General features: G+C 37.8%; 1 protein-coding gene across 1 annotated transcript; it reads right to left on the bottom strand.

Moving 5' to 3' along the window:
* Positions 1-19,304: 19,304 nt before the first annotated feature.
* Positions 19,305-33,657, bottom strand: LOC131276752 (vomeronasal type-2 receptor 116-like). The gene is made up of 6 exons (XM_071212780.1): positions 33,458-33,657; positions 28,199-28,490; positions 26,036-26,842; positions 25,085-25,312; positions 24,168-24,291; positions 19,305-20,227 (listed from the first exon to the last, which is right to left on the bottom strand). Exons 1-6 carry the CDS (start codon positions 33,655-33,657, stop codon positions 19,305-19,307), a joined length of 2,574 nt encoding a protein of 857 aa, XP_071068881.1.
* Positions 33,658-56,470: the final 22,813 nt, after the last annotated feature.

Raw genomic sequence — 56,470 nt, 5'->3', positions numbered from 1 at the left:
TTTATATGGTCTTCCACTTTGGTTTTCAGTTCTTTGTTTCTCAATTTCTTTTGTACTAATTATCCTGGAAAGCACAACAAAGATTTCTCCCTTTTCTGTTGCTAAGATTTTCTTTGTTATTGTTGTTGCTGTTTGATTTTTTAAATACTTATTTATTTTTAAAAGATGTACAGATCACACAAAATATAACATTAAAAAATGTAGGAGGCTCCACTTCCCCCTCCCCGAATTTTCCCACACTAATTACTTCTTTCATTAGTATGGTACATTCTATTGCAATTGATGAATGCATTTTGGAGCACTGTTACACAGCAAGGATTATAGTGTACATTGCAGTTTACACTCTCTCCTAGTCCATTCAGTAGGTTATGGCAGGATACATATTGTTTTACATCTGTCCCTGCAACACCTTTCAGGACAAATTCCAAGGCCTGAAAATGCCCCCATATCACACCTCCTTTTCCCTCTCCCTGCCTTCACCAACCCCCACAGCCAATGTCTCCACATCAATGATATAATTTCTCCCATTGCTAGAGTCACGATAATTCTATAATAGAATACCAGTAAGTCCACTCTACTCCATATTTTACTTCTCTCTCCTGAGGACCTAGGGATGCCAATGCCCTCTCCACCTCTCAGTTGAGAGGGGGCTTTGATCGTGCATGGATTGTGGATGGGGATCTCATGCCCTCAGCTCTACTCTCTCAGTTCCTTGGTGTGGTGGTTGTCCATCCTCACCTCCCTATCAGCTGACCTGGGAAAGTCCAATGGACCAGAGGGTAGGAGTTGCAAGTCTGCTGAGTCTCAGGCCCAGCTAGCTCATGGACAGTCCAGAGATTCTAGTCTCCTTGGCATATACCAGCCCCAGTGCCAACCACAGGTTCATTAAAAAGGTCAGAAAAGACATGTGTGGAGAAGTCATATCTGAGTCGAACTCCATCTAACTCAGGAGCACAAATTCTAAAGTAGGGCTCACTGGCAAGGCACCAAATTCCAGAGCCATCTGCCATGACCGTAAGACCTGGGTGTGTCTATACCTTCAGGAGTACCAGTAGCTGGGGTTGTATCTCCTTTGCCTGTCTCTGAGATCCTGCTGAGATGTGCATTAGCACCACCCCTCTGAGGACCTCCCAACTAATTTTGAAGCCTCTTAGTCATATAAACTCATTTGTCTTTTCCTGGCTATGGTGATCTTCCAATAATCTTTAGTGAATATTGCTTACTTTCCTACATATTTGAATTGTTATATTTTAAGGATAATAAATACCTAAATATAAAGGTTCTGTTTCTGGACTCACTCTGTAGCATTTTGAGTTATACAGCTTTGATTGGGCCATATCAGTAGGACATTGAGTCTCCAACACTTCTGAGATGCCAGGATTTGAACTCAGAAACCAATACTCCCCCAACATCAGTATCATTTGCAGTGTAAATATTGTATGAATAAGTACCCTACTGCCCCTAGCCCTAGGGGTGCTCACTGTCAAAGGCTTGGAGACTAAGGTGATATATAAATTTAACAGATTTGTGTGCAAAAAAACCACAGCATTTTCCCAGTGGTGGAGCGGACCATGGTATAGCTCTCATCCAGTCATTTTCATTATCATGTTAATTCATTTTTTGTACTCCACTCTCACACAAAAATATATAAAATGAATATACTTGCCAACTAGAAGTCCAAAAATGGAACATGGGATCAGATTTTTACTCACTCTCCTTCTAAGTACCATTTTACCTGCTTCAGTTTATATTACTAACACTGAATTACTGACCTTGAATTTACCCCTCTGTGAAATGTCATTAAGGGTTTAACTTTTTAAATCCTCAGAGGAAATGTTTTCTATGCAAATGATCTTGTGCACACTAGAGTTCAATATGTTAGTTGAATAAATTTGAGAGTGCATTTATTTGTGATGCTATGTGTGCATTTCATTTTCTGTGCATTTGTTCATTCATTCAACATGTATGCATTAATACATTTAAAGTATTTATTCTATAAAGATACAAAAAAGAACATCATAGAACCAGAAATTGTCTTCATTAGTCTAGTTGAAAAGTTTGATTTGATGGCATTGGCCTTTGAAGGGAAATTCAGGATTCAATGAGAGAATAGAAGTGAATGCCCTAATATAGGTAACATAACTAATTTAAAAGCCTTGTATGATGAGGAAATTAGACAAGATACTTGGAAGATGGGAATGATTTAGGAATAGGCAGGGAAAGGGAACAGAGATGTAGAAAAAAATGATTTTACAAGCATGGGGACAAGCTGAGCTTAGATCTTGAGTTTGACAGGTGCTCTAAAGAAGACAGAGGCACTGGAAACCAAAGTGAAGGGAAAAGAAATGAGAATAGAGAGGCATGGGTCAGACTGTGCAGGTTATATAGTTCATTTTAGGAGTTTGAAATTTATTGTGAGAAAGGGAATTCATTGAAAGATTGCCAATTAAGGACGTGGAAGATATTCATAAAAATGACCTCATTTTGGTAACACATTCTTGTGAGTTTAATTAACACTAGTGAATTATATAGGTGAGTATGGTTAAAAGTGGAAACTTTAGGTCTTATATATTATTGGGAAAAATAATAAAAATAACACATAGGACTGTATAACACAGGGAACATTATTGTAGATGATGAACTTTATTTAATAGTGCATTTATAAGAATGTTCTTTCATGTATTATCACAAATGAAGAACATTTTAATAGCAGATGTTAGTAAGAGTGTGATATCAGTGGAGAATGCATCTAACGCAAGCTATTAATGATTGTTAATAGCACGATTTTAATAATCCTCCATCCATTGCAACTAAGAATACTTATGCAAAGTGCAAAAGAATAAGAGCTATATGGGAACACTTTAATTTTTACATGATTTTTCTGCAAATCAGTGACTTCTTTAATTAAGCATACATGATAATGATAATAGGAAATAGTTCACGTGTCTTTGTAATGGGTGTTTTTTATGTTGTAATCCATGTAAATTGCTTCACACACTGCCGAGAATATAGAATCTTTCATTAAATACTGGGTATTACAGTAAAAAATAGAGCTCACTTATATTTAAAAATCTATCTTCAAATTTAACAATTATTCCACACCAATGGAAGGTATTGGTGGTATGGTGGTATATGGGAATCCTGTATTTTCTGCATGATTGTTCTGTATACCCATAACTTGGCTTATACTGTTTTTTAACAAATCAATTTTATTGCTAAATATTATTAAAGCATAAATCCATCAATAATGTAAAATCAGTGGTATTCAGTTTGTGCATTCAACACTGTTTTCATTCCTAGGGCACTTTCATTACCCCAATAATAATAATAAATATTAACAAAAACAGATACACACACAAACAAAACTCATCACCTCTCATTCTCTGTGTTTCTCCAGCCACAGATAGCTGCTATTGTTTTTACTTCTCTGTAGTATATCATTATTTATAATTTGTATAAAATGTCTTATATATGCAATATCACACATATTTGTATTTTACATGAGATTTTACTATCTTATAGAGTCCCATGTTGCAGTTTTTAGCTTTCCTTGTGTAATATACATGACATTAGACTTTCCATTTCAGTCACTGTCATACACATATAATAACTCCGCCAGTTACAAACACAAAGATCCATGCTGTGCTTTAACCATTTTTATTTATTTCCAAAGATTTATAAACAGTCTTTTTTTTTGCCAATTTTGCTGCTTACTCCTCAAGTTTTTATTCTATATCATCCTCCTATTTTTGGTGTCTTATATTCTAATTATTAACTCCATGAGTTGTACAATACACTTAGTTCATTATAGCCCAATAATACAGGATTTCTCCTTTTGTGTCTGGCTTGCTTCACTCAACAAAATGTCCTCCAGCTTCTTCCATGTTCTCATAGGATTCATGATTTCATTTCTTCTTACTGCTACATAATATTTCATCATGGCGGCGGACTTGGCCCAGTGGTTAGGGTGTCCGTCTACCACATGGGAGGTCTGTGGTTCAAACCCCAGGCCTCCTTGACCCATGTGGATTTGGCCCATGTGCAGTGCTGATATGTGCAAGGAGTGCCCTGCCACGCAGGGGTGTCCCCCAAATAGGGGAGCCCCATACGCAAGGAGTGCCCCATAAGGAGAGCCGCCCAGCGTGAAAGAAAGTGTAGCCTGCCCAGGAATGGTGCCTCACACACGGAGAGCTGACACAAGATGACGCAACGAAAAGAAACACAGATTCCCATGCCGCTGACAACAACAGACGTGAACAAAGAAGATGCAGCAAATAGACACAGAACAGACAACCAGGGTGGGGAAAAAGGGGAAATAAATGAATAAATAAATAAATCTTTAAAATTTTTAAATAAATATTTCATCATGTGTATACTCAACAATTTGTTTAGCCATTCATAAGTTGATGGACACCTGTGTTGTTCCCAACTTTTGGCAATCATGAGTAATGCTGCTGTGAATATTGATGTTCAGATGTCTATTCATACCTCTACTCTCAGTACTTCTAGATATATTCCTAGTAATGGTATTGCCAGGTAACATGACAAGCCAATGGTCAATGTCCTTAGGAAATGATAAACAGTCCTCCACAGTGACTTTACCTTTCTATACTCCAAACAATGAATAAGTGTGCCTATCAAACCACATCCTTTTAATACTTTTCTGATATTTTATTAGTGACCAGTCTAGTAATTATAAAATGATGTCCCATTGTCTGATTTGAATTTCCCTAATTTCTAGTGATATTGAACATTTTTTCATGTGTTTCTTCACCATTTGTATTTCTTCTTTCAATAAGTGTCTTTTCAAGTCTTTGATCTATTTTTTAAATTGAATATTTTGTCTTGTGATGGAGTTGTATGATCTCTTTGTATATCATGGATATTAAAGTCCTTATCAGATATTTTATGACCAAATATCTTTTTGAGTTGGCTGCCTTTTCACCCTTAATGCAAGTCTTAAAGTTGCATGTGTATATTTTTGCGAAAGTCCTTATTTGCCTATGTTTTTTAATTTCTCTCCCCTTCCCCACCTTTGCCCCAGTTGTCTTTCTCTGTGTCCATTTGCTGTGTGATCTTCTTTTGGTCGCTTCTGTTGTTGTCAGCGACATTGGAATCTGTGTTTCTTTTTGTTGTTGTTGTTGCTTCATCTTGGAGCATCAACTCTCATGTGTGCGGCACCATTCCTGGGCAGGGTGCACTTTCTTTCATGCTGGGCAGCTCTCCTTTTGGGGTGCACTGTTTGTGCGTGGGGCTCTCTTACATGGGGGATATGCCTGCGTGGCAGTGTACTCCTTGCTACACATCAGCACTGCATATGCGCCAGATCCACACAAGTCAAGGAGGCCCAGGGTTCGAACCACGGACCTCCCATGTGGTAGATGGATGCCCTATCCACTGGGCCAAGTCTGCTTCCCCTATTTTTTCTTTTGTTGTTCATGCTTTGGATATGTTATAAGAAACTACTGCCTATCACAAGATCTTGAAGATATTTTCTTAAATTTTCTTCTAGGAGTCTTCTGATTGTAACTTTTATACATGGGTCCTTGATCCATTTTCAGTTAATTTTTTTTATAAAGTATGGAATAGGGATCTTCTTTCTTTCTTTTGATAAGGATATCCAGTTCTCCCTGCACCATTAGTTGAGAAGACTCTTCTGGCTCATCTACTGGGTCTTGTCCACCTTCTAAAAGTCATTCGAGTGTAGATGTGAGGTTGTATCTCTGAGTTCTTACATAAGTTCCAATGGTCAATATATCTGTCTTTATGCTAATACTATGCTGTTTTAAAAACTGTGACTAGGGGGCAAGATGGCGGCTGAGTGAACTTCCCGGTTACTAGCTCCTGGGGGGAATCGGCCGGGCGGCTTTGGAGACTCTCTGGGACTGGGCTGTTTCGGGATTTTTTTCTGGTCTGGAGGTGTCTGGACATAGATTTGGAGGGTCTTGCAGGAAAAACCTCATATTTGCTGGGTTTCCTCATCCTCCACTGCCTCATTTCTCTGTGAATAGATTTAGCCTATCTACACTATCCCCTTTCCCCTACAACTTGATATCCTCCACCATCTGCTATCTCTCCTATATTCCACCTCCCTTTCTTTGATCCACAAAGTGTCTAACTCTTAATTTCTAATACCTTTGTTTAGTTTTCCATCTGGTATTCATCCCTGAAACTATTACCTTTCTTTTCTCTTTCCCTCTCTCACGAAAACAATTACCTCTTAGTACGTACCTTATACCTCCCATGTTCAGTCATCTACCTCATTATAGGTACTTTCCTACTACTATAACTCTACACAATTTACATGATCTAACCTCCATCCTCCCAGAACTCATATTGTTGCTTTGTTAACATATATCACCAATACTACTTCACACTTTTTCCTTCCTTACAAAAATTGCCTTTCCCCAGCACTAATACTTTCCTTTAAAGTGAGCTTAACCAGCAATAAGAAATTGGAATAAGAAGAACAAAGTGACAAAGAGAAGATATAACACTTAAACAAAAACAACAGCTAATTAATCTCCAAGACTAGATAAAGAAGCTAAGGAACTGATTAAACCTGTCAAGAAAAAATGTTGACAATACAGCAACAAAAATCTACAAACCAAACAAGTAATCAGGAAAATATGGCTGAATCCAATCAACAAACTAAAAATCAGGAAGGGGCGCAGGACTTCCCACAAGCAATGAAAGATCTCAGAACACTTATCACTGACAAATTTGATGAAGTAATGAAAGAGGTTAACAACATGAAGACAACACTTTGAGGGGAAATTGCAGACATGCGCAAAAAGATAACAGATATGATGGAAATGAACACCACAATTCAAGAAATCAAAAATACACTTGCAGCAAATATCAGCAGACTAGAAGAGGCAGAGCAGAGAATTAGTGATGTGGAAGACAGTGCATTGGAAATCAAACAGATAGTAGAAGTGGTCAATAAAAAGGTAGAAAAAATCCAGATAGGACTTAGGGACTTGAATGATAACGCAAAACGCTCAAATATACGTATTATAGGCATTCCAGAAGGAGAAGAGAAGGGAAAGGGGTCAGAAGGAGTGTTGCAGGAAATAAGGAATGAAAACTTCCCAAATCTACTGAAAGAGACAGATGTACATATGAAGAAGCACAGCGCACTCCACTGGTCATAAACCCCAACAGGCCCACCCCAAGACATATACTTGTCAAATTATCCAATGCTCAAGACAAAGAAAAAATTCTAAAAGCAGCAAGAGAAAAGAAAACCATCACATACAAGGGAAGCTCCATAAGATTAAGTGCTGATTTCTCATCTGAAACCATGGAGGCAAGAAGGCTGTTGTATGATATAGTTAAGGTACAAAAGGAAAAAAATTTCCAACCAAGAATACTCTATCCAGCTAAACTAGCATTCAAAAATGATGGAGAGTTCAAAATATTCACAGATAAACAGAAACTGAAAGAGTATATCAAAAAGAAACCTCCCCTTCAAGAAATTCTTAAGGGAGTTCTGCAGGAAGAAAGGAAAAAACAGGACAGTCAGAGATGGAGGAGAGTGTAAGAGTAACAAGAAAGACAAAAATAGAAAGGGAAAATAAAATAATACAAACAAATATAACAAACACAAATCCAAACAAAATATGGCTACCATAAATAATTCTCTGAAGATAATAACATTGAATGTCAACGGATTAAACTCACCTATCAAAAGATTCAGACTGGGACACTGGATAAGGAAATATGACCCATCTATATGCTGCCTACAAGAGACACATCTTAGACCCAGAGACTCATGGAGGTTGAAAGTGAATGGCTTGAGAACAATCATACAAGCAAACAACAACCAAAAAAGGCAGGAGTAGCTATATTAATATCAGACAAAATAGACTTTAAATGTGAAACAATTGTGAGCGACAAAGAAGGATACTACATTTTAGTGAAAGGGACAATCTGTCAAGAAGATTGAACAATCATAAATATTTATGCTCCTAACAAGGGCACCTCTAAATATGTGAGACAAATGCTGGATAAACTAAGTGAAAAAATAGATGCATCTACAATTAGAGTGGGGGATTTTAAAACACCACTATCAACTCTGGACAGAACATCTCAAAAGAGAATCACTAAAGAAACAAAACATTTGAATAGTATATTAGAAGAGCTGGATCTAATAGACATATATAGATCATTACACCCAAGCACAGCAGGATATACATTTTTCTCAAGCGCACATGGAACATTCTCCAAGATAGATCATATGCTAGGCCACAAAGAAAGGCTTAATGAATTCAGAAAGATTGAAATCATACAAAACAATATCTCTGACCACAGTGGAGTGAAGCTGGAAATTCGCAAGGGACAGAGGCCCAGACTTCACACCAAAATTTGAAAATTATACAGCACACTCTTAGAAAAACAGTGGGTCAAAGAGGAAATCTCAAAAGAAATCAATGACTACCTTGAAACAAATGATAATGATAACACAACATACCAAAATTTATGGGATGCAGCAAAGGCGGTACTGAGAGGGAAATTTATAGCCATAAATTCACATATCAAAAAAGAGCAAAAATTGGAGAACTAACTGCACTTTTGACAGAATTAGAAAAACAACAGCAAAGTAACCCAACAGGAAGAAGAAGGAAGGAAATAACAAAGATAAGAGCAGAACTAAATGAAATAGAAAATAAGAAAGCACTTGAAAATATAAACAAGACCAAGAGCTGGTTCTTTGAGAAGATCAACATAATTGACAAACCTTTAGCGAGACTAACAAAAAAAAAAAGAGTAAAGATGCAAATACACAAAATAAGAAATGAGAAAGGTGATATCACCACTGACCCCACAGAAATAAAGACTATCATAAGAGGATACTTTGAAAAACTATATTCCAACAAAAATGACAATTTAGAGGAAATGGACAAATTCTTAGAAACACATAAGCAGCCCATACTGATGAAAGAAGAAATTGATGATCTTAACAAACCAATCACAAGCAAAGAGATAGAATCAGTCATTAAAAATCTCCCAACTAAGAAGAGCCCAGGGCCAGACGGCTTCACAGGTGAATTCTACAAAACATTCCATAAAGAACTAACACCAATCGTATTGAAACTATTCCAAAAAATCGAAACAGAAGGAACATTGCCGAATTCCTTTTATGATGTCAACATTACCCTAGTACCAAAGCCAAACAAAGACACCACAAGAAAGGAAAATTACAGACCAATTTCTCTAATGAACCTAGATGCAAAAATACTTAAAAAAATACTTGCTAATCATATTCAACAACACATTAAATGAATTATACACCATGACCAAGTGGGATTTATTCCAGGTATGCAAGGATGGTTCAACATAAGAAAATCAATCAATGTGATACACCATATAAACAGACTGAAGGAAAAAAATCACATGATTATATCTATAGATGCAGAAAAGGCATTTGACAAAATACAGCACCCATTCTTGATAAAAACACTCCAAAAGATCGGAATACAAGGAAACTTTTTGAACATGATAAAGAGTATATATGAAAAACCTACAGCCAACATTGTTTACAATGGCAAAATCCTGAAATCCCTCCCTCTAAACTCAGGAACAAGACAAGCATGCCCATTGTCTCCGCTCCTATTTAACATTGTCTTGGAAGTACTTGCTAGAGCACTGAGGCAAGAACCAGATATAAAAGGCATTCAAATTGCAAGGGAAGAAGTCAAAATTTCATTATTTGCAGATGACATGATCCTATACATAGAAAACCCTGAGAGATCTACAACAAAGCTTCTAGAACTCATAAATGAGTTCAGCAAAGTCGCAGGTTATAAGATCAATGCGCAAAAATCAGTAGCATTTCTATACATCAATAATGAGCAAGATCAGGAGGAAATCCATAAACAAATACCATTCACAATAGTAAATAAAAAAATCAAATACTTAGGAATAAATTTAACTAAAGAGGTAAAAAATTATACACCGAGAACTATACAAAACTGTTCAAGGAAATCAAGGAAGACCTAAATAAATGGAAGAATATTCCTTGTTCATGGTTAGGAAGACTAAATATTATTAAGATGTCTATCCTACCAAAACTGATCTACACATTAAATGCAATCCCAATAAAAATCAACACAGCCTTCTTTAAGGAACTAGAAAAACTAACTATGGAATTTATTTGGAAAGGAAAGAGGCCCCAAATAGCCAAAGACATATTGAAAAAGAAAAATGAAATAGGAATCACACTTCCTGACTTCAAAACATACTACAAAGCTACAGTAGTGAAAACAGCATGGTATTGGCATAAGGAGAGACACACAGACCAATGGAATCAAATTGAAAGTTCAGATATAGAACCTCAAGTATATAGCTATATAATATTCAATAAAGCCACCAAGCCCTCTCAACTGGGAGAGAATGGCCTGTTCAACAAATGGTGCCTGGAGAACTGGACAGCCATATGTAGAAGAATGAAAGAGGATTACCATCTCACATCTTATACAAAGATCAACTCAAGATGGATCAAAGACCTAAATATAAGAGCCACGACCATAAAGATCTTGGAAAGCAGTGTAGGGAAACATCTACAGGACCTTGTAATAGGAAATGGCTTCATGAATATCACACCAAAAGCACGAGCAGCAAAAGAACAAATAGATAAATGGGACTTCCTCAAAATTAAAGCCTTCTGCCCCTCAAAGGAGTTTGTCAAGAAAGTAAAAAGGGAACCCACACAATGGGAGAAAATATTTGGCAACCATATATCTGATAAGAGACTTATAACTTGCATATATAAAGAACTCCTATATCTTGAAAACAAAAAGATAAACAACCCATTTAAAAAATGGGAAAAAGATTTAAACAGACACTTCTCCAAAGAAGAAATACAAATGGCTAAAAAGCACATGAAAAAATGCTCCAAATCTCTAGCTATTTGGGAAATGCAAATCAAAAGTACAATGAGATACCATCTTACTCCCATAAGATTGGCAGCTATGAAAAAAACAAAAGAATACAAATGCTGGAGAGGATGTGAAGAAAGGGGAACACTCATCCACTGCTGGTGGGAATGCAGAAGGATCCAACCATTCTGGGGGACAGTTTGGCAGTTTCTCAAAAAACTAACCATAGATTTGCCATATGACCCAGCAATACCACTGCTGGGTATATACCCATCAGAACTGAAAACAAGGACACAAACCGATATATGTACACCAATGTTCATAGCAGCATTGTTCACTATTGCCAAAAGTTGGAATCAATCCAAATGCCCATCAACAGATGAGTGGATCAATAAAATGTGGTATATACACACAGTGGAATACTACTCAGCTGTAAGAACAAATACACTACAATCACACGTGATAACATGGATGAACCTTGAGAATCTTATGTTGAGTGAAGCAACCCAGGCATTGAAGGACAAATACTACATGACCTCAATGATATGAAATAAGCAAACTGCCTCAGATAGCTAGAGTGTGGAAAAGAGGCTTACAGGAAATCGGGGGGTGGAGGAAGGATGTGAGTTAACGTCTGGAGGGATGGAATCTGTGATGAGCTGGCGGTAAGTATGAGCACAAAGAAGGGACAAAATGGGGGCAAGGGGATGCCTTCGGGTGGGGCTTTGTGGGTTTGAGGGGGGCTGCGGATGGGCAGAGGGGTAATATTGTCCAAAAATTGGGGGGAGGGAAGGGCAACATACGAACATGGGAGAGTGTCAGGTGTTCGTTGAGAACAAAAGGTGGAGAAAATCGTATCAAAGTATAAGTAGGAGGGTTACCTGTTTAGGATGCTCAGGGGGTATGGTCTGATGCAGGACTGACTCCGGGGGAATAGCTGAAGGCTCATTTTGCCAAGGTGGGTTGTACCATTGGGAAGAGACCCAAGAAGTGAGAGTTGGGGTGGACCCACATCCTGGGGAGGACTAATGCCGTCAAATAGAGAGAACTGTATCTCTCGTGAGAAAGGATGGCTCCCAGGGCATTAGGTCAGTTGAGAAAGTCAGGCCCTGAATACTGCTGCAAGTATCTCTGGACATGGCTTCTTGGGAAATGGAGAGTGACTGGCGTTGTGGGCCCCAAGGGGAGAGGAAAATGGATGTGGAATGGATGGAACCAAGGTAAATATGGGGGCAAGAGAGGAGTTTTGTGAGAGTACATGAGGATGAATATAAAACATGTAATATTACACCAAAAACATATAGGGAATGACAGACTAATAATGTAAACCATAAGGCAAAACATAGGATAACTAAAAAATTTAGAAAACTGTACAACCTAAAGTATGAACCACATAGTAAGCACAGATGTCACCTTGTTTGAAAGCTATTGTTTCGGAATCTGTACATCAGTTTCAGGAAATATGATATCAATAAGTTAAAAGATTATCGCTGTGGAAGGGAAAAGTTTTTATGGTGGATCTGGGGAAGTACTGTATATTGTATATATGAATTTTGGTGAATTACTTTATTTAAAACACCCAATACAAAGGTCTGTGAAATGTTTCCTATGGTTATCGTTTTCATTTAAATTTGAGCTGTTGTAAGTTTACAGAAAAATCATGTAAAAAATACAGCATTTCCTTATTGCCCCATATCCTTGGCACTTTGCTTTAGTGGGTTTCCTTTATTATAGTTCATGAAAGATTATTTAACTAGTATTATTCACTATCAACCAAAGTTTATGGAATATGTATTTTTTAACATATAGCAGGCTATAATTACCTCTTTTATTAAACATGCCATATGCTCATTATCTTTAATGAAAGAACATTCTTATACTACACTCTGAATTGTAGTCTTTTGTCTCCAAAAGGCTTACTCTATTCTGTGTTATCTTAAAATCTTTTAATTTAATTTTTAATTTTTTTAACTTTTAATTTTTTTTAATAACCTATGCAACCTAAAGTTTTGCCTTTTACCTATAAAATTCATTGTTGGTTATTATACTCTAAATACTGTGCTACCAAAATGACAGCCTTTTTAACAAACAGCTCCCATTCCTCTTGTCAATCTTTCAGGGACCTTCCTTGTTCTTAGAATAAATTTCAAAGCCTTAAATGAACTACACCATCTATACAATCTGACCAGGGGCATTCTCATCTCACATCTTCTTTCTCCTCATTAAGTCCCAGAGACTCTGTTTCCTCCCTGCACCTGGCAACCTCAGGACCTTTGATTAGGATGTCCCGTGCTTGTAAATTTCTTTTCTATCTCTCTGTCCCTTTCCCCTGCCTACACCTACGTGCCAGTTTCTACCCTACTCCTGCTCATTCTACAGGTACCTTCTCTTGTTTTTCTTTTTCCTCACTTGCTATAAGTAGGTGTAGACATTCCCCACAATTCTTTCATTGCACCCTCAATTTCCCTTCACAGTCCAATGCCATCCAATCATCGTTTCAACTAGATTAGTGAGGGGAGCATGAGGTTCTATTGTGTTCACTTCTATATAAACACAATACTTTAAAGATACTAATATCATATATGTTGAGTGAATGAAAAAATATATGCACACAATGAAATGCACGTAAAACAAAATTAATACAGATTCGCAAATTTATTCAACTAACATATTGATGTCCATATGCACCACGCCATGTGCATAGAAAGCATTTCCTCTGAAGATTTGTGGATATATAGTCATAATTTCACTCAGAAAGGAATTACTTACAGATCAATAATGCAGTATCAACAATATAGTAGTATTCACTTAAATTAGTCTCAAAAGAAGTATGAGAATAATCTGATCCCAACTTCCATTTTAACAATTTTTACTAAGCAAATGTATACATTTGAAAATGTTTCAGGTGAGAGAGGTATGCAAAGGTAGATTAAGATGATACCTAAAATGACAAAATCTGAGAGCTTTATACAGGCCACCTCCACCACCCACACCCATGTGGTAACACAACTTCTTCATCCAGTTCATGCTGGGTGTGTGAGCTACTCACTTCTGCCTGCAGTTGGTCATCCTGCCTGTAGTGATGGGATCTTGCTCTAGTTCTTTCTACAGAAACCAATTAAGATTTATTTATTAGCTTAGCCTATATCTTGACTGGAACAACCTCCGGTGCTAGGAGTGTTGGAGTGCTTATCCATGCACTATCTATGCTAGGAATGGTTTTTCATTTCTAGGATTACTGGTTTCTATTTGAGTCCAAATCCTGGAGTTATACAAAACACTTATATTGGATAAGTGGTTCACAAGTTCCCGAAAGATATCAGAGAGGTTGCTTTACTCTAAATTTACAGTGACCTTGAACACATTTGCTTATGATTTGTGACTTAAAAAAAAAAAAGCCATAGTTTTTTTTCGGAAAGACCTGTATTTTTTCCCCATAGAAAACATTTTGCACATTGTGGAACGCAATGTACAACAGTGGTCAAAAGAACATAGATTATCATGTTGGTACAGACAAAATAGTACATGAAGAAAGTGATAAGATCTTTGAACCACCTCTTCTTACTGATGATGATGAAGGAAAAATGAAAGAATAAATAAATGGATTTCCTTTAACAACAGATCTTGCTTATTGTTCCACAGCTGATTTGCTGTGATTTGGGGCTTTAGTTGACTCATCTGTGAGACAAGGGGTACAGTTTACAGCATATTTATGCTCAGCTTCAGACCAGTGCTCCTGTGACTTGCTGTCAGTAAATGAAATACATAAAACATAGAAGGAAATACACTGAAACATTCCCTGGGCTCTACACTTCCTAAGAATCTTAGCAGTTTATCAGGTGATTTCAGATATCACTTTATTCTTACTCTTTCAATTCTAATTCTCTTTATCCCCTTCCCAGAAAATCACATATGGGGATGGAAAGCATTTCCTCTGAAGATTTGTGGATTTATAGTCATAATTTCACTCAGAAAGGAATTACTTACAGATCAATAATGCAGTATCAACAATATAATAGTATTCACTTAAATTAGTCTCAAAAGAAGTATGAGAATAATCTGAACCAGCCAATGCATTTTACCAAAGAAGTAATAGATCAGTCTAAAAGTTAGAGCTGTTCCATTCCATCACTTGGTTCATTTCTTCACTTTGAAAAGGAAAAAAAATTCACTTTTAGCCCTTCTAGTAGATTAGAATACATTGAGGTCATCAAGGCTTTTAATATATTGAGCTCCTTTGTAAGTATTATTGGCCATTTTTATATCATAAGTTGCAAAATTGTTTAAGTTTTTGTCCATTTCTGATATGGGCTATTCAGCATATATTAATGCATCATGGAGATTTTCAGGTATATGTATTGAGAATATCTTCTCCGAGACTGTGGACACTCTTCATTTTATACAGTCCTCATTGTTTTATTTTTAGCTCTTATTGCCATGAGGATTTCTTCCTAATATAACAACCCAGTTATTTCCTTTGTGGGTGTGATATAATGTGATCCATGCAGACATGCTCTTCAACAGCATTTCAGTTTAATTAACATATTGATATTAACACCATGGTTGGAATTTTAAAATGAAATAATGTGTATGCTTTGAACAATTATTGAGTACCTCCCAATATCTATGTGAGCCTTATTCCAATTCTAAAACCCCAGATTTTGAGGGAATTGCTTCTTTCTCATTGTGCAGAAAATATGTGGTTGGGTGCTATCAAACTGACTTACACCCCCGGCATCACCTCTTTTGGCTTAAGCTAATAGAATATTCCTTTCCATCTGGTGCAGTCCACGGGTCAAAAATGAGCATGTGGTCCAATTTCAGCAATGGGAGGAAGTACATTTCAAGATTGATGGAGAAGATATAATGTATACATGCAATGAACTTCATTCTTCTGCTTAAGCAAATTTAAGTTTTGTTTTCTGTTGCTTGAAACCAAAAGATAGACAAGTTATGCAGTGACTTTATATAATTATGATAGAATTTATGAGAGCATCACTGGATCTATCTTTATATAGACAGTCAACAGTAAGTCTGACTTTATTTTAGATATTCTGTTTCTTCTTCCTCTATTTGCTCACCGTTCAGCATTATCATCTCACTCCTCCTTCATTTAGTCTCTGTATTCATCAATTATACTAATCTCCTTCTATTCCTCTATGTAGTCCTTTTTTCATTCCTCTTTCTTTCTGTCTTTCCCTCAATTCATTCATCCATCAATTCATTCCAAATTTTTCCCTTTGATTCTCTCTCTCCATTCATCCATCCCTCTATCCAGACATTCCTTCCATTCATTCATTTAACGAACATTTTTACTGTCATTTTTATGCTTAAGAATCCAATAAGCATTGAACTAGAAAGGAAAATTATAGGCTAATGTAAATTTAAACAGATGCAATAACTCTTCATGCAAATTTACTTCAAACAGTCTAATAGAAGAACATCACAAAATGGCCCATTAAAGTTTTTCCCAATAATTCATATTCAGTCTTATTAATGAAATTTTTAAAGTTAACAGGTAAAGGAAAATAATACACACTGAGAAAAAAGTCAAAAAATACATCATCCAAATCATTATAAACTTCTGAACAATCTGGAAATGAAAGAAATAGTTTTTATCTTAAACAGTTATGATAAAACAATTTGCCACAAACACCTGGAGGATCATGAAAATTTGACAAATTTCCCACTTAAGACATGAGAAATAGATGGAGTTCCATGAGCAACTCTAAGACTACACATCATATTCAACAAATAAAGAAATGAGAGAGATAAAGAATTGGAAAGAAAAGGAAAGGTGAAATTGCCTAAAAAATATATATGAATTAAGAAGTAAGAGAAATAATACTTTTTGTATACAACATGAATAACCTTTGAAAATGTAGCAGAGAAAAAAAGGCCTTCATATTACCTACAACAAATAGAAGAATTTATTGTCCTTATGTGTAAATATATATGGAAAATACACATATTTACATAAATTATCAATGAATGGTGATTAGTAGAGGAGAGAATGGAAAGAGATAGCCAATCCCTGAAAGAGAAAACTTGCCTGTTGCAAATATATCAGCTTTCCCACAAATTAATCGATAACTTAAATTTATTTCCAACCCGAATCTAATAGTATTTTATTATAGCCTCTGACAAGCCATTTCCAAAGGCCAAATGAAAGAAAATAAAAACAGCCTTGGGTACCAACACCAGTCCTCCTTACTTAAGTTGTTGTTTTTTTCCATCCTGATTTCCTGGGGGAGAAGGTTGGAGAATGGATGCAGATGGGCTAACAGAAAGTATACAGCACAGTACTTAATTAATTTTAGTGCTCATCCTTCTCCTCCAGTTGCATTTTTCTCATAAAGCTGTATTTATGTAAATTTGAAAAATTAATCCCTAAGACTTTTTCAAAGACCCTCACTTCAAAAGGCAGTCATCCGGTAGCGGACTTGGCCCAGTGGTTAGGGCATCCGTCCACCACATGAGAGGTCCACGGTTCAAACCCCAGGGCCTCCTTGACCCGTGTGGAGCTGGCCAATGCATAGTGCTGATGCACACAAGGAATGCCCTGCCACACAGAATAGCCACCCAGTGCAAAAGAAAGTGCAGCCTGAATAGGAGTGGCGCCGCCCTCAAGGAGAGCTGACACAAGATGACACAACAAAAAAAGAAACACAGATTCCCCTGCCGCTGACAACAACAGAAGCGAACAAAGAAAAAGGCGCAGCTAATGGACACAGAGAACAGACAACTGCTGGAGGTGGGGGGGAGAAAGGGGAGAGAAATAAATAAATAAATAAATAAATTTTTAAAAAGGCAGTCATCAATTTTTTTGATCCACATAGAACTTTATATTAGATAAGCATGACAGGTGGTATTATACTGAGGTTTAGGAGATTAAGTGACTTTTCAAAGGCCAAATAGGTTCTAGGCTTATAAGGCAGATCCGTTACATTTTATGTGAAATCTCAGAGATAGCGATCTTGAAAAAGGCTCTTTGAAAATTAACAATCTGTGTAAGACGAAAGGATCTTAAACAGCATCATCACTGTATTTCCATTGGGCAGAAAGTTGCATCTTCAAAAATGAATTTGATTTTAATTACAATAGAGTTCTCACCCTATCTTCCCTCCTTCCTTCCTTCCTTCCTTCCTTCCTTCCTTCCTTCCTTCCTTCCTTCCTTCCTTCCTTCCTTCCTTCCTTCCTTCGTTTCTTCCTCCCTTCCTCCCTTCCTTTCTCTCTCTCTTTTTGACTTTCTCTTTCCTCCATTCTTTTCAACAAAATTTACATACTTGGCTAATAAAAGAGAAAGAGAAATTCAATACAATGGGATGGAAAATGATTCAAATCCTTTGATCTACTTGCTAAGGCTGAGAATCAAATTTGATTCTGAGTTACTTGATACTAGTAAGTAATTCAATTTTCAATAATTGGAAAAGAAGAATATGTTATTTTCTCAGAAAAAAAAGTCAGATATTCTTAGAAATCAACTCTAAAATACGTTCTTAATTAGGACCCCTAATTTAAGTAAGATTCTGAATTGCAAAGTGAACATAGTACAACATAAGTTTTACAAGTAATAAAATGGAATAATATTCCATGATTATTTCTTGAAATCAGAGTAAAACATCCAACACACTGCATTTCTGAAGCTAATGCTCAGCACATAAAGCTTCCAGCATTCGCTGTATGATCAGAACTGGGATTTACAGAAGCTAGAAAGGAGAACACAAATCTCGTCTCTTTTAGATCATCTTCTCTACAATTAGCATTTCTGCCAGACAGGCTTTTGAGTGACTTAGACACATTCAGGTTATTCTCTCCAACAAATCCAGAAAAGGTGCTGAAATTAGCAAGGAAATGTATTATCAAGTATAAAATAAATGTTGTAATCATATTGAGCATAGTAAATAGTTGTGGTTTTTGTTCAAGAGGGGAAAAGTCAAATAAATACATTAGGGAGTTCAGAAAAATGAGTTGTTTATACGTAAAATTTATTATTCTTAAAATCTGGTCATGGAAATCTGGGAGATAATAAGGAATAGTCCATAAATGGTATTGGATCACTAAGACTACCATAAAGAGATGAAAGAAAGGAAATGTTGATAGTGTTTATAAGGGAAATTAGGAAAACAGAAGTGCAAAACAAAGTGGGAGAATATCTGTAAATTTGGTAATTATACACACAGTGAATGCAGAGTACCCATATTCATCAGTGTATTTGATACGAGGAAACAAAAATGTAATTTAAAGTTAAAAATTTAGATGGCTGAAAGATGTGTTCCTGAACACTTTGAGAGAATGTAGGAAATTCATATGTTAATTGATGGTAAATTACATTATATTTATATCTAATACCTGAATGCAAGCGTGGAGTAGATTTTCATCAGTCTCCCTATTTGTTTTAGTAACCAAATGAGATAAAACTTAAGAAGACTTATTGCCCCCAGAATGTGTTTTATTCCATAACCCATGGTGAGTGTTCCTATCTGGCCTTAAGAAAATAATATAGCACTTTGGAGCAAAGATGCAGCCTAGTAATCCAGCACTGGAAGCCAAGATGGAGAAGATCTCCACAGCTGCCATGACCTTGCCCTTGGTGCTGTGGTAGACAGGGAGGAAAGTGACCCAAACACTGCAGAACACCAACATGCTGAAGGTCAAGAACTTGGCTTCATTAAAGGTGTCAGGAAGGTTCCTGGCCAGGAAAGCTACAATGAAGCTCACAAAAGCCAGGCAGCCCAGGTATCCTAGGACACAGTAGAAGGCAGAGGCTGAGCCCTTATTGCATTCGATGATGATATAACCAGGCTCAGAGTGTGCATCTTTATCAACAAATGGAGGAGAGGTTCCCAGCCAGATGCCACAGAGTGTCATCTGGATCAGGGAGCAAAAGGGAATAACAAAGTTAGGTGCCCCTGAAACCAGCCACTGCCTTATCCTTCTCCCTGGAGCAGTGACCTTGAATGCCAGAACCACTGTGATTGTTTTGGTCAAAACAGTGGACACAGCCACAGTAAACACAATTCCAAACGCGATTTGTTGGAGGATGCAGATGGCTGTGTTTGGGCGACCAATGAAGAGTAAGGAGCAGAGGAAGCAGAGCTTGAGGGAGATGAGAAGGATGTAGCTGAGGATCCTGTTATTGGCCTTGACTATGGGAGTTTCTCGGTATTTCACAAAGACCCCAAGAATAACCGCAGTGAGAAAAGAGAAGCAAAGAGCTGTGCAGACCAGAGCCATACCCAAAAGGTCTCCATAAGCCAGGAAGGTCACAACTTTTTGGAGGCAGTGATTTCTCTCACTGTTTGCATATTGATGATCTGCACACTTCACACACTCATCCATATCTGGTGAGAAAAGCAACATGTCATCAGATCATGTTCAGTAATTTTAACTTTTTTATAAGTCCCTGAAAGAAACACATTGGATACTTTTATTCTTTTTTGTCAACTTGCATTGAATTCACAAAAGTGTGTGTTATAATCTGTTTATTTTTCTTCCCTCAAACTTTCTCTTAGAACTCTGACCTTCTTTCAACATTCAGACCTTCAATTGGATAGGAGTTGCTCTTTTCATTTAGTGTTGAGTTTCGATTTCTTCTTAGAGATATATTTCTTCTAGAAATATATTCACTGGTGGGTAACATATACTCATAAAGAGCACATATTATAATTGCATGATTTATGAATTATGAAGAAGGAAACACATGGGTAACAATATAAAAGCCAAAAACTGGAACTAAGCTGCCCATCTGAAGCTCCTTTCCTAACTTCTTCAAATAATTACATCTCCCACATCTTCGAAGATGCTACCTTGCTGATTTCTAACATAGATTACTTCTGCTTGGGTCATTTTACTCAATATTATTTATATGATATTCTTCTATGTTACAGTATGCAGATATGTTTTCTTTTTACTAACACTTCTAGTCTGCTAAACCTTCATTCTCTTCACTCTGCACCCATCTGCTAGTAACGTCTACTCAACTTCCTGACTCTGCAGATTTGGTACTTCTAGACCTCTCTTATAAGATATTGTACAATATTTTTTCTTTCTTTAACTTTCATATTTCAATAGTGTAATATTTACAAGTTTCTTTTAATTAGCCTCATATCTCAGAAATTCATTTTTTACTTGTTGCCAAATAATGTACTGTGGTGTGTATGTCCCATATTTTATCAATTTAGCTCTTGATGGACACTTGCATTATTTCCACGTTTGTATTATGAATAATGCTTCTATAAATATTGTACACAATTACCATTCTGAGAACCTCCTTTCACATTTAATATAAACCTAGAAGTGGATTGCCAGGTCATGTGGTGATTCTATACTTCAATTTTTAAGGAAGTCCTATAATGCTTCCCACAGTGGCTGAACTAAATTACATTCCCACAAACAGGCGTTAGAATTCCAATTTCTATGATTCCTCTCCAACAATTGTTATTTTATATTTTTAAAATACAGTTATCTTTTTTGGGTGTGAAGTAGTAAAAACTATTCACTTATACTGCTGGATAGATTTCAATTATATTAATACATCATATTTTATTTACACATTTTACTGGTGATAGATGATTAAATGTTTATGCGTTTTGATTACTATCGATAGTGCTGCTCTGAGCATCTTTAGACATCCAGTACAAATATGATGCTCCATTACTGGGTCATATGCTATATAAATATTCATCTTTCTAAATAATGCCATCCACTTTTCCAACTACTTACACCAGTTTAAATTTTAGCAATCAACATTCATTTCCTTGTACCATGTTCCCTTAGACCCTTGACATGGAAGTTGTTTAATTTTTGCTATTATGGGGGATGCTTTGAGCTTTTTCACTATAACTTTTGTTTGGAATTTCTTGGAGAGTAGTTAATCTGTACACTAGCTCATATGTGCTTTGCACATTTCAAGCTTTTTTTGAGGAAAGAGTTTGTGCTCAAGCCATGACCTTTTTAATGATGGATTTTCTGTCTCTCTTGTGATTTAGTAAAAGCATATATATGCTAGTAATGATTTCTCACTGGCTAGAACTATTTTACACATTTTATCCAACTTTGGTTGTTCCCTTCTATTTCCAATTTGGTAAGCAATGGTTTTGTTGTTTGTTTTTAAATAATGAATGGATACTCAATTTTATTCAATGTTTTCCTGAATTTTTTGAAATGATGGTTTCTCCTTTTCAAGGTGCTCATGTACTGATTTATTTTGCATAAAATAAACTTCATCACAATAAGTTCTTTATGTTATATAGCTGGATTTGGATAGCAGCTTTTCTTTTCAGCAAATATGAGTTTAGGCTCAAGAGCAAAATTGACCCATTATTTTATTGCTTACAGCAATGTTATCAGACTTTGGTATCAATGTTAAGCACTTCTCGTAAAATTAAATGTGCAGTTTTTCCAGATTTTCCTAGTATCTGTAAATGTTTGAGTAGATAAGGATCCTTTTTCCTTGAAAGTTTGGTTGCCTTTTTCAGTGAAGTCATTGGTCTCCCAATTTTTTTTAGTAGATATGTCATTTTAAACTATGGTTTAAAACCCAAACGGATATGAATATTTTCAGATTTTCCATTTTTCTTGGGATGGTTATGGTAACTTTTATTTTTGTGGGAATTTGAGAATTTCATTTAAATTTTCAAATATTTTGGCATGAAGTTATTTTTACTATCCTTTTATGATTTAATATCTCTGTACATATTTCCCACTTTTAAATCTTTTCACTGTTTATTATGCAAATTTTCTTAATTCATTATTCTATCAATTCATCATTACCTAACAATTTGTCTTTCATTAGATTTAGCTTTGAGTTTTATCCTTTCATATTTGTCTTTTATTACATTTTCTTTTTATAGTTATTATTTTCAATCTTCCACTTTCTTTATGTTTATTCTAATGTTATTATTTTAGTTTGTGATACTTAAACATCAGATTTTTTATATTTAAATATGCATACTAATAATACACACATAGGCATATAAAATTTAACATTAAATATTAGTCTCTGAAGATACCTTTAGCCCTATCATATAAGACACGAAATGTGGCAATTTCAATTTTAAACATTTCATAAATCCTATCATACTATTTACTTTAAACCGTGGGCTATTTAATAGTGTATTTCTTAATCTCCAAATGTATGAGAATTGACTTTGTAGATATACTATTCTTTTACATGTGCATGTGGAGCATTTACTCAAACTTGCTTATAACCAATGTGTACTTGAATCATTTTCCCAAGTTGACTAAATGCCAGGTTATATCATCAGAACAACATGTCTCAAAAAACTGAAACAACAGTAACCATTTAAGGGAATTAAATTGCATATTAATCACCAAAAGAATCTTAGAAATTTACCACCATAGAAGTGATTCTATATTTTAATATCATGAATATGAATAATTTCAAGATGTTAATTATACTATGAAAATAATATTAAAGACTATTCTACATCATATCTCAAACTCCATCCTCAATATTCTGTGTGATCCTGTCACATTGAAACTCTTTTCCGGTGCTCTGAATCTCTGGATATTATATGCAGTGGTGGTTTCCTTTTCTTCATTTAAAATAATTTGGCCAAGATTTTATTCCTCCCTTCACTCATTTTACATAATACTAATTTCCTGCCTCTCTGAAGAACCCATGAGACCCGTCCTCTCAATGCAGGTACGGGTCAACAGGTTCCTGTTCAAACATTCACTGTGTGCTTTAAGCATGGACCAAAAAAGTCTATGTTTTTCTCCCCAATTATCTGGGAACTTGAGGAGAGGGAAAACTAAAACTCCTCATCAAGGGTAAGTTAGGTCATCTTCATTTGTACACAATAGAAATAAATATTTCTAAAATCATTCCCAAACATTCTGAGCAGCTGCTCTGTGTCATGAACAGTTTTAGGCACAGAAACTGAGGAAGGTCTAAACACATTACATAAATATAATCTAAACAAGCTTTCACTCAATATGGAAATCAGGTACTTGGAACACCATGTACTAAATTCCAAGAGAGCGAGGAAAGGTGTATTAATTTTGTGGTATCAACAAAAGGGATTCCTAGAGACTATTTGGCCTTACATGTGTCTGAACAATGACTCAATTAAGCTAGTTCTGGGCAGAGAATTGGTGTCATTTCAAAGGGAAATATTTTTTATTGTAAAAATGAAATACTATACAAAGGAAGGAAGAATTTTGTTTCTGTAGTTGTCCTCCAGATTCTTTCTAATACCTTGTATGAATTGGGGATATAAAGGAGATTTGGGGACATTTTTGTGGGCATAAACTTACCTGTCTCATTGGAAATCTCATTCTCTGGGCAGGGAGTGCAAAGAAAACAACAGGCAGCCTTTCCCTCCTGAAAGGTTTTCCTGAATCCAGGAGAACACTTCTCACTGCATACAGATTTGGGAGTCTGGGAAGAAATCAGAAACATGCTCTTAACAGTGAATCTTTAATTCATCAGTATTTAGATTGTTGGCATATTGGAGCACCAACAAATTTAAATTTCAAATACCGAAGTCAAATTAATTGATAAGATATCAGGTTTATAACATGGTATGAAATATAATAACTTAGATATGTATCTTAAATAAATGTTTTCTTTTTCCATCCTTTGGATAGTAGGTGAGAAAATTTATCAAGTGAAATGGTAAGTGGTTAAACTAATAATCCGGTCATGTACTTAGCTGGAAGGAGGGTATAAAGCCTCTGTGTTGGTTAGGTTAATGTATTAACACGGTCACTGTTTGGTCAAGTAAACTCTGGGTTAATTGTTATAAAGGATATTTATGGACGTTAGTCATCATGTAATAAACTGCATAAATGGCTGATTACATGTACAATCAACCAGGGAGATTTCTGTCAACAATGAATAAGGTTTTTACAATCAGACTACCTTAAAACAGGAATTGATTTCAGGATTTGGAGAGAATTTCCCAGCTCCTGTTTGGACAGGCAGCGTCTCCTGGGAACTGATCAAGGGCCTTCATGGTACCTTCATTGGAGCCCCTGTTTTCAGCCTGCCTGCAGAATCTGGACTTGGCCATCGCCATGGTCACATGAGAGAATTTTATTGAATCTCATACTATTCACAGATATCTCCTGTTGATTCTGTTTCCTTAGAGAAACTTGCCTATTACAATCTCCTTGACAAGATTTTTGATATTTTGTTGTAATTCTACGCATGGTAATTGGGCCCTACCCACCTCTGAAAATCCTGTGGCCCATTCTATCACCTCCTCAGATATAGACAATTGTTGATCTCGTGGCACAGCTGAGTCAAATTGTCCTACTTTAACTTTAAGTCCAAAACCTTCTGGAAAATTCCAAAAGTTGAGAATGTCATAACTGGCTTCCAATTTCCCTTCATCATCAAAAATACACTGGGTCACCAGCAGGATTGTTAATGGGATGTTCTTCAGAAATGGGTGAAGCTAAAAGAGACACACCTGTGAGGAAGTGGGTCCTCTGATCAAGGACAGATCACCAAGGTCGGAACATCCCTGATCCTCTGTAATCCCTGCTTCCTAAGGCAATTTTATTAACATTCAATTAAGTAAAAAAAAAGAAACCTTAAGGAGGACTAAAATGTCACGGCATAAAATATTAAGTTTTAGGGGAAAACTCCAAATACAACGAGATGAAAACAATCTGTGAGTGTGGAATACAGACAAACCTTATTAGAAGAATCATATCTAAACACTCTCAATTGCTAACTGAATTCTCCCCAAGCAAGGTCATCAATATCTGAAGAGCTTGCAGAATTAAATGATATAATTTATATACAGTATCTAACAAAGTGCCTAAAGCTAATTCAAAAACTAGTTTGTCCCTGCTGTCATGTAATTGTTCAATGGAAGAGGTCTAGGTATTTTATATTAAAACTTTAAGTGAGCAGAATGTTGAGGGCCTTAGTAACAAGAAGCATTGCCGTTGACTAATAACTCCTTCCCTCTCTGCCATTGGCACCTTCCTGTTCATTACCATTTCTGCATAGGGCTAGATTTACCTCTTAGACAGTGAACAAGCAAATCATCTCTGACACTTTTCAAGAGACAGCCCTAAACTTCTTGACTTGAGCATATGCTGCATTCCAAGAAATTTATGATTATGACATATTGTGAAATACACATGCTATTCAATGGAAGAGGTATTACCTGCCAAGGGTAAATCACCAGTTCAAATCCATTTTCCACTGACTGTACTTCTACTTGTTGAAGAAGAATTTCATGAAGGCTCTGAGCCACAGCATACACTGCATTATAAACATTATAACTTCCTTCATTCATGTCCTTGTCAAATAGCCACCAAGGCAACAACTCCAAGGAGGCATTGGGAGGACAATTCTCCAGAGTGTTGCAGTCAGATTCAGAAACCAAGCAATCAAAAGAGACGTACCACAATTTAGTGAGATAAAAGTCTTCTGGGTATTTTGAAGGTTTAACTGTCTGGATGAAAGTTTTGAAACCAGGCATATCAGCAGTGTGGTGGGAAAAAATGAGGGCCCCATGGAGTGAGTCAAGTAAAAAGTTTCTCTCACTGGTGGTAAAATCCCACTGTGAGGTTGTAACCCAAACTTTCCCTAAAACTAAGAGTCTCCATCTCCAAAAGCTCAATCCCATTAGGGAGTCGGAGTCACCGTAAATGACAGTCACATTCACTGATGATTTTCTGATCTGGAAATGATATTGCCAGTGTTTTGAAGAATATGTCCTCTCAGTGACAGGGATCATTTCCAAGAAGGCTGCGCAGACTCCATTTTTGTCCATCTCTGCCCTCAAGTCCCAAAGAAACTTTACACCTCTCTTGTCTTCTGAGATGACTAGTCCCACCCAGTTCCAGCTGAAATGGAGCATCACTGAGACCATTGCAAGGGCCAGAGTTGTGTCCTTGGGGGCCATCTGATAAAGAGATGACCGCTTGCCATCATCACTCAGTTGTGGGTCATAGAGGCCAAAAGCAAGCTAAAGGTAGGAGTGAAAGAGCTGGTATGAGAAAGAAGATTGGTCAGAAGCACAAAATCAGCCCTGATGAAAATTAAACAATGTATTATTTTTTATTTATTTTATTTTTTATTAAATTGTCTTTTGTTTTTAAGATACATAGATCACATACAATGTTACCTTAAAAAATATGAAATTCCCACATACCCAACACCCCAATCCACCACTACTCCTACATCAACAACCTCTTTCATCAGTGTAGCACATTCACTGTATTTGGTGAATACATTTTGGAGTATTGCTGCACCATGTGGATTAGAGTCTACATTGTAGTTTATACTCACCCCCCCCCCAGTACATTCAGTGGTTATGGCAGGATATTAATGTCCAGCATCTGTCCCTGCAATATAGTTTTGGGCAACCCCAAGTCTCCAAAATGCCCCTACATCCAATCTCTTTACCCCTCTCACTGCCCTCAGCAACTATAGTGCCCACTTTTTCCAGATCAATGCTACATTTCTTCCATCACTAGTAAGAATATTTCTGTAGTAGAATATCAGTAAGTTCACTCTAATCCATATTTTACCTCTCCATCCTGTGGACTCTGGATTGGTGAAATCCACTCCACTTCTATATCAAGAGGCACTCAGATCTCACATGGGTGATGATTGTGATTCTCCTACTTTCAGTTGTAGGCACTCTCAATTCCTAGTTGTGGTGGTTTCCAACTTCAACCTCCCTGTTAGCTGACCTGGGTAAGTAGATACAACTCCAGGTACTGGTGCTCCTGAGGGCTACAGAGACACACAGGTCTACAATCATGGCAGCTGACTCTGGAGTTCAGTGCCTTGTCAGTGGACCCTATTTTGGAATTTGTGTTCCTCAGTGTGATGGAGGTGGACTCAGATGTGATCTTTCTACACATGCCTCTTCTGTCACTTTTACTGCACCTGTGGTTGGCACTGGGGTTGGTGTATATCCAGGAGACCTGAACCTCAAGAATGACCAAATTGCAGCTGGGCCCTGAGCCTCAGCAGAGTTGTAAATCCTACTCACTGGTTCATTAAACAATGTTTTAAACAGGAAAAAGGAAATATTTGCTCTTCTTACTTTCTAATAATCTCCCTATCCCTGAGAGCATATTGGAAACTACTTGATCAGTCTCAACAGTCTAGGAAACTCCTTTGGCTCTACTCACTTGGTTTCACATATGTTCTAAAAAATGACATGTGGACATCCCATCATGTCACTGTGTATTGGCTGTAACCTTTGAGACATGAGTAACCACAATTTCTTCATTTGACCTTTTCTTTTAAGGTCCCTGAAATTAGCAAAGGAAACATTAATTTATCTTCCCTCCCATCTAATGAGGCTCACCTGTGGAATTTTGTAGAGTTCCAGCAGTGTCCCAATCTGGGCAGAAACTGCCCATGTTGTTCCTGTAAGGGCTGCTACAGACTTGCTCTCTTTCCTACAGGTGTAATTAGGAATGTCCTTGCCCAGCCCTGATTGCCAAATGATGTGATTCTCCAATGTCCTCTGTTCACTGTGTAGTGAATTGTACAGATCAAATCCTAAAGTAATGTTGGGCAAAAGATGGGGGTTCCTGTTGATCTCTTCAATAGCAAAAACCAAGGCCAGAACATACTGGTAGTTCTTGGTCTGAAACCTGTATGGAATGCAAAGTTATATTTAGACAGAAGACTCAAATCATGATTCTATTCAAAGTCAATAAAATGACCAAATTAAGGATGAAAGCAGAAATTGAGTCATTCTTGATTAGTGCTTCTGAAGCCTTGGAAATCAGCTAATCCTAAAAGAGCTAAAAGATATTTGAAGGCTATGACTGAATTTTGTATCTTTGGAGGAAGATGATACTGTTTACAAAGGAAAGTGTAATGAGTGAAAAAATTCATAAAGGATTTTTAATTTATTCTTTATATCAGGAAACAAGAATTATTTTTTCACATTAACACATTATTAAATGGTTTATATAATAGCAGGATTATTGTCATGAGTTTAGAGTAATTCCAACTGAAGGGTATATCTCTTCAAAAGTTCAGTTCCACAGCATAAGCAGAATTGGATAAGAGAGGCAGAGGGGCATAACATCTGTTGGGTGAAAAGTGTCGACAAGAAGATCGATAATCAATTAGCCTTAGGTTCTACCCCATCAAGTTGTGGACATGCCCTCTTCCAACGGTGACATACTGGAAAGAATGTCAGAGCACAGAATAGGAAGAATCATGTAAGGCAGGAATATTTGGGAGAAGGAAACTGATGAAGTGCAAGGTGATCCGTACCTATACCTAACAGGACTGGAAACACTGTAGTATACTAAAGGGAAAGGTGTCATGATGTCTAGGAAGTCTCTTAACCATTTCTTAATCAAAATATTACAATCCTAATAACTTTAACAAATAATCCCAGATCTTCCTTTGTACTCCCTTCATATGACCTTTACTCTTTCATCTTTATTGTTGATTTGTGCACAGTTCCACTTCCTTTATTAATAGCTCCTTTTGCAGGACAAATGAAATTCCTTTCATATTTTTACCTGGCCATTGAATTTCCAAGAAGAACAAAAGTCTCCTGCATCCATTACAAACATTCTTTTTCACAGGCTTGATTAACACACTAGTAGCTATCGCTTACTGTGCATTTCAACAGTTCGACACAGGTTTTCACGTGTGCTCAATCAATCAAACTTGTCAAATTTTTCAAACATAATTTATGTTTAGTAGATATATGTTGTCATTTTAGAGAGAAATATTGAAATTTCTCACTATGATGCCTTGTTTATACCTTGTTTCATTATTTATTTGTTTGAGGATATTATATATTTATAATAATTGCTATTCGTTTGTGAAGATTTGAACATTTTTTTAATATGAATGTACCTACCGCTCAATTCCTAAGGATGCATTTATCCTCATCCAGATATAAATATACTTACCTCTGGTTAATTATGGTTTTTAACTTTTGTAATCTAGGGTATCTTTAGAGCTACACACTTTGGCTTTCAAGTTTTCATTTTTCTTTATATGTGTCTTATAAACACATTTTATAAGGAAGTAGGATGGTATAGTCCCTATGGAAAAAAAAATGAATTATCTACTGGAATCTCTTCCACAATATAGAAAAAGAAGGAGCACCATAGCCGTGACAAACACCAAGCAGAAAATAATATGAAATAATCGTAAAAAAGTACTATTAGCGAATTAGGTAATAGTTTATCAGTCTTCACTTTTCTGCAATGATAAAAAGATGCACACTCAAATAAGTAGATGAAGCATTAAAGAACATTGAGCATCTAACTGAATATATTTGTTTAGGAGAAGAGTATTTTCTTAACATGATTAAACACAAAAACAAAAATGACTTAAATTGAGAAATTAGAGTTTGCTTAATGCAAAGATAGTGAATCAAAATTGGAGGTGGCTGAAGGTCAGGCATGGAAGGATCACCCCCACACAGGGGCTGATCTGCACAGTCTAATACTCTCCCCATTCAGGATCTGAATGGCCAAAAGCATTAGCCAAGTTTGCTGATGCAGAATGTCATATGCTTCATGTATTGCGGTATGTCCTGTGCTTGAAGAATCCCTGAACAAAAAGCATTTTCTTTAAAATCAAGGGGAGGATGAGTTTTGTTAATTCCAGGATTGCCTTGTACCTTACTGGCATTGCTAGCCTATTACAAAATGCAATAAAATAACAGGCAAAAAAGAATGGAAAGAAAGGAGCAAACCACAATCTTGCTGGAAGCAAGAGGTTCACATGGGAAATGCAAGAGAAAACGTGAAAAGTATTTTTAATTGAAAAGGAAGTAGCCAATCAAATATGTACAACTCTTAACAATGTTTAAATATAATATCAATAATTTATTAAGCTTTATGGGAAACAGATATGGTAGCAATAGATTAATAATAAATTCTTAATATTAATAATGGTATAATATTGGGCAATTTCATTTATATATTTTAATACAAGTAAAAATTAATATAATTCGTAATTGATATTATTAAGACATATTTTAACAATAAATGCACTGTAAATTTACCTATAAATCAATTTGTCTGTTACCTGTGAACAAGACCACAAAGCTCTACTGAGGAATGTAAATGCATAACAAACAGGGAAGTGGGTCTAATTCAGTGGTTGAGCACCTGCTTTCCATGTAAGATGTCCCACACTCAATCCCTCGTACATCCCCCAAAATATTACAACTACGTCAATAGTCTACAAACGTTCTATAAAAGTTTAGTAGTAGTATTATTGAATTAATGAAAGTTTTCTAATAATGATTGAAGTAATGAGTGCAGAAATATGTGATAATACCAAATATCATTGATTGCACACTTTTGATGAATTGTATGCTTCATGAATATGTATCAATAAAATTGATTGTTTAAAAAAAAGTTAGCAAATTAGTAGATTCCCAGTTACCAGGGCACAGAGGATGAGGTGAAGGAGAAGGTGGAATTATTTTTTAGTGGGCATGGATATATTCTTAGAGATGATGTACACATTTGGGTAATGGATGTTGGTGATGGCAGCACAATAATCATTTGGAATATTTGAGTGGTATATATGTTATTATAAACTATTTTTAAAAATCATTGAGACATTTATAAAGTTAATGTTAATACAGCTTGAGGTTTCTGGAAATATGGTAAGTTCAGGAAATTATTGAAATAATTGAGAACACTAAGGGGAGAATATAACAGAAAAACCAATAATTGCAGTATTTAATTAGGCACAATATTTTAAACAGAATGGGAATGGCATTGGAAGATATGGATAGATCAACAGGACAGGACAGAAAATGGAGAACCAATCTGTGTTTAAGTGACTATTTCACGCATTATCAAGCTGGTCTTGGAAAAATGAACTGTTTCATTAGTGATGAAAGTATATAATTTTGGAATATAAAATGAGGTAATCTACTACATACTTGAGGCAAAATCTTTCCAGTTCTCAAAGGAAACACAAAGTAGTAGAATAAGCACATCTATTTATCAACCTGTAGATTACGGAGACATTGCCAGAAAGGCACTCAAAATAAAAGAAAATATACCTAAATTTTACTTTAACTGAAATTTCATGTTGTTTTTTATTTAAAGATATGTTACGGAAAAATATTTAAAGCTAGCAACAACATAATGATGAAATGAATTTTTAATGAAAATGCTCTTGTTAATTCCACTAACAACAATATTCTTAAAAAGCGAAAAGCCCTAGAGGTGAATAGAAAAATGGCCAAAACCCTGAAAGGCAAATCGCCACCCCTGAGGTGGTTTGAGTGGATAGCAGAGTGTAAGAAGAAAAGCAGTTAGTGCCTCCTCTTCTGTCAGGCATTACACCTCTCTTTCCCTCGGCCTTATAGGGTTCTTAAAACAAGCTGGGACAGATGAGAAAATCTGGCCTTCTACCCCCGGAAATTCAGGTCGAAATGTCCCTGAATGAGCCAAGCTCTACTCCTGCATTAAAAGGCAGCAACCAGCAGCATCCTTCAGAATGAGGTGTGTGCATCAGTCATTGATGACAATGGGCAAATATATTTTGGAAAATTATGGAGAGGAAATAAGCAGGGAAGCATTGGAGGAGTATTAAAGAATGGAAGAGATAGGCAGACAAATATCCAGAAATGTGAAGACAGAAAATTTAGTTGCAAATTCCTTCGAAGGAGAAAGAGGTCCCAAATTTCTAATCCTTCCATCCCCTGTCAAAATTTTGCGGAACTGCTTGCAAATTATATGCTTCAGGCACTTTCAAAAAGCATTAACACATCATTTTACTGAGTGAAATCCCCTCTTCTCACATGAGCAGAAAATATCTGCTGGAATCTCCTGAAATTTTTTTTATCAATTTTTTTGAAACGTGATCCCTTGAAATTTCACTTCATCAATACATTAATTACACCATCAGATATAGAACTGGCAGTCTCAGAAATCTAAAAACGGAGGTAGTTTAAATGCCCCCATGAATCAGAATCAAGCTGGAGTTGAAAATATCTCACAAATGATTCATCTCTTATACCTGGTCAGGCAGGCTGTTCGAGGAGGCATGAATGAAGCCTGAGAGGTGATGATACAGAGATATTTCAAACAGTAGCCAGATGCCTACAGTAAGAAATCTGACCATGCGTGGGGGACACATATACCTGGGTCATCTTGGTAAGAATATTAGTGACTATCTTCATGGGGAAAGAATAATTAGCAAACCCTTGTTTGGGGAACAGATATTTACCTGAAACCTTTTAGCCAAGCTCTAATGCCAAAGGATAGGTTTTCTAAGACATATCACTTGATCCACTGCTTGTGGCAGCAGACTCAGGAGGAAAGGCAAGGAGAAGTGGAGCTTTTTGGAGAGGGCTGTCTCACTTGGATTCCAGCACTGGAAAAGGGAAAGTCATGGAAACTAAAAGGAAGAAAAATAGAATATTCTCGTTCCCCTTTGAAAGAAAAAATAGCAGTGGGAAGAAACAAAATAAATTACTCACATCCTGGGATGTGGGTAGCAGGTGTGAATGGCAGGGCAGGTAATGTGGAGAATGTTGATCAAGCCATCAGCAAATTTCCTAGGCAGCATTCAACCTAATAATAATGCAGAAAATGAATGAAAAAGCACTTACTGCTGTAAATAGACTTCCTTGGTAGGCTGGGTGATCCAAAAATTTGTTAGAAATGTATAAAGGGGGGAAAATCCACCTATAATCAGGTCCCCATCCTTAAATACACTGGGTTTCATTCTGTGGACGCAGGTAGGATCTGTTAATCCCCATGCAGAGAGGGGAAGCTGAAGGAGCAGGAAAATAAAAATCAGTGGGTACATCGCAGAACTGTCTCCATGAATCACAGCCAAAGCTTACATGTGTGCAAAATTTTTATCAGACAGAGATGAAATGGAACCTGTAGCCACAAACAGATGTATCTATAGATATAGATATAGATATAGATATATAGATATATAGATATATAGATATATAGATATGTGCATGTATGTGTTTGTGCAGGATATTATTATGATCTGGAAAGGGGAGTCTAATTTCTCCAATGATCTCTTTTTGCTAAGCTTTTCCATATCCTCAAAGACAATAGGGTGAACTGAACATATTTTGCCCTTAGGCTCTGCATCTGAGGTCCTGTGCCCAGGTGTAAATCAATGGTTGAAAACATGTTTGGATTATCCTCTTCACCCATAGGCACTATGATTTCATCCATAAGGCTCCAGGGACCACCTCCTCTCCAGGAAGTTTTAGCCTAAACTTTGTCAGTGCAGCAGGTGTAGTCAATGAACTAGTGTCCATCCCATCAGAAAAATGCTGTGTCATGAAGGACTTATGCTGGTCAAGTTTTAGGAAGAGCATCCTGGGATCATGGACTCCAGAGTCCATTGATATGGGTATCCTAAAATACATAGGTCCCAGTGTAGCAACATATACTATATGGCAGACCCAAGTCTGCAAGCCTTTCATTTGATCAGTCACCCACACGTCGATGTGTCTGTGCCCGGATAAGAAACAGTCATGCTAAAATCAAAACTCACAAATCAGTACTTAAGAACAATGTAGAAATAAATGTGCATTTTGAATTACTAAAATTGACACATGTATTTACACCTCAGTCCTTATAAACCATCTTAAACCCATAGATCAACAAGTTATACTGATCCGTTCCTTCACCTCCAGATTGCTTTCCACTAATATTTGCATTTTTGTGGGAGCATGGTCTTATGTTGGAAACTCTTTTCTTTTCTCAACATAAGACAGAGAAAGTAGCTGGAAAGCACCTCACACACTCTACCACATTGAACATCTGTGGCACATGCAACACCTATAGATTTCTATTACCCTGGTATTAAAAAAAGGGGAGAGGGCTTATGGCAACTGACTTTAAAGGGAATTTAAAGATGTGCTCATTGGGCAAGCACATCCACTTACAAGTGAATCAATGGTAAAGGGAAAGAGTTCTAAGTTGTGGGAATACACATAAATTTATGGTCTACACCACTCAAGTTTGCCTTCTCTGAACTAGAGATAGTTAATGATCCCTTAGGCTATGGTTGTTAGAGCTCTTGTAACCCCAGAAACAGACAACCTAAACAGACAACAAGGCTTATTCTTTCCCTTTCAGGTAGGAGTGAAGGTCACATGTCACTGTGCTCCACTGTGGCTATTTTGCAGTCTTAGATGCTGGTAAGTTCCTTTCAATATTTGAGGATATATAGGGATGAATATTATTCCAAAGATTAATGGGAAGTTTGTGGTCCAAGGGTTCAAAATTGGCAGAAAGAGCTATCAAAATGTAAATGCAATCATATCCAGGTGGCCCTGCCCTGGTGATATTGAGGAAAAATATCCCCTTTTCCAATACATGATGGACTAAAGAAGACCTACCTTGTAGTATAATTTTTCCCTTCTTAATTCCTGGCTTTGTGACTGAAATTTCAATCATTCTAGTTTTCAAGAAGTTGTTGCTTGGTTCTAGATATGATAAGGAGGCTAATGTGGAATAGTGTGGGGTCAGGAATTGAGACTCCAACTTTTGACGTGGGACTTTGGAAAATGTTTATGAATGTAGAGCAATGCATTTGCTCAGAAAGGTGATAAGTCTGGAATCTGAGAGGAAGTTGAAAGTCTTGAAATATTCTGAATCAGCTATAAATACAGTTTTCAGTTTAAAAAGCTTGTAGATTTTTAACTTTATTTTTAAAGAAGTTTTAGAGTAAAGAAATGTTAGAGCAATAACATAGGGGCTATCAATGGTTCTTCTACCTCCCCCATTCATATTTTCCCCTATGAATAACATCTTTCATTAGTGTGGAACACTTGGGTCAATTGATGAACGCATATTGAAGAATTGCTACAAACCACAGGCTATAGTCAGCATTATGGCTTACACTTTGCACCATGCAATTTTATGGGTTTTGTCATTTATAATGGCTTATATCTGTCTTTGCAAATTCATGCAGAACAATTCTAATGTCCCCAAAATGACCAATGTTGCACCTATTCTTCCCTCTCCCTCCCTTCAGAACCTGTGGTGACAACTCTCTTTATATCAGTGTTACAAGATGTTCTCAAGAGGGGAAAATATGACAGAGAAAAGGGTTGGAAGAAATGACAATTTCCTATATTTTCAAACGGACTTTTCTGTAACCTAAAAGTTCATTGAAAATAAAGTGAAAAAAAAAAAACTGGGGGACCATACAAAACAAAGTATAAACATACATAAAATATAACAGTATATTCTGTTTGTAAGACAGTTTTGGGAAACATAAATAAAAATATAATGAGAGAATAAAAAAGAAGAGCAGCTGTGTATGACGGAAAGCATAGAGAGATCAAGAGGTCATGATTTTGCTTTTTGTTTTTTATTTTGTATTATTATTGGAATAATGAGAATGCACTAAGAATGAATGAAGTAATGGATGCGCAAATATGTGACTACATCAAATATCATTGATTGTACATCTCAGATGAATTTATGTTTTATTAATACATGACAATAAAATTGATTTGTTAAAAAATAACAGTTCACAGAGGAATGAGGTTGTAATTTTAAAAACTATACTTGAATATTTATGAAAATCCTACCTCTGTGTTAAAGGTTCATGAGAATTCATTGACGCACACAGGAGTGAATCTTGAATGGAGAGAGAAGTTTTAATACTTAAGATAGCATATTAATATTGCAGTGCGCATGAGGAAAATTATTAATAATAAAGTTAGTTTGACAGTCAACAAATGGGAGATTAATTCACTTAGGAAAAATATAACTAACGTGAATTAAACATGAATTTAAATGAAATATAAGTAAGCTCCTCAAGGAAGCATGTGATGGATGTGTATGCCTTTTAATTCATATGATTTGTTTCTTTTTACACATAACATTCTTTGCTTCTTTGAGATATGATTGGGGACATTTATAGGGCATGTAGTTATCCTAAATGATATTGCATGGGCAGGTGCTGGATATTATGCATCCTGCCATAGCCCACTAATTGGACTGGGAGAGAGTGTAAACCACAATATAAATTATTGTCCATACAGTGCAGCAATGCTATGAAATGTAATCACCAAATGCAATGAATGTGCCACAATGATGAAAGAGGTTGTTGATGTGGGAGGAGTAGGGTAGAGTGGGGTTTGTGTTATCGGGAACCTCATATACTTCATTCCTTTTTTTATTTATTTTTATTTTTTAATATTACATTAAAAAATATAAGTGGTTCCCATATACCACTACCCACCCACCCCAATCCTCTGACTTCAACAACCCCCTCAACCACAGCGGCACAGTCATTGTACTTGGCATACACACCCTGGAGCACCACCGCACCACATGGATAACAGTCCACATTGTAGTTTACACTCTCCCACAGTCTACACAGTGTGTTTTAGCAGGATGTTGTAATGTCCAGCATCTGTCCCTGCAACATCATTCATGGCAACTCCAAGTCCTGAAAGTGCCCCCATATCACATCACTTCTTCCCTCAACCTGCCCTCAGCAACTACTGTGGCCTCTTTCTCCAGATCAGTGCTACAATTTCTTCCATTACTATTCACGATATTTCCATAGTAGAATGTCATTAAGTCCACTCTAATTCATTTTTTTTCCCTCCATCCTGTGGCCCTGGGATGGTGATGTCCACTCCACATCTATATCAAGAAGGGGCTTAGATTCCACATGGATGTTGGATGCATTTCTCCTGCTGGCAGCTGCAGGCACTCTCAGTTCTCTGGTTTGATGGTTGATCATCTTAACTCCCTGGTAGCTGGCCTGTGTAAGTCCAATGAACCAGAGGGTAGGAGTTGTCAGACTCAGAGACTCAGGGCCCAGCTGGCACATGGACAGTCCAGAGATTCAAGTCTCCTTTGTATACGCCAACCCTATTATCAATGACAGGTTACGTAAAAGTGACAGAAGAGGCATGTGTAGAAAGGCAACATTTTTTGTGTTGCATGTTTATTCAAAAAATACAATTAAAAATAAATTTTAAAATGCATATATAAATCACAAAGAGATAGATATGATAAAGAAAAATTAGAGAACATGAAAGCAATGAATATACTAGTGAAAATAAATTATCAAATTAGAGTATGAAGAGCAAAATCTTTACCTGAGCTGAACATACTCATCAGAAGTTTGACATTTGAGACATAGTTCTGTGGAAATTATCAAGACCTCACAATAGTGTGAAAGAGATGAAAAATTTTAAGAAAATAAGACTTACAGAGTTTCTCTAGAGTAATTCCAGCATGAAAAATGTTTGAGACATAAAAAGCAGAGTGAATAACTGAAAATCGAAATGTGAAGAAATAATGTAGGAGAAATTTCCAAAACATATGATAGGTTTTTTTTTCCTTTTTAAAGATAGCCAATATGTGATAGGTAGAGCGAGTAAAAATCAAGCTGCCCATGAATACGTTGGCGTGAATTTGTAGACTATGAAGGATTTATTAGTTTTTCCAGGAACCACAAAGGTCAGATTACTGACAAACTGCCAAAGTAAAACACAATAAAACAAACAGAAAATATTAGTGTTGAATTCATTATTTATTGAATGTCCAGAAACACTTATGAAGGTACTGTAGAAGAAAATAATCATGTGAAGGTGTTCATCTTAAATGATAGAAGTAACACATTCCTAGGCTTGGTCACTTTTCTGAAAATAATCCTTTTTTTCCTTGAAATGGGGGTCAATTCAGCATCCTATTTTGTTTTAACTTAATTCTTTTTCCTTTCCCTCCCCTGCTGGATCCCACATATGATGCTTCAATATAGATTGTTTTTGCCTTCTAGTTGAGATAAAACCCTGAAGTAGCTGCCAAATACCACCACTTTTCCTTTAAACAAGAATTCCAATAATTCTGATCACTTCTCTTTTCTTTTACCTTTTCTGCTAGGTCTGTGATCATTCTGCTTTAAACCACACATGGTTACCAGATGAAGGTATGACTTAATCAATTCCAGAGGAAATACATGCCTCCTAGGCCAGCATTAAAAGACCTTCAAGATCTGATCCAGCCTAGTGAATCTTTTCCTCCACATGGAACCCAAGTCTTAATAAAAATGGTGTCACTACTCCTGGTACTTAATCTAGTTCTTGAGTCAGCCCTGGACCTCATTTCATACACTCAACCTCATATTAATAAGACCTGTGCATAAATGCAAACTTATTCTATATCCAAGTATGCCTACTTCTCTGGAAAGCCAACTGAGAAGAATAGACTTTATAGGCTTTGGATATTCAGGGAAGTGTTAATTAAAGATTAACCAGAATGTGGGGGTGGGGGGGTGGGGGGTCATGTTAAAAGCTTACCTGGAATGTGGAGAATATGTGTTAATTGAAGTTCACCTGGAGTATATAACCTATTTGATACTCAGATAAAACACATGATGAAACTAACAATAATTCATTTTTATATAAGCACCATTTGACTCCCCACTCCCACATCCTCTATATAAAAGGGACCCAAAATTCTTATTCAGCTTTTATTAGGACAAGAATCTTCCAAGTTTGGCAAGTTGTAATAAATCTTTCTTCTCAGAATTTTCTCCTCGTGGCCTTCAATATCATGTACACCCAACTTCTCTCTGCTACAACATCTCTTGGGGCTCATCCAGGATACACTGAGAAGGTCAGAGCCAGCAACAGTTGACTGCCTCTCCAGGACTTCTCTGAGTAGGCTGGGAGGGCCCAGGTGAACCCCTGACATGGGTGCCTCTGGACTCTCCTTTAGTTTAGAAAGAGTTTGTGGACTCCACAAGAGCCCTCCTGGAGAACCAAGAGACACTGGATACACTGAGAATGAAGCAAAGAGTTCAGCATGCCAGAAATGTAAGACACCCAGGGGCAAAACATAATTCTGAAAAAAAATAGGAGGGGACCCTGCTCAGTTCTCAAGAGGAGACGCCAGTACTCCTGAGGAAAAGAGAGGAAGTGGTCTTCTCTAGGTCCGAGAAAAGAAAAGGGGTGTTTGTGTGTGTGTGATTGTGGAAAATAAGTGAGATGCAGAAACACACTTCTGCAGTGCCATTGCAGAGTCCTGATCCATGGTTCTGTGGTGACCTCATCCAGTCAAGTGTGGTTTGGATGGTCTCCCTGCACAGGGACCCTCTTCTGAGTCAGGGGTTTATACTGACCTGCTAAGGCTAAAAGGTGCCATAAGCTCCTGTGAGGGAGGTGGCTGGAAATGTATGAAGCTTAAGGCTGAGTGAGTGTTGGGCTGCATTGGCATAGAGTGGAAACATGGAAAAAACACAAAGTAGGACCACATTAGGTTGTATGCTAAAAAACTTTCCCTGAGCATTCCATGGCGATGTATATCATAAAGTTCCAGCCAGGAAAGCTTAAAATGCTTTCTGAATTAGAATGACCAACTTTTGGCATGGGCTGGATCTTTTTTGACCCCCAGATCATCCATAAAGTCCACAACATAGTAACCAGAAAACCCGGGCACCACGGCCAGTTCCCCTATGTTGATGCCTGGCAAGATGTTATAAGTCAAAATCCGCCCTGGTTAGGGAAGGGTACAACTACAGAAGTCAGGATATGCCTAATACAAAAACGGAGAAGAGCTGTCCCAGGGACTAGGCCAAACAAGCACTGTGAAAATGGTCCACAGGAAGTGAGCCCTAAATCCAGTGCCAACCCACCCATTCAGCCAAATGAAAATTACCTCCTGCCACCCTATGCAAGTGCTCCTATAGTGTCCGTCCTAAGGAAAGGGGATGAGCCAATTTCCCTAAGCAGTGCTCCCCTGTTGTCATCTGTGCTGGGAACTGCACCACCCACACCATCCCTCCAGCTGTCTTTGTCACCATCTGCACTGAAAAATGCAGCACAGCCTTCTGCACAGCCATGTCCCCTGGCAGCCCAGTGCTGACCATCAGTTAGGAAGGAGTCCCTGAGAAACAACAACTTAGATCATGAGGAGCCTCAGAAGCAAGGAGAACAGGGAGAAGGGCATCTGTACTCCATGAAGACCAAGGTCAAATTTATTATGACACAGATGGCCAGATTCAAGGGGGAAACTATACATATGTGTCCCAGCCCTTAACTACAATGGACTTATTTAACTGGAAAAGCCATACCCCTCCATACTTGGAGAAACCTCAGGCCAGGGCAGACCTCTTCCAGTACATCAAACCCGCCTGTACTGATTGTAAACAACTCATTATGAACTTACTTAACTTTGAAGAAAGAATGTGGGTCACACAAGGGGCTATAACCTGCCTCAAAGAGCACCCACCTGAGGGAAACTTGGACAGTGACCAAAATGCCCACATCCAGTTCCCCAACAAGGACCACCAATGGGATCCCAATAATGCAACTGGGCTCAACTGACTAGAAACTTTCCATAGCGCCATAGTTGAAGGTTTCAGAGCTGGGAGCCAAAAAGCAGTAAACGTGGCAAAAACCACCCAATTCCTACAAACTCTCAATGAAAGTCTGGCTCAGTTCTATGACAGACTGTGTGAGGCATTTTGTGTATACACATCCTTTAACCCAGATTCTCCGGAAAACCAAACAATGGTCAATGCAGCATTTGTTGCCCAATCACAGGTTGACATCTCAGAAAGCTACAAAAGTTGGATGGCTTTGCTGGAATGAATATTTCTCAGTTCTAGGAAATAGCCACCAAGGTTTACATCAACCACGATGTAGAGACCAGGAGGGAAGAGAAGTGGAAGATGAAAAAGAGTAGACTTTCTCCCAGAAACAATCATCAAAAGAAGCAAACCTGTGTCAAGGGAAGTAAATTAGGAAACCCCTGCCCCAAGAAGAGAGAGGATCCCACCCCAAGGGTGAAATCAGTATGCATACTGAGGGGAGGAGGGACACTGGAAGCAGGAATGTCCCAGCAGGCCACTCTACTCCATCGCTGGAAAAAAAAGCAGCCTAAGCATTATCAAGGAGAGCTAGTGGAGTGTCACAAACTAAACACTGGGTTAGCAAAAATTCAGAAGGAAGACATGCAAATCACTTCATTGGACTCACAGGAATAGAAGACTCTGATTGTGATTATTAGGACAGACCGGGCTCCTATTTTCTCTGTCCCACAGAGCCTATGGTTTGAGTCCAAATTGGGGGTTTATCCATACATATGATGGTCAATACTGGGGCTCAGCACTCTGTAATGACCAAACCAGTCTGGCCATTATAAAAAAGACAATCCACTATCGTAGGGGAAACTGGTAAAAGTCCCCAGTGGCCATGCCTCCAAGCCAGGACCTGTAACATTGGAGGTTAGGACACCACTCATGAATTCTTGTATCTCCCAGAGTGCCCCCTCTTGGGTTGAGACTTGCTGTCTAAACAAACTGCAAGCTCAAATTATCTTTAATGCCACGGGGCAATCCACAATAACACTGGACCACCAAGCCCTCCAAAAATAGTGCTAACCCTCCCTCTGCAGGAGAAATGGAGTCTCTTTTGCCTCAGTGAAACGAACCAATCTATGGTCACACAACTCCCCTTCAAAGATGTGTCCAAAATATGGGCAGAGGGCAAACTAAAGTGGATGGCACATGACATTCCTCCAATTATTATTGAAACAAATCCCACAGCCAGCCCAGTGAGCATAAATATCCAGTTTCACTTGAAGGGCAAGAAAAAGTCTGGTTACATATTTACAGATTGCTAAATGAAGGCATACTAAGGCCATGCCAATCTCCATGGAATACCCCACTCTTCCCAGGAAAAAGGCTGATGGGGATTACTGCCCGGTCCAGGACTTATGAGCAGTCAACGCAGCAGTAATAACTCTACATCCTGTAGTCCCTAATCCATACAATCTCCTCAGCTTGATATGCTCATCGGAAATCTACTTTTCATGACCAGATCGTGAAGATGCCATCTTCTGCTTTCAGATAGTGCCCTAGAGCCAACTGATTTTCACCTTTACCTGGGACAATCTGAACTCCAGTGAAAAGCAGCAGCTAAGTTAGACACAATTCCTTCAGAGATTTAAAAATGCACCCACTACTTTTGGACAAGCCCTGGCCAGTGATCTCAAATCCTTTAAATCAGAAAACCATAACTGTTTTCTCCTCCAATATGTAGATGTCCTCAAGCTTGGAAGTGCCAACTACCAAGACAGTGCTAGCAGAACCCATGTCTTTTTAAAATATCTCCAACAAAAGGACTTCACGTGTCCAAGAAAAGAGCCCAAATCTGCCTACCTCAGGTCAAATATCTAGGTTATAAAATAGTGTAGGGGCACCATGAATGGGGACTTGAAAGGAAGGACGTGATCTATTGCCTCCCTGAACCCAATACCTGCCAAAAGTTGTAAGAAATCCTTGGAGAAGCTGGATTCTGCCACATTTGGACCCCCAATTTTGGGGTCCTCACATGCCCTTTATATGCTGCCACAAAGGGGGGAGATCATGATCTTCTGCTCTGGGAAATCCCACAGAAGGATGCTTTCAGTGCTCTTAAACAAGCTCTTATGGAAGCACCAAGCCTTGGACTTCCAGATCGCAGAAAAACTTTCTTAATATATGTTCATAATCACCAAAGCATTGCAGTAGTACCCACTCAGCACCTGGGTTCCTGGCAAAGAATTGTAGCTTATCTATCCAAACAACTGGACACTGTAGCCCAGGGATGGGCCTCATGCCTGCAAGCTGTAGCAGCTGCAACAATCTTAACAATAGAAGTCATAAAGTTAACCCTTGTGCAAACTATGATTTTTTAGCTTCCACGTGCAGAAATTACAATCTTATAAGCCAAAGGAACACACTGGCTTACTAACAGTGGCCTGATTAAATATCAAACTCTATTATATGAAAATCTATCCATCCAACTGGAATTGTAAAAACCCTGAACCCTGCTATTCTGCTACACACCAAGCTGGGAATTCCAACTGATAACTGTCTGGAAATATTGTCAGAAGTTCATTCCATCCAGCTGGACATTCAAGACCAGCCACTACCAAATACCAACATGGAGTTCTTCATGGATGGGAGTTTACTCAGGGCAGTGATCAGCAAGCGGGATATGCTGTAATAACATCTGAGAACACAGTAGATGCCCACCTCATCCCATGTAACACATCAACACAAAAAGTCGAAATCCTTGCACTTACCTGAGCCCTACAACTTGTGGCTGGGGCCAAGGTTAACATCTATGCAGATTCCATATATGCCTTCCTTACCCTGCACATTCATGGAGCCTTATACAAATAATAAGGACTCATTAACTCAGGAGGAAAGAGCATTAAATATGGCATGTAGATTCTGGAACTACTTGAAGCAGTTTGGAAACTATCAAAGCAAGTGTGATGCACTGCAAGGAACACCAGACAAGCCACAGCCCCATCGCTCAAGGAAGTCATAGGGAAGATGCTGGAACCGAAAGAGTGGCATGGGAAGGATCCCTATCTGAAAACCTGGCCACTTCCCTCATTTCTCAACTTCTTAATTATCATAAACTCCAGTACACACTGCCTGCTCTTATCCTGCCACCTCTGAATCACCAGGAACTGCAATACACTCAAGCCGAGAGAGAGTGGATACTCTCTGACAGTGGGACACAAGGAAAAAATGGGTGGCAGATATTGCCCAATCACAGAATAGCCGTGCCTCAAATATTAACCATGACTGTAGTTCAAGACTACCATGAAAAAACACACCTGGGAAAAACCCATCTTAAAGAATTGTTAGAAAGATTCTTCTACATCCCAAACCTAGTCATTATCACCCAAGCTGTATGCCAGTGGTGCATGACATGTGCAAAAATTAACATTTGCCTGGGACCCAAAGGAGACCCAGGAGACCAAAGAATCAGTAATAATCCCCTCAAAGATCTAGTAGTTGATTTCACTGAAATGCCATCATCCAGAAGCTGTAAATATCTCCTAGCCCTCGTTTTCACCTTTTCTGACTGGGTGGAAGCCTTTCCTACTTGAACAGAAAAAGCTGAAGAAGTAGCCAATGTTAGCTTCAGGGAGATCATTCCTTGATATGGGCTAACCTTCTCAACTGGCTCTAACAACAGACCTACTTTCATCTCTGAAATCACTCAAAAGATGGCCAAAGCACGGCACATCCTATGGAAACTGCACACCACTTACAGTCCTCAAAGCTTAGGGAAAGGAGAACAAATGAACTGTACAATAAACACTTATATTGCCAAGATTTGCCAAGAAACTGGGATAACAAGGGTGTAAGTACTCAGGAGTGCTCTCCTCCAATTTCGGGCCAGCCCAAGCCAAAAGCTAAGCCTAACCCCTTATGAAATCCTCTTTGGGAGCCCCCCCCCCCCTTATCCAAAATATAGAAGGGGATCTCAGAGAAAGAAGAAACTTATCAAAAGTTCAGCAAATGATCAGCTTAGGAAAAACCCTACAAAAACTGCATCACTGGGTCCAATAAAAGGCCCCCCTTAGCTTAAGCAGCTCCACACACCTGAATAAGCCAGGAGATGTAGTCTGGGTTAAAGACTGGAAATCAGCTCCACTAACCCCTCAATGGCAAGAACCCTATCTTGTCATTTTATCCACCCCCATTGCAGTTAAATTAGCTGGAATCACCCCATGGATACACCATAGCCAGGTCAAGCAAGCTGCCCCAGAGTCCTGGACCTGTATTCCAGATACCCACAATTCAACCAAACATATCTTGTGAAAGAACAAAATATCAGTCCCTGCTACAGTCACATCCCAGAAGCTGACTGGTCCACACACGGATGAAGATTGAGGATGAACACTAAGACCTGCTCCAGTCACACCCTGGAAGCCAACTGGGCCACACATGGCTAAAGGTTGAGGATGAACACCAAGCTCTGCTCCAGTCACACCCTGGAATCTGATTGGTCTACACAAAGCTGAAGAATAAGAATCTACTTTATCTGTCTCTGAGACTCTGCTCAGGTTTGCATAAGGGCAATCCTTCTGACAACCTCCAGACTCTTTTTTAGAGACTCATAGCCATATAAACTCACTTGTCTTTTCCATTTCCCCCTTACTTTAAGTTAAAAAGCATTTTTAACTCCTGTTATTATATGTAGAAATTATATTCTGCTGGTCTGTGTTGAACCTTTAATTCAAGGTCATTTTCTAGTTATGTCATCAGCTGGTACTTGGTAGTGATCCCTTGGTGCCAGGGAGGCTCATCCCCGGGTGTCATGTCCCATGCTTGGGGGAAGGCATTGCATTTACATGGTGAGTTTGGCTTTGAGACTGGCCACATTTGAGTAACACGGAGGCTGTTAGGAGGGAACTCCTAGGCACAGTGCTGCTCTAGGCCTTGTTCTTATTTCTGGTGTATAGCCTCACAAGCATAGTCATTAGTATCAGGGGCTCACTGTTGGACCCTCATTCCTTCCTGGTCCTTGCCATTGTGCCTGGGAGACTGCCGCTGCTCCCCTAGTGACCCTGACAGAAACTTCCCCCCCCCGGGCCAGGAACCCAGTACCCCTCCAACTGTTGTTTTTAATTGTTTCCACTATGAGTATATCCAAACATTTCCATGCACCCTGGACACATGCCCTGTATAACTCCCTGTCAACCATATGTCTCCTGTCAATGACACAGACCGATATATGCACACCAATGTTCATAGCAGCATTGTTCACTATCGACAAAAGTTGGAATCGACCCAAATGCCCATCAACAGATGAGTAGATCAATAAAATGTGGTATATACATACAATGGAATCCTACTCTGCTTTAAGAACAAATACACTACAAACACATGTGATAACATGGATGAATCTTGAGAACCTTATGCTTAGTGAAGCAACCCAGGCATTGAACAACAAATACTGCATGACCTCAATGATATGAAATAAGCAAGCTGCCTCAGAGAGCTAGAAACTGTAAGATAGGCTTACAGGAAGTCGAGGGGTAGGGGAAGTATGTAAGGTGACATCTACATGGGTGAAATCTATGATAAGCTGAGGTAAGTATGTGTACAAGGAAGGGATAAAATGGGGGCATAGGGTTACCTTTGGGTAGGGCTTCGGGGGTTTGAGGGGGGCTAGGGATGGGCATATGGGTAATATTGCCCAAGAAATTGGGGGGAGGGTGGGGCAACATATGAACATAGGAGATTGTCAGGTGTTGGTTGAGAGTATAATGCTGAGAAAAACTTTTCAAAATATAATTAGGAAAGTTACCTGTTTAAGATACTCAAAGGAGATAATCTGACGCAGGACAGACTCCTAGGGAATATCTGAATGCTCATTTTGCCAGAGTGGGTTATACCAATGGGTAGAGACCCATTTAATGAGAGTGAAGGTAGACCCACAACCTGGGGAGGACTAATGCCATCAAATAGAGGAAACTGTATCTCTCAAGAGAAATGGTGGCTCCCAGGGCATTAGGGCAGTTGAGCAAGTCAAGCCCTCAACACTGTTGCAAGTATCTCTGAACATGGTTCCTCAAGAAATGTAGATTGACTGTCACTGTGGGCCCCAAGGGGAAGGGAAAATGATATTGAATAGATGGAACCAAAGTAAATGTGAGGGCAAAAGAAGTGTTTCACAAGAGTACACAAGGATGGATATAAAACATATAATATTTCAGAAGTGTTTTAGACCACAGTAGTTCATATATACAATATACAGTACTCCCACATATCCAACATTCTGTCCAGATGTTCAACAACATTTTTTGATCATTAGTGGTGATGAATTAGATATCTCTAAAAGACAGGTTAGAGGGGAAGAAGTACACAAGAGTGTGGAGTTGGGGGTCTGAGATAATGGTCAGGATGATGAGCAGGTTCCCATGAATGTGACCAGGTATATGGAAACAAATGCAATCAACCAATTTATCAGAAAAGAGACAGGCAATTTCCTGGGGAAACTGTGGCTTTTGAAAAAATGGTGCTGGAACAATGGAATACACACTTGCCAAACAAAAAATGAACTTAGGCACAGATTTTATGCAACTTATACAAATTAAATGTAAATGACTCATACAAAATAAAAGTAAAATGCAAAGTAAAACTTCTAGAAAAAATACACAAAACATAGAAGCCCATGACTTGATGATGACTTTTTAGATATAGAATGATTCAAGATAGAAGAAAACTTATGAGTTGGATTTATTCAAATGTCAAATTTCTGCACTGTTAAACTCATTGATAAAGGATTGAAAAGAAGATTCAGAAAATTGGAGAAAAAATTTGCAAATCTCAACTGAAATATGATTTGATCCAAATATTCAAACAACTCTCAATATCCCAAAATAAGAATGCAAACACACAATTGTAAAGTTCTAATTAAAATCCAAAGATAAAAATATATATATACCCTTCATAAATAAGCATACCCAAAGAAGCCCAATATCGTTTGTCATTAGGGAATTGAAAAATTAAAATCAAAATTATATATCATCACATGCTTTTTTGAATGGTTAAAAACCTAAATACTGACAATACTATTCAATGGTGAGAGTGTGGAGCAATACAACTCTCATTCATTTTTAGTGAGAACACAAAATGTTGCAAACAGAAGATAATTTAGCAGTTTCTTTTAAAACCAAGTATAGTTTTACCATGCAATCCAGCAATTGTGATCTCTTGTATATATGTGGTGATATGAAAACTTAAGTTCATACACACACACAAAGCACATGACTGTTAATGGCAGCTGTATTCATAATCTCAAAATTTAAAACCAACAAAGATATCATTACATAGGTGAATAGATACAAACACTGTGGTATATCTATTCATTAAAATATTAATCAGTGACAGAAATGTTCCATCCTACCACAGAAGGCCAGGAACACTCTCAAATGACCATTCTAAAAATGCAATGTGAATTATATCAATTAGATGACCTTCTGGATAAGGCAAAAATATGAGATGATAGAATGATCAATTTTTGCCAGGAGATTGGTAAGAGAGAAGGATGACTGAGTAAATAAAGCACAGGGAAATTTTTAAAGGGATGAATCTATTTCGTACAATAGTGTTAATGTTAATTGTAGACGAAGGACATCATGCATTTGTTAAAACACACTAACCTTGAAAAGACAAAGAATGAACTATCTGTATGCAAATAAAAATTCACTTACAAGTTTAAGAGCATCCAATGATAGAATGAAAAATAGCAAAATTAGATAACTGTATTAGAATTGTATGCTTTGCCCTTACAGGAGGGGATGGGGAAAAAGTGCAGAAAGAAATAATACTGGATAGGAACAGAGTCTATAAAATGAAGTCAAAGCTAACTTGCATAAATACTTTACTGTAGTTGACAATGATGTATCCCATCAGGGTATGGATTAATAATTCTAAAAATTCTATACTTGATACTGAAATCAAGTAATTAATGGAAGGATGACTGATGGCAGAATAGATACTCACTGTGAAGGGGGAGGTTACAGATAAGCAAAGGGAGGAGGATAAAATTTTCACATATATAATCACATATAAACATGTGATAATGGTAGAGAAACAGACACTTCAGGGTGAACTTATTTGTAGGTGAATGTAGATAGAGAGGCTTGTACGCAAATCTATTTGTAGACAAATGTATATACCCAACTCAATACACACATAAATTTCTTTACATTGTCCACAGAGAAGACCTAGAGGCCCCAGTAGCAAGGAGAACAGATAGTGTCCAGACATTAGAATTTAACAACATTATCCAATGAGTCTTCTTGTGAAATAGCTAAATCTAGGAAAGAAATATTCAAGAAGCAGCTGGAGCATCTTGCAATATCAAAAATTACATACATGTTAGAATATACTCCTCAATGATGGGGTATAGTAATAAGATACAGGGTGCAGCTGAAAGAATCACCATGGTCAAAATGGGAACAAACTGAACAACAAGAAATAATAAAGTAGTATTGTATCACAATCTAAATTATAAATTAAATATGTCGAGTCCATTTTGATATAAATAAATTATTGATTAAGTAAATAAGAGACAAACCTCCCATGCTGAAGTATTTCAATAATTTATATAGTAATTGCTCTCCCAAGTTAGTAGAGCATAACTCCCACTCTTGAAGTGTGGGCTTCACTTAGTGACTTCTTTTCAAACATCATATATAGAAAGGTAAAGAAATGAGAAATTTTATAGTGGGGGGTCTGCAAACACTGCTGATCAAGGTCACTTCAACAGTGATAAATTAGGTTGGTAGGATGAACCTGTGATGAAAATGCATTTAACTCCTGGCATCTTCCTCCAAAACCCCATAAAACCATCTAATCAGGAGGAGAACATCAAAGTCCACCTGAGGGACACTTTATAACAGCCTGCACTCTTCAAGATTACTCAGGACACACCGGTGTCGCCCCTGTCCCCCCCAGGAAAGGCCGCTTGGCACGCAGGGAGGGAAGTGGCTAGCAGGCTCTGTCCAGGCCCCAGGGCTGCCTTCGAGTTGCCCGGGGGCTGCGGGCAGCAGCTCTGCCTTCCTCAGCTCTGTCTTCCGCTCTCCTGCCGCCAGGCCTGCACCTAGGTGGGTCTTTACCTGAGCCGCGGCCTCTGCGCTCCGCTGAGGGCTGGGAGAGGTGCCTGCAGGGGGTGCTGGGTAGCTCAAGCGCGCTGAAATAAACTGCTTTTCTTCACTTTATAAAAGAATAATCTGGGAGATCAAGATGGTGGCTGAGTCAACTTGCCTTGTGGTCTCTCCTGGGAAGAGGCAGCTGGGTGCCGCTGGAGGTTCTCTGAGGCCAGGCTTTTTTGGGATTTTTGCAGGGCAGGAAGTGTCTGGACATCGATTTGGTGGAAAGGTAATGGAAAGGATTGCTCTATAAGATATAATTTGGATTCTATTGCCCGGAGGTGAGACCTGCACACGGGTTGTTCCCTCTTTGGGGGTGGGTGGAGCCGCGGTATCGGCACAGCGGCTCTGCTTTTTGGTGGCTCTGTGGTGCTGGGGAGCTCGCAAGTCATGGGCAGGCTGTTGGGGGGCTGATGGGACAGGGCACCTTTGCAGACGATTTGGGGAGACAGATGGTGTTTTGTTGTGAAGTGGGGGAATTTTTGATTGCGGACACAAATAATAGCGCTTCCGCCTGGAACCCGCCCCCACAAGCCTGGCTGCTGATCTGCAATGGTATTAGATTGTTGGCAGTAAAGGAACATAATTGGGAGGATGTTACAGGCTGCGGCGAGGAAGGGGGACACGTCGAGAAGCTGAGTGGGGAATATTTTGCGAAGCCTGGGAATTCCGGTTTTGGAATCTGTTTTCGGTGTTTCCAACTGGAGCCCAGCCCACAGCCGGGTTCAGATCTGCATCATTAAATTGGCTGCGGTGTAGAGGCACCCTCATGTGGCGGTTTTGCAGGATCACAGGGTGGGTGCTGTCGAAAAGCTGAATTGACGATATACCGACAAAATAAACCCTACTGAGTAAGTGAATTGCAGGGTTCAGACATAATATAGAGTTTGGGGATCTGACTTCCCCCATAGGGCGGGCACCCAGCTGTGGGGATCCCTGAGGGCTGTGTTACACTGTGGGACTCCTAGGCTTCCTGTTGACCAGATTTGAGTTTGCCGGGTCTGAATCCGCTAAACTCTGGTGACCCACAACCCAGAGTCACACACCTCTTGAGCCTTCAATATCTCAGACTTTCCACCCCTGAATCCATCACACCCTGAGGTCCATCTGAGGAACTTGAATGCCCTAGCCTACAACGTTTGCATTTTTTCTTTATCATTTTTTTGTTTTGTTTTTATTTTAATTTTATCTTATTTTTTTAACTTTTTCTAATGTCCTGATTGCTAATATTGTATTATACCCTAGTCTTTTCTCCCAGTGTATTCCCCAAAGTCTTTATTTTTAATTCAGTTATTTAGGTTTTTTTTTTTTTTTTTTCTCTTGTTGTTGCTGTAGTTGGTGTTGCAATTTTGGTTTGTGTATATCTGTTTTTTTCTTTCCCCTACCTGATCCCCACCCTTTGCCCACCCCCTTTTCTTTCTTCCTTTCTTCTCTTTTTTATTTTTTTTCTTTTCTTTTTCTGTTTTCTCTCTCCCTCTTGTCCCTCATTTTCTACTTATTTTATTTTAACTCAATTATACAATAGGTGTGGCAGGGAATACCTCACATATGCTGGGTTTTCTCATCCTCCACTGCCTCATTTCTGTGTGAAATGATTTAGGCTACCTACACTATCCCCTTTCCCCTACATCTTGATATCCACCATCATCTACTGTCTCTCCTATATTCCACCTCCCCCCTCCCTTTCTTTGATCCACAAAGTGTTTAACTCTTAATTTCTAATACCTTTGTTTTGTTTGCTGTCTGTTATCCACTCTTGAAACTATTACCTTTCTTTTCTCTTTTCCTCTCTCATGTAAACAATAGCTTTTTAGCTCATACTATATTCCTCCCATATTCAGTCATCTACCTCATAATAGGTACTTTCCCTACTGTTATAACTCTACACAATTTACATGAATCTAACCTCCATCCTCCCAGATCTAATATTCTTGCTTTCTTAACATATATCACCAATACTACTTTAGACTTTTTCCTTGCTTACGCAATTGCCTTTCCCCAGCACTAATACTTTCATTTAAAGCTAACTTAACCAGCAACAAGAAATTAGAATAAGAAGAACAAAGTGACAAAGAGAGGATATAACACACACAAAAAAAACAGCTAATTAATCTCCAAGAGTAGACAAAGAAGCTAAGGAACTGATTAAACACGTCAAGATAAAATGCTGACCAGACAGCAACAAAAATCTACAAACCAAACCAGTAATCAGGAAAACATGGCTGAATCCAATCAACAAATTAAAAATCAGGAAGGGGAGCAGAACTTCGCTCAAGCAATGAAAGATATCAGAACATTTATCACTGACAAATTTGATGAAGTAATGAAAGAGGTTAACAACATGAAGACAACACTTGGAGGGGAAATTGCAGACATACGCAAAAAGATAACAGATATGATGGGATGAACACCACAGTTCAAGAAATCAAAAATACACTTGCAGCAAATATCAGCAGACTAGAGGAGGCAGAGCAGAGAATTAGTGATGTGGAAGATACTACAACAGAAATCAAACAGATAGTAAAAGAGGTCGATAAAAAGATAGAAAAAATCCAGCTAGGACTTAGGAACCGGAATGACAATGCAAAATGCTCAAACATACGTATAATAGACATTCCAGAAGGAGAAGAGAAGGGAAAGGGGTCAGAAGGAGTGTTGCAGGAAATAATGGCTGAAAACTTCCCAAATGTACTGAAAGAGACAGATGTACATATCCAAGAAGCACAGCACACTCCACTAGTCATAAACCCAAACAGGCCCACCCCAAGATATATACTTGTCAAATTATCCAATGCTCAAGACAAAGAGAAAATCCTAAAAGCAGCAAAAGAAAAGAATACCATCACATAGAAGGGAAGCTCCATGAGATTAAGTGCTGATTTCTCATCTGAAACCATGGAGGCAAGGAGGCAGTGGTATGATATAGTCAAGGTACTAAAGGAAAAAAATTTCCAACCAAGAATACTCTATCCAGCTAAACTAGCATTCAAACATGATGGAGAGTTCAAAATATTCACAGATAAACAGAAACTGAAAGAGTATACCAACAAGAAACCTCCCCTTCAGGAAATTCTAAAGGGAGTTCTGCAGGAAGAAAGGAAAAAACAGGACAGGCAGAGTTGGAGGAGAGTATAACAGCAACAAAAAAAGGCAAAAATAGAAGGAAAAAAATACAAACAAAATATGACAAACACAAATCAAATCAAAATATGGCTAACACAAATAATTTCTTGAAAGTAATAACACTGAATGTCAACAGATTAAACTCACCTATCAAAAGATTCAGACTGGGACATTGGATAAGGAAATATGACGCATCCATATGCTGTCTACAAGAGACACATCTTAGACGCAGAGACGCATGGAGATTGAAAGTGAATGACTGGAAAACAATCATACAAGCAACAATAACCAAAAATAGGCAGGAATAGCTATATTAATATCAGACAAAATAGACTTTAAATGTGAAACAATTGTGAGGGACAAAGAAGGAAACTACATTTTAGTGAAAGGGAAAATTTGTCAAGAAGATCAAACAATCATAAATATTTTTGCTCCTAACAAGGGTGCCTCTAAATACGTTAGGCGAATGCTGGAAAAACCAAGTGAAATAATAGATGCATCTACAAATACAGTGGGGGATTTTAATACACCACTATCTACCTTGGACAGAACATCTCAAAAGAGAATCAATAAAGAAATAAAACATTTGAACAGTAAATTAGAGGAGCTGGACCTAATAGACATATATAGAGCATTACACCCAAACATAGCAGGATATACATTTTTCTCAAGCGCATATGGAACATTCTCCAAGATAGACCATATGCTAGGCCACAAAGAAAGGCTGAGTGAATTCAGAAAGATTGAAATCATACAAAACAATATTTTTGAACACAGTGGAGTCAAGCTGGAAATTTGCAAGGGACAGAGGCCCAGGTTTCACACCATGATTTGGAAATTAAACAGCACACTCTTAGAAAAACAGTGGGTCAAAGAGGAAATCACAAAAGAAATCAATGACTACCTTGAAACAAATGATAATGATAACACAACATACCAAAAATTATGGGATGCAGCAAAAGCAGTACTGAGAGGGATATAGCCATAAATTCAGATATCAAAAAAGAAGAAAGAGCAAAAATTGAAGAACTAACTGCACATTTGAAGGAATTATAAAAACAACAACAAAATAACCCAACAGGAAGAAGAAGGAGGGAAATAACAAAGATAAGAGCAGAACTAAATGAAATAGAAAATAAGAAAGCACTTGAAAAGATAAACAAGACAAAGAGCTGGTTTTTTGAGAAGATCAACAAAATTGACAAACCTTTAGTGAGACTAACAAAGAAAAAAAGAGAGAAGATGCAAATACACAAAATAAGAAATGAGAAAGGTGATATCACCACTGACACCACAGAAATAAAGACTATCATAAGAGGATACTTTGAAAAACTATATTCCAACAAAAATGACAATTTAGAGGAAATGAACAAATTCCTAGAAACACATAAGCAACCCATATTGAAGAAAGAAGAAATTGATGATCTTAACAAACCAATCACAAGCAGAGAGATAGAATCAGTCATTAAAAATCTCCCAACTAAGAAGAGTCCAGGGCCAGATGGCTTCACAGGTGAATTCTACAAAACATTCCGGAAAGACTAACACCAATCCTGATGAAACTATTCCAAAAAATTGAAACAGAAGGAACATTGCCGAATTCCTTTTATGATGCCAAAATTACCCTAGTACCAAAGCCAAACAAAGACACCACAAGAAAGGAAAATTACAGGCCAATTACTCTAATAAACCTAGACACAAAAACACTTAACAAAATACTTGCTAATCGTATTCAACAACACATTAAATGAATTATACACCACGACCAAGTGGGATTTATTCCAGGTATGCAAGGATGGTTCAACATAAGAAAATCAATCAACGTAATACACCATATAAACAGATTGAAGGAAAAAAATCACATGATTATATCTATAGATGCAGAAAAAGCATTTGACAAAATACAGCACCCTTTCTTGATAAAAACACTCCGATAGATTGGAATACAAGGAAATTTTTTGAACATGATAAAGAGTATATAAGAAAAACCTAAAGTCAACAGTGTTTACAATGGAGAAATCCTAAAATCCTTCCCTCTAAACTCAGGAACAAGACAAGGATGCCCACTGTCTCCGCTCCTATTTAACATTGTCTTAGAAGTACTTGCTTGAGCACAGAGGCAAGATCCAGATATAAAAGGCATTCAAATTGGAAAGGAAGAAGTCAAAATTTCATTATTTGCAGATGACATGATCCTATACATAGAAAACCCTGAGAGATCTACAACAAAGCTTCTAGAAGTCATAAATGAGTTTAGTAAAGTCGCAGGTTATAATTTCAATGTGCAAAAATCAGTAGCATTTCTGCACACCAATCATGAGCAAGATAGGAGGATATCAAGAAACAAATACCATTCACAATAGTAAATTAAAAAATCAAATACTTAGGAATATATTTAACTAAAGAGGTAAAAAACTTATACACCGAGAACTGTACAAGACTGTTCAAGGAAATCAAAGAAGACCTAAATAAATGGAAGAATATTCCTTGTTCATGGATAGGAAGACTGGATATTATTAAGATGTCTATCCTACCAAAACTGATATACACATTCAATGCAATCCCAATAAAAATCAACACAGCCTTCTTTAAGGAATAGAAAATCTAACCATGAAATTTATTTGGAAAGGAAAGAGACACCGAATAGCCAAAGACATACTGAAAAAGAAAAACGAAATTGGAGGAATCACAGTACCTGACTTCAAAACGTACTACAAATCTACAGGAGTGAAAACAGCATGGTATTGGCATAAGGAGAGACACACAGACCAATGGAATTGAATTGAAAGCTCTGATATAGAACCTCACATATACAGCCACATAATATTCGATAAAGCCACCAAACCCTCTCAACTGGGAGAGAGTGGCCTATTCAACAAATGGTGCCTGGAGAACTGGATAGCCATATGTAGAAGAATGAAAGAAGATTACCATCTCACACCTCATACAAAGATCAACTCAAGATGGATCAAAGACCTAAATTTAAGAGCCAAGACCATAAAAACCTTGGAAAGCAGTGTAGGGAAACATCTACAGGA

The sequence above is a fragment of the Dasypus novemcinctus genome, chromosome 30 (genome assembly GCF_030445035.2).
Source record: "Dasypus novemcinctus isolate mDasNov1 chromosome 30, mDasNov1.1.hap2, whole genome shotgun sequence".
Lineage (NCBI taxonomy): Eukaryota > Metazoa > Chordata > Mammalia > Cingulata > Dasypodidae > Dasypus > Dasypus novemcinctus.
The sequence above is the reverse complement of the archived record's forward strand: the minus strand, read 5'-3'. Positions and strand labels throughout refer to the sequence as shown.

What these genes read in the sequence shown, in the direction of transcription:
- LOC131276752 (XM_071212780.1), bottom strand. Translation starts at nt 33,657, where the DNA reads ATGTACCCACTGATTTTTATTTTCCTGCTCCTTCAGCTTCCCCTCTCT. An exon ending in TGGTGATTTACCCTTGGCAG is followed by an intron (nt 25,313 to 26,035) that starts GTAATACCTCTT and finishes TGTCTCTTTTAG; the next exon opens with CTTCACCCATTTCTGAAGAA. An exon ending in TGAGATTTCCAATGAGACAG is followed by an intron (nt 20,228 to 24,167) that starts GTAAGTTTATGC and finishes TTTTCTCACCAG; the next exon opens with ATATGGATGAGTGTGTGAAG.